Source organism: Saccoglossus kowalevskii, chromosome 9 (assembly GCF_978046115.1).
Source record: "Saccoglossus kowalevskii chromosome 9, keSacKowa6.1, whole genome shotgun sequence".
Taxonomy (NCBI): domain Eukaryota; kingdom Metazoa; phylum Hemichordata; class Enteropneusta; family Harrimaniidae; genus Saccoglossus; species Saccoglossus kowalevskii.
Genome location: NC_140649.1, coordinates 34,525,274 through 34,597,362, shown reverse-complemented (window position 1 = coordinate 34,597,362; position 72,089 = coordinate 34,525,274). Strand labels below are relative to the sequence as shown.

The 72,089-nt window shown below is 36.4% G+C and overlaps 2 protein-coding genes across 2 annotated transcripts; one reads left to right on the top strand and one right to left on the bottom strand.

Annotated features, from left to right (window-relative positions):
* The first annotated feature begins 34,800 nt into the window (after positions 1-34,800).
* LOC102807806 (solute carrier family 35 member G2-like) lies at positions 34,801-36,089 on the top strand. Its single transcript, XM_006820569.2, has one exon. It carries the CDS (start codon positions 34,801-34,803, stop codon positions 35,965-35,967), a length of 1,167 nt encoding a protein of 388 aa, XP_006820632.2. The 3' UTR covers positions 35,968-36,089.
* A 12,707-nt stretch (positions 36,090-48,796) lies between these two features.
* Positions 48,797-53,949, bottom strand: LOC102807577 (E3 ubiquitin-protein ligase TRIM56-like). The gene is made up of 3 exons (XM_085503443.1): positions 52,479-53,949; positions 49,820-49,893; positions 48,797-49,263 (listed from the first exon to the last, which is right to left on the bottom strand). The coding sequence occupies exons 1-3, from the start codon at positions 53,896-53,898 to the stop codon at positions 49,048-49,050; spliced, it is 1,710 nt and encodes a 569-aa protein (XP_085359569.1). The 5' UTR covers positions 53,899-53,949; the 3' UTR covers positions 48,797-49,047.
* Between the last annotated feature and the right edge of the window lie 18,140 nt (positions 53,950-72,089).

The following is a 72,089-nucleotide window of genomic DNA, read 5'->3' as shown; positions in this document are numbered from 1 at the left end:
TTCGGGATGCCTTCGTTTTGTCGTGGATATTCTGGATGTCTTTATTGTCTGGAATGTTCTGGATGCCTTTGTTTTGTCGTGGATATTCTGGATGTCTTTATTGTCTGGAATGTTCGGGATGCCTTTGTTTTGTCGTGGATATTCTGGATGCCTTTAATGTCTGGAATGTTCTGGATGCCTTGGTTTTGTCATTGATATTCCGAATGTCTTTATTGTCTGGAATGTTCGGGATGCCTTTGTTTTGTCATTGATATTCTGGATGTCTTTATTGTCTGGAATGTTCGGGATGCCTTCGTTTTGTCGTGGATATTCTGGATGCCTTTAATGTCTGGAATGTTCTGGATGCCTTTGTTTTGTCATTGATATTCTGGATGTCTTTATTGTCTGGAATATTCTGGATGCCTTCGTTTTGTTATGGATATTCTGGATGTCTTTATTGTGTGGAATGTTCGGGATGCCTTCGTTTTGTCGTGGATATTCTGGATGCCTTTAATGTCTGGAATGTTCTGGATGCCTTGGTTTTGTCATTGATATTCCGAATGTCTTTATTGTCTGGAATGTTCGGGATGCCTGCGTTTTGTCATTGATATTCTGGATGTCTTTATTGTCTGGAATGTTCTGGATGCCTTCGTTTTGTTATGAATATTCTGGATGTCTTTATTGTGTGGAATGTTCGGGATGCCTTCGTTTTGTCATGGATATTCTGGATGCCTTTAATGTCTGGAATTTTCGGGATGCCTTTGTTTTGTCATGAATATCTGTATGTCTTTATTATTTGGAATGTTCTGGATGTCTTTGTTGTCTTGAATGATCTGGATGTCTTTATTGTCTGGAATGTTCTGGATGCTTTTGTTTTGTCATGAATATCTGGGTGTCTTTATTGTCTTCGTTTTGTCGTGGATATTCTGGATGTCTTTATTGTCTGGAATGTTCTGAATGCGTTCGTTTTGTCATGGCTATTATGGATGTCTTTATTGTTTGGAATGTTCTGGACGCCTTTTTTGTCAGGAATGTTCTGGATGCCTTTATTGTCATGGATATTCTGGATGTCTTCATTGTCATGGATATTCTTTATGCCTTTGTTATCATGAATGTTCAGGATGCCTTTGTTTTGTTGTGGATATCCTGGATGTATTTATTGTCGTGGATATTCTGGATGCCTTTGTTATCATGAATGTTCTGGATGCCTTTGTTTTGTCGTGGATATTCTGGATGTCTTTCTTGTCGTTGATATTCTGGATGCCTTTGTTATGTCATGGGTATTCTGGATGTCTTTATTGTCGTGGATATTCTGGATGCCTTTGTTATCATGAATTTTCCTGATGCCTTCGTTTTTTCATGGATATTCTGGATGTATTTATTGTCTGGAATGTTCTGGATGCCTTTGTTATCATGAATGTTCTGGATGCCTTCGTTTTGCCATGGATATTCTGGATGTCTTTATTGTCTCGAATGTTCTGGATGCCTTTGTTATGTCATGGGTATTCTGGATGTCTTTATTGTCTGAAATGTTCTGGATGCCTTCGTTTTGTCGTGGATATTCTGGATGCCTTCGTTTTGTCATGGTTATTATGGATGTCTTTATTGTTTGGAATGTTCTGGATGCCTTTGTTTTGTCATGAATGTTCTGGATGTCTTTATTGTCATGGATATTCTGGATGTCTTTATTGTCGTGGATATTCTGGATGCCTTTGTTATCATGAATGTTCCTGATGTCTTCGTTTTTTCATGGATATTCTGGATGTCTTTATTGTCGTGGATATTCTGGATGCCTTCGTTTTGTCATGGCTATTATGGATGTCTTTATTGTTTGGAATGTTCTGGATGCCTTTGTTTTGTCATGAATGTTCTGGATGCCTTTATTGTCATGGATATTCTGGATGTCTTCATTGTCGTGGATATTCTGGATGCCTTTGTTATCATGAATGTTCTGGATGCCTTCGTTTTGTCATGGATATTCTGGATGTCTTTATTGTCGTGGATATTCTGGATGCCTTTGTTATCATGAATGTTCTGGATGCCTTCGTTTGTCGTGGATATTCTGAGTGTCCTTATTGTCTGGAATATTCTGGATGCCTTTGTTTTGTCATTGGTATTCTGGGTGTCTTTATTGTCATGAATGTTCTGGGTGCCTTCGGTTTGTCGTGGATATTCTGGATGTCTTTATTGTCTGGAATATTCTGGATGCTTCTGTTTTGTCATGGATATTCTAGATGTCTTTATTGTCTGGAATGTTCTGGATGCCTTTGTTATTGTTACCAATATTTACGAGAGTTTAGATTCCAAATAAATTTATCTCAGGGTAGGGAACGAGGGGATACCGTTGACTTCCGATTTCATACAAGTGTGCACATAGCAACGACATACAATAGAACACCAAGCAAGACACAGGTCAAAATAGGTTTACATCTATATATATTCGTGGTAACAAGTAAACATTAACAACAACAAAGTTGTACATAAATAAACAAAATAACGTTACTATATCCAAATAGTCAACAATAATAATGCCTTAATCTACACAGCAATACTGTCTGTTATGACCCTTAACCTAACGTATCTATGCCAATACTGTCGCTACGTCGGTAGTGCTAAACGATGGGTAGTCTGTCACGTCGCGTTTAGTCAGTGGTACTATCACGCTCAACTACAACGCCTATGTTATATTGCAAGAGCCCTGCTCGGCAACTGTAACCCCTAGACTAATCTATTCTCAAAGTATCTCCAAATACTCAAATAAAAACCCAACAACCAATACACTAACACTATGCTTCAGGTATTACTATTAACACCACATAGAACCAATCACTAGCCTAAGTATTAACAACCCGTAATTCTCATTGGTCAATCCCTGACTGAACCAAACACATTACAACAATAGGTATCACAATACAGTTTGCGTCAATATTGTCAACACTCTGACAATCATCTGAATAATAATGATAAAATACAGTGCAATCAAACAACTACTTAACTATGCATGTACTTAACACAACAATAATATAACTTGCAACGCAGTTGCACAAGAGTCACACATTAAACCAAACCAGTTCATATGTCTCAGACTGTCACAGTCAAGAACACAGTTCTCTGTTGGATACTGGACGGAATGTCTCTATCACTACACAGCGGTATCATACAACAAACTCTGTATACCCGTGGACGGTTTGCAGTTCAATGTTCTCTTCATATACAGCACACACTCTCAGGCGATAAAGGTTCTTCGACACAGCGTTGAAAATCTCAAAGTGTTTCTGCCAAATGGAAAATCGGCCATAGCTTCCGCTGTACCTTATGGTTTTGCAGTTTCACAAATCAATGCACAATATTCACAGACCTGTAACACGTCTGTGCAATAAATCAAGTTCATCACAATAATTCGAATGTCACGATAATCAGATGACATGGAATAACACAGCAACCATGTTTATATTCGAATCGATGAAAGGAATGAGTCGCCAGTTGACTCACATACATAAATACGGCAGTACAATGATGTATAGTCGATCGTCACACTCTACATGTGCGCAGCCATCTTTGTTATAATGTTGTTATCTCACAAATCGCGTGATCGAGGTTTGTATTCACGCGCGTATGCGTACGCGTAGTGTTAACTCACGATTTCTGAAAAGGAGCTGCAGAAACGTCAATTCTGGTCGGATTAACTCGACATTTGCATCGGCAGAGTCTCTGGTCTCTTTTCTCATCAGAATGTAGCTCTGAGATCAAATCCGGACACAATACGTCCAACACCAGCCAGATCTTTCAGCAGCCCATCTCCGGCATGTCCCAGTACGCCGCCATCATGAAGTAAAAGGGACGACTCCCTAAGATAACGCAGAATATTTTCCCGCGCTCACAATACCCATCAAATTACATTAGCATCTAGCAAAACAGAACAAATCAAGACCGCGCTAGGCAGTCATAGAAAGGGAAAATCCCCAGATATATGCCAATGCATGTATCAATTGGGTATCGCCCTCTAGGCACAATTCCTAACACATGGTATTATGATTTCATAAGGTCTATAAATATCCCACACAAACTGTAATCTCTGGTACATGTTCTGACACGTCCGCTTTCGCTTTCAATCAAGGGCTGAACCAACAGCGTTCTAACGGAGGGTTCTCCAACTAGCTAAATCACACAAAATAAGATCACCAAATCCTACAGTAAATTCGACATGGTTACATTATCATGAATGTTCTGGATGCCTTCGTTTTGTCATGGATATTCTGGATGTCTTTATTGTCTGGAATGTTCTGGATGCATTTGTTATGTCATGGGTATTCTGGATGTCTTTATTGTCTGAAATGATCTGGATGCCTTCGTTTTGTCGTGGATATTCTGGATGCCTTCGTTTTGTCATGGCTATTATGGATGTCTTTTTTGTTTGGAATGTTCTGGATGCCTTTGTTTTGTCATGAATGTTCTGGATGCCTTTATTGTCATGGATATTCTGGATGTCTTTATTGTCGTGGATATTCTGGATGCCTTTGTTATCATGAATGTTCCTGATGCCTTCGTTTTTTCATGGATATTCTGGATGTCTTTATTGTCGTGGATATTCTGGATGCCTTCGTTTTGTTATGGATATTCTGGATGTCTTTATTGTGTGGAATGTTCGGGATGCCTTCGTTTTGTCATGGATATTCTGGATGCCTTTAATGTCTGGAATTTTCTTGATGCCTTTGTTTTGTCATGAATATCTGTATGTCTTTATTATTTGGAATGTTCTGGATGTCTTTGTTGTCTTGAATGATCTGGATGCCTTTATTGTCTGGAATGTTCTTGATGTCTTTGTTGTCTTGAATGATCTGGATGTCTTTATTGTCTGGAATGTTCTGGATGCTTTTGTTTTGTCATGAATATCTGGGTGTCTTTATTGTCTTCGTTTTGTCGTGGATATTCTGGATGTCTTTATTGTCTGGAATGTTCTGGATGCCTTCGTTTTGTCATGGCTATTATGGATGTCTTTATTGTTTGGAATGTTCTGGACGCCTTTTTTTGTCAGGAATGTTCTGGATGCCTTTATTGTCATGGATATTCTGGATGTCTTCATTGTCGTGGATATTCTTTATGCCTTTGTTATCATGAATGTTCTGGATGCCTTTGTTTTGTTGTGGATATTCTGGATGTATTTATTGTCGTGGATATTCTGGATGCCTTTGTTATCATGAATGTTCTGGATGCCTTTGTTTTGTCGTGGATATTCTGGATGTCTTTCTTGTCGTGGATATTCTGGATGCCTTTGTTATCATGAATGTTTTGGATGCCTTCGTTTTGTCATTGATATTCTGGATGCCTTTATTGTCTGGAATGTTCTGGATGCCTTTGTTATGTCATGGGTATTCTGGATGTCTTTATTGTCGTGGATATTCTGGATGCCTTTGTTATCATGAATTTTCCTGATGCCTTCGTTTTTTCATGGATATTCTGGATGTCTTTATTGTCTGGAATGTTCTGGATGCCTTTTTTATCATGAATGTTCTGGATGCCTTCGTTTTGCCATGGATATTCTGGATGTCTTTATTGTCTGGAATGTTCTGGATGCCTTTGTTATGTCATGGGTATTCTGGATGTCTTTATTGTCTAAAATGTTCTGGATGCCTTCGTTTTGTCGTGGATATTCTGGATGCCTTCGTTTTGTCATGGTTATTATGGATGTCTTTATTGTTTGGAATGTTCTGGATGCCTTTGTTTTGTCATGAATGTTCTGGATGTCTTTATTGTCATGGATATTCTGGATGTCTTTATTGTCGTGGATATTCTGGATGCCTTTGTTATCATGAATGTTCCTGATGTCTTCGTTTTTTCATGGATATTCTGGATGTCTTTATTGTCGTGGATATTCTGGATGCCTTCGTTTTGTCATGGCTATTATGGATGTCTTTATTGTCGTGGATATTCAGGATGCCTTTGTTATCATGAATGTTCTGGATGCTTTCGTTTTGTCATGGATATTCTGGATGTCTTTATTGGCGTGGATATTCTGGATGCCTTTGTTATCATGAATGTTCTGGATGCCTTCGTTTGTCGTGGATATTCTGAGTGTCTTTATTGTCTGGAATATTCGGGATGCCTTTGTTTTGTCATTGGTATTCTGGGTGTCTTTATTGTCATGAATGTTCTGGATGCCTTCGTTTTGTCGTGGATATTCTGGATGTCTTTATTGTCTGGAATATTCTGGATGCTTCTGTTTTGTCATGGATATTCTAGATGTCTTTATTGTCTGGAATGTTCTGGATGCCTTTGTTATCATGAATGTTCTGGATGCCTTCGTTTTGTCATGGATATTCTGGATGTCTTTATTGTCTGGAATGTTCTGGATGCATTTGTTATGTCATGGGTATTCTGGATGTCTTTATTGTTTGAAATGATCTGGATGCCTTCGTTTTGTCGTGGATATTCTGGATGCCTTCGTTTTGTCATGGCTATTATGGATGTCTTTTTTTGTTTGGAATGTTCTGGATGCCTTTGTTTTGTCATGAATATTCTGGATGCCTTTATTGTCATGGATATTCTGGATGTCTTTATTGTCGTGGGTATTCTGGATGCCTTTGTTATCATGAATGTTCCTGATGCCTTCGTTTTTTCATGGATATTCTGGATGTCTTTATTGTCGTGGATATTCTGGATGCCTTCGTTTTGTCATGGCTATTATGGATGTCTTTATTGTTTGGAATGTTCTGGATGCCTTTGCTTTGTCATGAATGTTCTGGATGCCTTTATTGTCATGGATATTCTGGATGTCTTTATTGTCGTGGATATTCTGGATGCCTTTGTTATCATGAATGTTCTGGATGCCTTCGTTTTGTCATGGATATTCTGGATGCCTTTAATGTCTGGAATTTTCGGGATGCCTTTGTTTTGTCATGAATGTTCTGGATGCCTTCGTTTGTCGTGGATATTCTGAGTGTCCTTATTGTCTGGAATATTCTGGATGCCTTTGTTTTTTCATGGGTATTCTGGATGTCTTTATTGTCATGAATGTTCTGGATGCCTTCTTTTTGTCGTGGATATACTGGATGTCTTTAATGTCTGGAATGTTCTGGATGCCTTCTTTTTGTCGTAAATATTCTGGATGTCTTTATTGTCTGGAATGTTCTGGATGCCTTTGTTTTGTCGTGGATATTCTGGATGTCTTTATAGTCTGGAATGTTCTGGATGCCTTTGTTTTGTCATGAATATCTGGATGTTTTTATTGTCTGGAATGTTCTGGATGTCTTTGTTTTATGTGCAATATATGGATGGTCAACTAATATACTTGTATTATTTATAATTGATAAAAAGTTCAGTTCGTATTCATGAAGGCATATTCCCTGAGTTGATAAAAGTGAGCGAAACAATTCTTTTGATTGCCATCCCAACTCTCAGATTTATTGATTTTAATATTATCCAATATTACACACATCAGTGCATTATAAGATATATGTTACTGTAAGTCCAACGGATTAACAAGAAAAAAGTCATTACCTCAAAAACAACACATGCTGACATGTGTGGTCTACACGAACATTTGCCATAGTTTGATGAGGTGTTTGTGACTTGAAACCAAACATTGTGCACACTGTGTTGCACAACGTTATTAACGGTTAGTACGTTTTAGGGTTATAGAAGTCAAGATTATGCTAAAGTGAATTATAAGAATGTCAACTAATCGCCTTATACGATTTACAGATGATTAAAGGTTGTAATAAAATATGTATGGACACATAATTAGTCGGGGAATCAATACTTTGATTACCAATCCATGTGAGCTTATCAACTTTAAAAACTATACATCATTACATAAATTGTTAGATATATGTTATATATCACAAACGGTTATAACAGTTGATTGAATATTCGAGGGATTAACAAGAAAAGAATCAGTGTCTACAGCGTTGTGATAGATAGACACATGTTGTTAAAATTATATATACTAATTTGCATAACAAAATATACGTATATACAAATTCAAGGTAACCGACACACAAGATACAACCTTGAATATTAAAAGGGTATGTCATGATAGTACTGGGTGTCTTTGTTGTCATGGATGTTCTGAATAGTATTGTTATGAATGTTCTGAATATTATTGTTACGAATGTTCTGAATATTATTGTTATGAATGTTCTGAATATTATTGTTATGAATGTTCTGGGTGTATACGAATACAAAAATGTCATGAACGTTCTGGATGTTAATGTTATCATGAATGTTCCAGGTGTCTTGTATATGTTGTCAACAATATTCAAGATACAATGGCTATTACTTGGTATTTGATGATTTATATTTTGAAATCATAATTGCATAAATGTGCGAAAAACGAGACTCCGGAGTTGCACTTATTCAATTAGTAACTGGGAGTAGAATGAGCGGGAAATCCATAAATTATTGCTATTATATTATTATCAGTTCATTTTATCTTATTATGCTATGTGTTAATACCCGCTAATGAGACCCTGAGCAACATTTGTGATATATTTGGCAAGGTACTAATACTAGCACGAAATACCGTGTACTTTATGGTTTCTTAATTAACTCGCAGGCCGTACTGCCTAATGCTTGCCAATACGTACCATAGGATAGAAGAGTCTCCGCTACTGACGTTTTGTACCCACGCAAGCCTTGCAATGTTGTTCTGTGAAACTATGGTTTGTGGATAGATCATCCTAATCTGCATTCATGGATTACCAAAAAAGCCTTATCCTTTCTGATTTACAAATGTTGAGAGGTTTAGTGAAAGAGCAAAATCAATTCTTTAATCATCATCATTATTATCTCTCGTTGATTTTAAATTTATCTGTCATTACATGAAAACATTTATCACCCACGGTTAAAGAGTTATTCATCAAGGGATGATTGAGACAATTTGTTACAATAAACTAATTTACATAACGAAATACAGTTATACATTACAGTTACAATACAACCTTGTTCCCATTTTCATTCATCACACAAATTGTAGATAAAACAGTAAAGAACGAATTACCAGCATACATGTCTGAACAGAAAGCTGGAATATTGAGAAGTGTGAGTATTTGTTATTTGATTTAAAGGTCAAAGGTCATTATGCCGAATCCTGCTGTATATCCACACTACGCTTGAATTGTTTGAAAACACATCGATTATTTACACAACGCTTGTACATACGATGTATGATGACTACGATGCTTTAAATTCAGCTGTAGTTCAAACTTTGTCTCATAGACGCATTGGCGAGAAAGGTCAGTGCATGGGTCGCTGCTAATGTCCACGCAATGTACGACGACAAAGAACATTCGTGTTTGCGACTAAGGGACGACAATAGTACCTATACATAACCTGAGTAAAAGTACCATGAACTAATTACCAATGCAAACTCGTGTTTCGAATATGAACACGAACATTTGAATGAAAAAAATATCAGCATCAGAAAGATGCACGCAACACGTGAATCAAGTAGGGCTAAACAAGTCACGCTCTGTGAAAATTAATTATACTCACGAAAACAAATTATTTCCATTCACAGATTTGAGCAGTAGTTCGTATGTATTTTTCTTTTAATTATTTGAGCTCGAATATGTTGTGTACATACTGTTAGTAAGATCAATAATGACGTCAGCTGAATGCTGCTGTATCCAATTATTACTTCATTTTTATATTATGCTCTCATTCGTTGTATTGTACCATATGGTGAAAGTGAATACATATATATGCATGTCGTTCATTCGTCGTAATATTAACGCATGGTAATTCATATATATGATTGCGACAGTATGTTTTCTCTTTTCATAGTGAAATGTCCGATCGTCTTCAGTTCATTTATATCAAATCACTTCATTACATTAAAAAAATATGATGTACACAATGTCATTTAAAGGCTTTCCTGAGAGCCATTCCGTTGAAATGCACACTGTCGGTACATACTACATCGCACAATATATCTGTCGACCATGCGATTAATAACATGTATGGCTGAATGAAATCAGCCCGGCAGAGGCAGCTGTTTTGCAAAATGATTTACACATCGCTTAATTCAATATAAAATATGACACAATGATAAAATTGTGCAATTATCACACATTTATTAGTTAAATCAAATCGCAAATAAAAAGTACAACCAGCAGGAAGGCACCATAAGTGTTAACAGTATATTGCGTATTATAACTAGACGACGGCAATTTATCTCACGTAAATGACGTTAGAAACTGGTGATTAGATATACGTACCTGGGAAAATGTGCAATTATATCATATGATCTAAATAAAGCACACAAATGTCGCATAAAATAATTCAAAGTCGATTGTACATATGTATATGTTCTATACGGGTCCCACGCGACATATAAAATACGTATACAATATACATTGCTTCTTTATTTGTTTTCACGAACTTCGAACGCGCGCTGTGTCACCGCCGTGCGGGTAACTTTAACGAACAGCTAATGTATGGATGTTCTAGTAATAATGTTCAAATCAAATTTGGGTTACGCGCTGAAAACTGCTTTTTGGTAATTTGTTTTTGAATAACTAGGTTTCCTGAGCTAACCGATCTGTTCAAAAATCTGCCATTAAATTGTATCACCATCATGGGTGTTAAATATGTCGGCCGAGAAAAAAATAAATAAAATTGATCGGAAAGTGTGACACTTTAACGGAGAGTTATGCGCACTCTACTTGAATGCTCACGACCTTAAAAGTAAATATTCAAGATTAAAAGCAACAATACGCGATTATTCGCCGCATGAGTCATTTGTGGAGATGACGACCCGTATGTTAATACAAGTAGAAGTCGCGTATGCTCACGATTTGATCAAATATCCGAGCTTTATCTGATTACCTACACATATCAAAAAAATTGCAATATTTGTTATTTTGTTTCGATATATTAAGCAGCCTATATATTCAACAATACTGCATACTGCGCTCATTTTATTCCATTCACGTGTATAGTTTTGTTATCTTAATAATTATCCTACTTGTTTGCAGTTGGTTGCTTAGCGTTCATGATATAGAGCCCCATTGTCTCATCAATCAAATATAAGCAAGCTTAATACTAGAAGATGCGAATTAACGATTTGATACAAGACTAAGAAAGGTATAAACAGAGAACCGGTTCAGTGACCGGGTCTTTCTATCAAATTGATGAGTAACTCGATGGATAGCAGTGTTTGTGGCTTGTTATAGTCCGACCAAATTGACATATTGTGACTGACCTCCCACCCTATTACAATTTATTGTTGTACCTGATGTGAGTGTTTATTCTATCAGGAAATTTTGATATTACAAAGGTAGACAAGATGGCCGTCCACTGCAAATCATTTCAATGGATTAATACCATCAGGCATCAATGTTCGTCACCATAGAAACCCATCCTGAGCTCGCTTGGTGGTATTAATATCAAGTTAATATAACATTATATATACGTTTCTTAGATTCCTATATTGTGTCTGGTTTATCTAAAACCGTTCCCATGGTTAATTACAGTTTCAACTACAGGTGCACGCTCTGTTGCCGGTCGTACACGCAATATAACTAACATCAGCAACACCTGCACGAAACAATCACCCGCAAATCTCCATCCTAAATCCCCGTTCGTCCGTTCGTGTGGATGTCATTTGCCGTGTCACATACTGCCTCAAATGCAGTTATATAGTTCCCTGATGATAAATATATACATATATATCCCAATAAAGAAGTTGCCGTTGCTTGTTACCTTTCTTTTTTGTTGCACGAAACGTGTCTAATTTGTTGACGTGATCGAAAGAAACATTACGCGCAGCAGAGATCGGCAAATAGTAAATTAAAACGCCACAGTCCTAATTCAGCGGTAGTCCATTAAATAATGGTGGCAGTTATTTGTAATCAAGCTAAAAATGAAATAGAATAATCCAAAAAAATCAGAATGTTCATCCACTGAACACACACACACACACACACACACACACATATATATATATATAATATAAATCCTCGCACATACGCCTCACAGCGTGAATTTATTAATATACTCCACTGTACTTCTAGGTGTCATATTCCACTACTAATACTATGAATATAATCATCACCAGTCTGAGATTAAAGGTCAGTCTGCAAGGAAAGATGATTGATAGTTCCGTGTGATTATTTCCATGGAAACGGTTTTTTGAACTTTCACATTCTAAATCACAGAGCAGTGTGAATTGTAAAACCTAGAGTTCAGCTACTGTTTTGGGATATTTCATGGCCGCAGGGTATTTAGGTTGTCTTCCTGTCAACATAGACATATAGTATGATAGATAATAGAGAAACAGCATGGATTAAAGAGGGAAGATTTATGAAGTCGTATGGTGACTTTTGTAACTGGCAGATATGTGTACATTTTGTAGTGTGTGTTAAATTTAATATGAATGTCTTTTCAACACCTGAACTCGTCCAATCGAATAAAACCCAGCAGGTCAACGAATGACTTGTGATTGTAATTCTGAACTCAAGCAGGGACAGTTTCCAATCTTTCAATACTGCACTATACTCAAGATACATTGTCTTCCGATTTTCTACTCAATGTTTTATTTACATTCTCAAATGGGGATACGTAGTCATTCTCCAATTCTGTTTGGAATGTTTCCAAATCTCAAGACAAACGAATTGTCCAACGAATGGAAAGTTAATTCAACTATATTAAAAGTTAAATAAATCTGCGTCGTTACAACGATAGTAAGACGTACATGTGTTTCGTTCGACGGATGGACCCTGTCTTCTCGAAATATAGATAAATAAAATCCAGTGACGTGTAGAGTCTAATCCAAAGTACTGATCAAAATATTATTTTTTACAATTTCTGCCCTGGAAACTGTAAAAAAGACAATGGCCGTCAATAAGCCATATCAAGTCGGTCAAAATGTATGGCAGAAGGTTGTAGTGTTGTAATAGTATTGTAATCAAAAAACACTGCGGATGTGTCCGATGGTGAGCGTTAAACTGATTCGAACGAGACATCGCATAAAACTGTCAAAGACGCAATGAAATAACAAATAACCGACGTTTTTATTGGATTGAATACTATAAAGTAATAAATAACGTACTCCTCACACACAATGTGTGTGGTCACCAGTCAACGTTGAAGAAATATTGATGTTCAAAGGTATGTTGGACAAATCAGTGAAAATTGAATTTGGGTGGGAATTATCCTCAATTTGGTAATCATTTATGTAAATGTTCACTTTCTGATAATGATATTCGTCACGGGTATTGGTTTATGTAGAATATTTGATTGCATTGTCGATTTGAAGGACAATATTCTTTTAATATTTTGTACTTTTTTTAATTGATGTAATACTGTTTCCACGGTAAGAATTTCATCAGAAATTGGTTAAAAATTAAATGGTGGAACAAAAATAAATACTTGAATGATGATGGTGGTGCGCATCAATGTATCTAAATTTCAGAGTGCTTAATGATATATCAATGCAATTAGCGATTCCGATTTTCCTGGATTAGACACAGTGATCAGCATCAGCATGTGGTCACATTTCACCAATACATACATAAGCTAATATTGGAACTACGAAATAATGTTTTTACTGGAATGTTTAAATCTCACTTGTGTCATAATCTAGAACATGTTATACCTCAACATAATATATAATGGATATCGCACATGAATTATGGTATGCTCACTTGTTCTCAAACAATTGACATATTTTCTTGACTGTAGATTTTATAGGTCAATAAATCGCAATTCTGGTTTGTCCGGGTAATGTGTTCGTACGACGTTTGTTGTTTTTTAATAACCTAATTTGGGTGTCAAATAAACGATATCTAACTTCTAAAGTACTAGATCCTATTAGTTGATGAAAATATGATGAAACACAAAAGACGAATAAGTATAGATATCGATGGCGAGGAGACCACAACACGTAGAACTCTGTCTAGTCGTATTTCTATGAAACACATTGTTGACCATCTTAGACTACTTGTGACTATCATTATACTTCATAGTGTATTTACGATGAAATCATGTCACCCGGTGAAATTATCCCTCATATTATAACATGGCGACACTATTTTTTTTATAGCTAATCTAAAATACTTCACTTTAGCTTAATTAATTGTCGCTGGAAAGACATTTTGGGTGTTTTGCATTGAGTTTATTTTCACTGATTTCCGTTGAGTTAAATGTAAAATATGTAAAAATAAAATCCAGCAAACATATATATTTCCCATATATGTTCACTGAATTGTATTTTTTACTGAATCATCCCTTCAGGGTAAATAGTGAAAATAATTTTCCGGCGAAAATACAGTATTTTTTACTGTATATGTAAATTTAGATGTTTAGCCATTCTTCCAAATTTCTATTTTGGAACAAATATACTGATTGTGAGGTTATGGAATGAAGGAACTACTTTGTGCATGTTTACACCATAGTAGCTCCCAGTGGTCAAAGGTCACAAGAAATAAACAGCAGTGTACAAGGTTGGATTATTGGCAGTGGAACGAGCAATTAAATGTCAACTCACACCGTATGGTGCACACTTAATTCACTACACGTGTAGCCAGTGCGTGAATGATACATTAGTTTGATAACTTCACACATTCGTACATTAGATAAAGACAACTTCACACCTTTTTGTATAAACGCAATGCCGAGAATACCCAACGTTATATTTTTTTGAAAATGCAGTACACGTGCTTCATTTTGTCAATGTAGCATTATATGATTTATCACAGTGGGACTGCGTAAGGTTTTTGACTTGGAACTCTAGAAGACTCTAATTAAAGGCACAATTGTGAAGGACGACCGTACTAGAAATATACATATATCCATTCATGGCATTAGTGTCTAATTGAAATTCCCGGTGGTAATCTTAGTGTCTACATGCTGTGTGTGCCTGTGTAAAAACATACGAAAGAAGTGAAAAATCGTGTTTTGGGGCATCGCCGTCTTTAGCTTACTTCCCATGTTGTGAGAATTGCCCCGGGCATCGGGTTTCCCCCACACTCATATCCGCTACAATCACGCATTCAATATAATACATTGACAATGGAGCCGTGTCTGTGTACGTTGTCCAATGACACACTAATAGTAAAGTATACGTATACATGTACGCATGTCTCGATATTGTCAATCACTAAACGTTCCATGTCTTATGCTATATACTAACACGGGTCCGTGAATTCGTTGTATATACCATTGTTGTACAATGACACCGACATTTTACTTGTAGATATGGCATCGTATCTCATCTTCCACTTAATACATGGAACCACTTTATTACAGGTTTTGGGAAAAATAGGTAACATGATTAAAAATGTTTGAGTAAATTCAATCTGTGGTATTTTTAAAATCATAAAAGAACGCAGCTTGAAAAATTTAAACATATATCACGTGCGTTTTAGCTGACTTCTGAAACTACCACAAATAACCGAATTAAAATAATTTCTGATAATAATTCAAGAATAAAACGACATCAACATATTGAGATATTGGCGTATCTGGAGATAGTGATGTCAAACCTTCAATCTGCTTGCATGGTCCAATCTGATTGACGAATATTGAATAATTATTGTTCATTTAATTGACAAGTGGTGATTATGAAATACGTGCATGTACAGTGACAATCGTAGGTCACTCACAAAATGACACACAAAATGCAAACACCTGATATCAGTATTGCACGTGAGACGTGCCTGACACTAACAAATGATTAAAACAGACTTAGACTCATCAGGGAATTCTACTAGCCTGACAAGTAAAGCGGTAATTACAAGTCGCCATGAACAAAAATCTTTCAAAATGTGAAAGAAAAACAAGTATACAGCCCGCATACCAATGCGGTATGTCATAACTTAGTTGTGAATCCAACGTCGAACTCAGTGGACCATTCTTGATGACTTTCATACGCATTCTTGTATACGTACAGCGCCACAATGACAGCCATGTTATTAAATTATCTGGTAATCCGAATAGTTAGCTAAATAAGTTGCCCTAATCGAAACTAAACAAAGTGTCCTATAACATTTATACGGAATGTTTCAAGGCATGACTGTTACATACGTTATTGAAGTATATTGAATATGTTCTGTAAAAGTTGATATTAAAACCCCACATTAAAACGAAATTATTAAAAAATAAATTAACTGGACGAAGTTAACAGGAAATTACATGTTATTCTTTAGACCCCGTGAAGCTCAGATGACTAACCAGTCTTTGACAGCGTAGACGTCAGCGAAACACTAGAGAAGTCGAGTGACTTGTTATGATATATGCGAGAAATCGTGCTGTTGATTTTTTACGACAATGTGGAAAAAAATAGCTTTCGAGCATTTTGATCTACCATTTGGGTATAATAAACAGGGACATAAAACGACTCTATAATGAGTGTTTCATTTTATGGGAGGGCAATGTATACATTCTCACAATTCAGTCCATTCTACTGAATGAATTGAACAGCTCCCTGCATCGTAGAAGATAATTGGCGAGGATCTCATGTCCTATTTTTCTATCCATTCATGTGTGTCGCCAAGCACATAAATGACGCCGTTTTACCATGTCGTCTTTTATTGAATGATTCATGTAACAATCAGAAATGTAGACATGGACGGTGAATATAGATATATGTATAATAAGGTACACGAGATTTAAATGATCCGAATTATTAATATCAGTCAGTGTTCTACCTTTGTGAACATGGGCTATACAATATGGAGAGGCAAAGTCAACTTATCGGTACATAACATCTACTATACAGACTTTCTCTCCTTCACGACACCGGATTACACTTAATCAGCAATGACACGGGGTTTAGGGGATATTGCACGATTTATTCTTTATGATCATGGCTACCAAGGCTGAGAAGTGACTTCGTATTTAATCTCGTTATCTTTCTCAATCACCCGTGTTAATGTGAACTGATATTCGTTAATATTTCCAATTCATCCTGATTGCCAGATGTGTCTCCCAACTACCCATATACAACTACAATGCAGACAGTTGCAAAGCACTAACAATTCAAATTTAATTGACTACGGAAAGTGAATGCAAACCTCCCACGCTGAATAAACTGCAATAATAGGACACAGATTAGCGTAGATATAATATTGGATACTGTTTACATCCATGCAAATGCAATCACGAACTACAAGACAATTTATTTTTGACCGCAGAACAAAACAAAATAATTCTATATAATTTGTTGACAATTATTTAAAAAAATCACTCTACTAACCAATGTGTGGTAATTATAATACGTTACTATATCTACCATATATTTTAAAATTTAACCCTACACCACTGTGTAGTACAATACGAGGCGTTAAGTATGTCAATCTTGCAGGTAATATCAGAAAAAAACTGGGTTCAGACAGTGACGTTTCAAAGACATGTACTCGCTCAAGTAATAGAGATATTAAAGTAATTTCCCCGTAACCTACTAATGTTGTTCATTAAGATAATGCCCACAGGCAAACGTTGATTTTTATAATCGAAAAAAAATCTTTGTCGGATCCCTAACATGACATCGTATTCACTTCAGTCGATACTTGAAAGCAATTCACTGTCGTTTCTCACTTCCCCCCACTAAAATGCGGATACATTAAAGTCGGAAGTAGTAACATTTGAGAGATCACGGTGTATTGTGGGTAACATAATTTGAGTTGCCTTTGAGAAGCATTCATTTGGCCAGCAAATGACCAAATACTGAATAGACATTTGTTTGTTTGTTTGTTAGATGTGTGACTGTTAAAATTTGGCTCACTCTACACACAAACATAAGACTCAATTAATTATGTATCTGTTTTAAGGCAATAATGAATGGATATCAGTCTTTTCCGGATATAATGTCTAAAGTAGGGTCTCATTAATGTGTAATTTGTTTAGTTATAGTGACACAGTAACTGGCAATAAATCTTTTTCCGTACACTGAGGGATTATGTATTAAACTAGGTATTTCCATTCATAATTATATTCTATACGCATTATTCAAATTTTTGACGAGAAACAGTATCACAATAATATGTGCTGATATCGGCATCAAAATTATTAAAACAGCTCAAAATCAAATCAAATCAATTTTGCGGCATTACGCGAGATCTCGCAGTGAACGAGCGAGACCATGCATGTCAAATTTAGAATAATTATCAAATGCTTAATAGCGCGAGTGTTCTTGTGTCCTTGTATAATTGCTCTAAACTACCTGTGGGTGTTGGAGTAAGATGAAAACCATCCCTTCAGGTCACGTGATTATTGCGAAAAATACACAATATCAAATGAGCATTTGGAATATACAATATCAATAGCTTTTAGAATTATCACTATTAACTTTGTAAATTCGGGTTCAAAATAACTAATTTTAAGTTTGTAACATTTGAAGAGTTCACAGTCGACATACTGAATACTTGTACTATTAGACTATGCACATATACACAACGATCCTTCTCATGTTTAAGACGTTTTAACTGCATTAAAACCTGCCAGGTTTAAGGGTAATCTGAGCAACATTCAAGTTCACAGATATTTATTTTACCGTAACTTGATCGAGAATGTATATGTACGTTATGCAGTATGTTTCAATCGTATATTAGAAAGGGTAAAATAAAAACGCGTTTATAATTCTTTAAACGGGTTCTAATAAGTTGCAAATTGGCTGGATCAGACAACAATTCACAATAAGGGAAAGGCATTAGAAATTCTGAAGATTCAACACTTAACTGTATTATTGTATATATTCCCTGACGTATTTAATTGTAAAGCTATTATTAATAACAAGTTATTTGTTATACGCAGTGTTCCACTCAATCGTACGTATTACTACTATTTAGCTGTACTCTATCTCAAAATTCGAAACAATACTGGAAACATTTCCTTGATTCTTGAAATAACATAATATCAATTTGGTGACTTTATTGCTCATGCTCAAAGTTTTATATGTGTTTTAACTGGAAGCAGTCAGCAATACTAAAGAACATGATGAGAAAATGGGCAGTCGACTACCTTCTTACTTCCTTGTATTCGACCAATCGAACTTTTTACCATCATTCTTTTCAGAGAAAAACAATTTTCAATAAGTACTACAAAACACGGGACAGTACCTCTTATAGGTATGTTTCTAGCATCTTAAACACAGTGTCTTAAATGTTTTAGCAGTTATTGAAATAATTATCCAATTAGACATACCGTTCAAATATCCACTTTGAATTACTTTATAGTTAGCAATTTGGATTCTTTATGAAATAATCAAGCGATATTCAAGACTCCCGTCAAAAATATATATCCATTACCTGTTGTTTTGTATATTATATTATTGACCATTTTTACTGATCATGTATGACGACTCTAATAGCTGTATTTATTATTACGCGATAGCCGAAAACACATGTACACATCACGGCCAGTGTGCGTTCGAAATACAATGTCATATTACACGTGTTGTTTTTGTAGCAATATCGAACACGACGCGGAGTGGCGACTGTGGCTTTTGGCTGATTGCTTTAATGTAATGTAATGTAATGCTCTAAGACGCTTGTGTCTATGTCAATGACTGCACACCAATTGGAATCGTTTGCCACTGATGGGGCCACGTTTTACTGTAAAACTAATGGGACTGGATTTGCATGGTTTTATTCAATTTTAAAAACACTAAATTCAGGAGTCTTATCATGTGCGAGATAAATCCAACCCGTGCAAATGACGATTCGTTGTGTGTGTATATAATCTTGGTGTGCCTGTAATTAGTTTTCTGTCAATTAGAAAACAAATTTTCAACACTTAACCGAAATGAGTTTTTGTATAGTATTAGGTGTCTAGATGAAAACATTATGTGTAATCACATCTGAGATCACGTATTGTGGCACATGATGTATGATTTGTAATACTAGTGTCTAATTTTTATACTTTAGTGGAATTGCCTGATTATCGTTGGATTGTATTCCAGTGAACATTACCACCACCTTGTCGTCTGATGTACATCCCGAATCACGTGGGCTGGTCAGTACTTCTATGGTTAATATGAATTACGAATGATGCTGAATACATGTTTAATATGTAACATATTTACAGACCGTGAGCTTTATAACACAGAATATTAGATATATGCTTTAATCATATCCTTATTATATGTTGTTCGTACTGTCGTCACTATGTATCATTCGAGGGACGTACCAATCAACAGGTTTGTACACATGGATTGTTTAGAAGTTCTTAACAGGTGTTATTTATTTGTTTAGGTACACGGTTCGCCTATCATCGCACATTATACCATTGTTTACACGATATTGAAACAGTAAACATGGATTTTACAGACGTGTAGAACCCGCTTAATAGAGCAAATACATTACGAGATTAAGTTGACTCCTTGAGAGCACAATCGGCCTGCCAAAATGAGTCTCACAATTACTGTCTCAATGGACACAATTTTGTAATACGGCACCTTTATGTGTCAAGTGATGCGCTAGTTTTCATCGTCACTGCATAAAGTGGTAGCATGACAAATCATATTAATTAGATATATTGAAATACGGTACATGTCTGCGACAATGGAAATACAAGCTATAGTTGCGGTGACTCAAACCACTATCCTCTGAGACCATAAGTGTGACTTTGAGAGCCGTAACAGAGATGTGACCTTTTCATCAGCTTTATTCAGGGTTACTGTTCTAATTTGAAATTAAAGGCGAAAATAATTTGTGGTGAATATAAGACCTCGCTACGGAATATTTGTATATTTGACGGGGTAATTATCACCAAGCAAAAGGCCAGACCTTATGACACGTCTGTCCGTGGAGCGTACCGCCATCTCAATGAATGGATTGATTGCGAACACTGCCGTATTACAATTCTTAGAACCCGGGGTTTGTGGGGGAGTGACAGGGATGAACGTGGACAAAGGAGGGACAGACTCTCTCTTCAGAAGATTGTACATACACATTATTGTATGTTGGAGAGGTGGTGAATTCGGCATTGATGAATGTAACCCTCTGTCACTTTACACAATAATGTATTGTTCCGATATATCATCACATTTTCTACGGTACAAATTTACCTTTAGTATAGTGAGCGTTATAGACTGTGTATTCAAATACAAGGTTTGACACTTACGATGACTTACGATGCACCATTTATTCATATAAACAACAAACAATATGTTTGTAGATATTGTAGAAACAGACAAACTACATCAGATAATTAGCATACTGCATTAGTGCCCTCGATTCCGTTTACGGTTTCACGTGATTCCTTGATGGGAAGTGTCAAAATGTACCGATTCCTCTTCCCAGAAAGTCATATCTTTGAGGGATTGCTTCATCTCTCGCATTTTTTGTACAACCGTTACGCTAGCAAGCCTGTTCAAGCAACATTCATCTCGGAAACAGTTCGAAAAGCGGTGACTCGTTTTTATCCTCGTAACTTCACTTGACCACACACTGACCAATCACATCACATAATAACGATAATATGGGGAAAACATAACCAGTTTAACAGTGTTTTCATATTTAAGGTAGAGATGCAGGTTGGGAGAATATATTTCTAATTGGCTCTGATTACTGTAATTACACGAGTAAAATATACAATAATGTATTATGATACAATATTAAGTGATGTTGATTATGGGTTAAAATCATGCATTTTAGGTGAAAGTGCACTTAAAACTATTTAACTTTTGAATGCATACCCTGATTTTGATTTAAAAACACTTATTTAAAACTTCTGTTTACTCGGAACAAAATGGCTTATTTATTAGTGTTTCCCTTGAAAAGTTTTTACACAGTGCTCTTTGAAACATTCACATTCTATAAAACGAACCATTCGCTTCATATGTGTAACAGAAACTCATAGAAATACACAATACACCGTAATTTGCTGATGTCAAATGGTCTAGTAAAAAAATAAAAAATAAAATATTTACAATTCAAGGGAAACGGACGAAAAATCGTCTGCGAAGTCTCAATCTTGCGTGAAAACTGACGTGGCGTCGTGTTATCAATTCCACTGGGGGGAGGCCACAATGGATTACGTAAAGCCGATGAGTTATTCATACAGTTATATAAACATAGAGATCGCCATTGGGTGGGTTGAGTCTAAATTTACCTTCCTTCAAACCTTTAAAAAATTACTTTGTTTGACGCAGTTTCCGTGGACCGTGCGAAGTTAGACGACCAGGTTGAAAAAGGCCTTAATATTTTACTACACAACGGCTATTCGCAGTTTTTACTACTCAATCACCCATATGCCGGTAAAAAAATCGAAATGAAGTCACATTGGAAGGGGAACTATTGTAAATCGAGGCAGGTTTCATTCAACTACTAGACGAGACAGGTCGTTGCAAATTAAACGAACCCTGACCTCTGGAAATACCTCATTCATAGAGTGCCTTAGTACAAGATGTCGCCGATCACGGCCATACAACGTAGTTTGCGACATTGCTACCGGTGCATGCTAGCTGACAAGGGGGGTTTCCGATTAAGGTAACTAAGATGGCATCGCAGAGTGCATGATTTTCCACGGTGTTTAAAAACAGCATCTCATTGCCGATTTTTTTTTTATTTTTAGTTAATTAACCAAGCATTTTATGTTTGTGTATTTTGACACTGAAAAGTTAGCGATGACAGCAACAGCAGTGTTGTTTGTCAATTGCATCACAATTCTATCAGCACGATAATCGTTACAGCAAAACGAAAAATGTTTACTTCAGTATTAAAATGCCATTGTATGGAAACATTTTTTAGTTTCGCCCACAATGCGAAAAAGCTTAAAATCTATGCACCAAGAAAACAAAAGAAATTGTGGCCTTGTTTTGTGCGAAAATTAAATCGCCCTATCGACGCTACCTCCTACATGGAAATAATTGAAAAATCAATTCATTTACAGTAAAAAAGTTTACTTATCAGTTACAAGTGTATGTTTTGTTTCATTCCGCTTGCATGCTGGAAGCGTCTACGTCTTGTCTGTTTTTGTAGTTTGCTAGTTGATCGCGCTTGAGGTAAGTAAACAGAGAGCCAGGACAGGAAGTCGCACACCGGCTGCTCCGTAACTGAGGCCAGCAATCATTTGCATATAACATCAACAGTGACTTGTCAATCAAAGAGCAACGCAAACAAACTTTCAAGACTTTTCATCACATACGCGTGCCTGGGTTCCCTATATTTTAAAATTGATTTTTGAGTATGTTCCAACAATGACAATACTTTAACACTATCTCGCCAAGACTGTCTGGGTAAGAAAAAAAAAAAAAAACACTCTGAGTGCCCACGAACCTGCATCTCTATCTTAACAGAAGATTAGCTGCAGCGGGGGAATATATATCATCTCAATCCAATAAACAGCATTGTGGCTGCATGTTTACACTTTAGCTATAATGTCAATAATGACCAAGAGTGCTTTGCAGTCAAATGTTGAAGTGAACTGGCATCAATGCTATCACAGTACTGTCCTGACATGAATTCAGTTTTACCTATATTTTAAGTATTTTCATAGTTATACTGTATCGGCCCTTTAATTGAAAGAATATACACGTGTATCTAATCTAAGTTTTCGCAAATAGTTTTGACATATATGAAAGTTCGTATTTCCTGACGAGGGGAGATATAAATCGAATGCTATTATTCACATGCTGTCATTTCTGTTTGGTGGATCATTGCATGATTATAACAATTTGAACCATAAAAGAAGCAGATAAAATACGTAATCCCAAATAAAATCACAATTCACATATATATGTTTTATGAGAGTAAGATTAGACGACATAAATCTTGTTTTATTGTAGTACGTATGATATTTGACAAGAATTGTATTGGTGACCATTTATCAATATTAGAATTAATCAGGAGTGTGGGTGCATGTGACATCGGTGAAATTTATTCCGTGTATTTTGATGTGTTTCGTATTCGTATTAGATTGTGTAGTTGCTTGCATACAAACAATGCTATCTTGAATGAGTTATCGTGAAAATACGCACACACATTGCAGCAACTGTAATTACTGTGTTGATTTATAATCACAAAACTATGGGATGACTTCAGATGATATCAAATCCTTGGTGGATTTATATCTGTACAATTAGCCTATAGTTTATCTGTGTATGCGAGCATTGTTCACCGATGTTTCGAAAACTTCGAGTAATCTGTAATAATCATTATAGATGGATAAAACCCCAATTCGAGACCACTTATATTAAATGATATATTGTACAATGAAAATTGCATTTGACTGAACGCGTGTCAGTTCAAAATGAGAATTTTATTTTATTACCAGCGCCAGCGATATATATATAATGTATATTTGTTAAATAAATATGAATATTGAAGAAATATTTAAACCAACAATAGCTACTCAAAGGTCTGGAAAACAAATTCTATCTTTAGAATATATGAATACATTACCACTTAATAATTTCCGGATTTTCGCTGTTAAAAAATAAGCATGAGAATGTATCATGTTACGTATACTGTGTGATTAGATAAACGACACTTATGCAAGAAATATTAGTACTAGCCGTTTGACGAGACAATTGTGTTAGAGAGGTATAAATTGTTGCAGAGAGGTATAAATTGGCCATTTTCCGTTCACTGCGAGAATCACGCGTTATGCGTGAAATCGAACGTAAAAACAGGACAAACAAAGGTCATAGCGTCGTAGTCGCGTCAAACATCGCGTGGGATTCGACAAACGCGAAAGTATTTCGGGGACATTTCCATGCTTAATAATGTGCTGTCCACATTTGATGATAGGCAATTTCGATTAAGTGAGGGTATTCGGAAGCAATATTCCTCTGTCGAAGATCGGCCGGTCAATGTAAGCTGCGAAATAAAGAAATTCTAGTTCAAAATCAAATCGTTCGATTTTTGCGGCAGACGTTCGACGCGCGTCTTTCATGCATCTCGCGAGATCTCGCAATTGTTCGGAAAATCACCTATTGGCATAACAGTCGAAATGAAAATCTTTAGTGGGCATCTAATTAAACTGAAACATTTAAATCAATCGGAAACAAATTTATCGCAATGGTTCAACCAACATTCTAATCTGTACAAATGTAAACCCACAACCCAGCGTGAATATGTCAGTAACGTTAGTGACCCTGCGGAATATTGGAATATTTAAAATTTAACATGAATACTTTTTTTGAAATAGTTTTAGCTTCTGTAAAAATAATTTCATCGTAGATGTGACAAAAATATTAATTTTCACAGTTCTAAAATTCGAATGAGCCATGGCCCTGATATCATTTTTAATTGGTTGATTATCAGAAATATTGTATCTACCTAGATATAGTAGCGTCCATTTTGGAAACAAATACCATTTACCATGTGTTTAAGCTGCCCTTTGTGTCATAATGTATTGTATTAGAAAGTAGCTATATCTATGTCAAACTACGAACTTTGGTGATTCAAATCTTAATGAACGTGTCATATGAGAGAACATGGTCAAATGAATGCATGTGCGGTACAAAATTCATCTTGCAGTAATAATTAAGGTATAATTTATACCAAATTTATGATCATACTAAACTCTGACATGGTACATTGCATACTTTATAACGTTACCATCTAACTACAGATCCTGAAAAACACGTAATCGTCAATGAGGAAATCAGAACATATAACCAGTAAACGAGCAATTGATATTTATAAAACATAACTCTCCAGGGACGTGTCTGTTATGCTTTAGTGCTTTGTCGAAGAGTCGCATATAATGTTTACTTTGTTTATTCTGCACAAGAACTATTTTAATAAGGTCAAGATAGAAATGCTGATTCGAGTCACGCTGTAACCATATGCTACACTAGTAACGCATCCATTACTGGTTGGTCTCAGTAATAGTTTAGATAGGTATCGCATTCTACGGGGGAAAACGACACAGTACAAATTTTTGTATTTCTATTTTGATTGAGTGTTTCGGTGTCACGCATGAAAAGATAGTGAAAATGAACGTATATTTTAAATCAGAAAAAGGAATCCTATTTCCTTTCACATTTTGTTAACAGAGTGCCATTAAAATACATTACTGGTGCAGCTAATGCTAAAAGCTTGACAGAATAAGTCATGAAAAGAAGATAATATCTTAGCGACAGATGTAACATTTTGATAAAACACACACATAACGAGTATCTTGAATTATATAAATAACACATTGCATTCCACAGTTACCAGGGTTGTAAACATTGTATACGATACAGAACGTCCATTTTCTTTTACTTCAAAACAGCAACATGGTATGATGAATGAAGTTAAAGGGGTCGACATGATAAGTGTTGAACTTTTTATTATATTAAAATGTCAAAGCGCTATCGCTGCTGGCAATACACGAGCACATTGTAACTCATTAATGTTAATAATATAATGGTTCTATACAAATTTACTTTCTTGGATACTAACATTCGTCTATATTCAGAAGAATATTTTTCGTCGTCATTGAGCATAACATGAAAGTTGCTATGTTATTTATTTTATTTTAATAAAATATAACATGTTTGTGATTTTATATCTAGAACGGGTGGATTATGATAGTCCAATGCGTAAGTATTAATTTGGTTACATTTTTATTAATTCTACACGATATCACCATAAAACAAAAAGTCAACAATAATGGGTTAACCATGCATTCAGTCGGAAAACTTGTTCTCATCAAGGCGATTTATCGGGAACAAACTTGCTGTAAACGTCAGGAGCGCACAGCGATTTCTGGGTTTATAAATATATATAAATTTGAATATTTGATTTGTGTGTACTTTCCCTGCAGTATTTTCTTGCAATATCTATTTTAATGTTTACTTTTATTAATTCGCTTTACATTGTAAAGTCTTGGTCTGTATTGATGCGATAATATGCCGAAATGTTATGTTTCTCCTCAAAAACTGGTAATAAATAAAGATGCCATTTGTATATTACAGTCATTTTGAATTCATTAAATCTCTCAAAAACGCCAATGACGTACAACTACGAATCATGTCAATACAATATCGAAGAAGAGAATAGCTTTACTACACTGGCTACGTAATGTGAACGCATGTTCGCGATTGTAGAGAAAAAGTGCGTGTCTGATGGAATATTTCATGGTAATCCCAATACAACGTCTACGTACCCTGTTGTAACCGATAGAGGGCACACTAATCAACCTAACAGAAATCACCAACGTTCTTGTAGGTTTCATATCCCTAGTGAAAACAATTCAAACAGTTTTACTGAGAAGCGTGCATGTAGCAGAAATCGCATGGATATAATCTCGAAATTGAGTTTGTGTAACGGATTATACGGCGGTGTATCGTTTATGGAATGGTGAAATTGATTTGCGTTCCGGAATGACATTGGATTTGTATTTACAACCAAGCTTTCCGATACCATATGAATAGTGCAATAGTTACATGTAAATTGTTTTGAGATAGCGAGAAAGCATTATCATTAATAAGCATTGTTTATTAAATTTATGTCCATACATGATATATTTGGTTTATTTGCTGTGTTAAGGGGTCTGATACGCAAGTCCACAATTTTAGGCGTTAAGAACGTATGATAATCATACTTCGGTTGCAACACACAATATAGATAATTACCAACTGAATATCTTATATATTGATAGTTTATTCCGAATTACGTAGGCAGTCGTCTGTAGTATGAGCCAGGCATCAAGAAATATGAATATCTCCCAATGTCCCCAATTGCAGAAAGAATGGAAACATAGTGAATAATTGTTTGCACCCTGAAATCCGTCCCTGAAATGCTACATATGAACGATATGCAACGATAACTCTCCTCAGAACAAACACAGAAACCCCATGTACGTTATTTTGTTGTTGATGTGACTGCGCGTTTAGATTAAAATAGGCGTGTATGAAGATAATTATTAGACAAGTACATACTAGCTTGGTATGAAATGTAGTACATATATTAGTTGATAGATAATTGTTTCTCCTATTGCATGTTTATATGTTCGTATATTTACCTGTTTTTTCGATTACCTGCATTCGGTTGTTCTTCACTGCATACTTGACATATTTGTCTCGAATAGGGGTGTTACTAGGTCATTCTTGGTTTCATACGTACTCTGAAAGGTAATGTTCAATAAACATATTTCAATCAAATATGTTATAAGTAATTTTATGTTGCAGATGAATATAATATTACATAATGAAAACTATATGTTCACTAATAATGTTGTTTGTTTAACTATAACTCACGACAAGGATTTGCATATAATCGGTCACGTGTTTGCTTCGAACAGACGCTGTTCACCCTTTGCACCCTTATTAATTTAGTCACTTACTAATTTGCAAACTGGTACTCACATCACCCAAGATATTCACTTTACACATATGTGATGAATTTGTTTACGTGTATCTGTTGATCGACTTAATTAGTTGATTACGAGTGAATGGCTGTGTTATGTCTGGCATCGTTTAAGTCATTTGAGGTTCTGGACGGAACTCGACTCTGTGATTTGGAACTAATTACGAGATAACCGTCGCTATTCGGACTACTATTTCTGACAGTTAGTATTCGTAGTTATTAATGTAGTGTACGATTAATCAAAAGATATGACGTGTTCAGTACTTAGTTTGATTGGCTGTATGATTGAAGGTTACGCCCCAGAGTCTTTTTACTGCTTTGTAATTGGTTAAGGTTTTGAAAATGAATAAAGTTGTTTTTAGTTGGTCTTGGCGAGTACACCACGAGAGACGCTGTCCTGGAGAATCGTGGGGCGAGTCTTGACACAGTCTTGGACAGAGTCTTGGGTCAGCCTTGCGATAGTCTTGGGGATTTTTCTCCAGGGCGCTGTGTCTTATAGAGTGCTCGACTGATCGACTAAGACGAAAGTTGAAACGTATTTTGTTGTGTGTGTCTTAATTGACTGTAAAGCTTAAGTGACTTTCCCGGTCCCGTACCTCAACGGGACGCGATAGAGAAACGAGACGAGATTCCCCCCTGACACGTGTGGAGAACCTCCTGGGAGAAGAATCCCCCTTATACCCTTATACATACATAAATTACGAAGTTAGAAAAACACCATGAAATATATAAACGAAAATTTTTTCATCAATCGAAACCATCTTATTCACTAGTCTCTAAGATGCACTTTGTGGGCATATCTGCATCAGCAGGGGAATAACTGAGCCATTGGGGTCACTTGAGTTACATGAATTTTGTCATAATTAGTTTTCAGTTGTAGATTAATTAAAACTATATGTTGATTGTGACTTGTCTCCAAAGGGCACACCGCAACATCATCACCAGACATCACGTTTCCTTTGTTCGCGATGCTCACAATTAGACATAATAAAAAAACTCGCAGCAAGTACACGCTCATAAAAAAACAAGGCCACCTGAGAAATACATTTTGTCATTGGTATGCAGAGAGTTGTCTGTTGTCAGATGTGGTGACATATTGTCGATTTGAGGTAGCAGAATGACTGTGATGACATTTGTAAATAAAGAATTCGCCCTCGCCCTTCGTAACTTTTGTATTCAAACCATTTTTACCATATGTTTTAGACAGCCTAGAATGTGAGTGAACAGCTGTTTACATACATGTCACATGGCAGCCTAATTTTGAGATCTCAATTAAAAAACTGCGCCCGCAATATTCAATATGAAATGTCTTCGACTGTTTTTAAAAACTTTACATAAAAGTATTTTCCAGCCCACCCATTTATTTTACTTATAATCTTTTACATGAATCATTATTCTGTCACAAAGCATTGTGTTTCAAAACCCAGATTCATTCACCTTTCTCATCGTCCCGTGAATCATCTGTGTAAATTGGTCAGTAACATAGTAGATTTGACAGGTGTCCAACTTAAATAAATGTCTTCACGTACGATGCAGATGAACTTATTGTTATCGGTGATATGTTAGTGAGCATTTGTATATAAATATGCCAATGAGGGTTAATCCATTTATAAACATGGTCGTTTTTCAGTATGTTACTGTTTACAAATAAGCTATAGTTCAAGTGCTTCTGATAAGAACACAATAAACAATTATATATTCCTTTCATTAAAGGCTCATCAAATGCAAACATTAATATGCAAATTTCCCAAATACCCTTCTGAGCAGCAATCAGCTACAGTGAGTTTAAGTGATAGACATAATGGAAAATTAGCAAAACCACCGACATGATAATTAGACATTTTACATATAGAAGCCGATTAACTCACACATAACAGATATTCTTGGGCATTATATGACATTGACAACATATTATATGATACAAGCACACTTTATAATTGGTCTGGGCCCTAAATCCCAAGTGGAATATCCCATATAGCCAATAATTGTTGGGAAAGACATTATTCTTTGTTGTATCATTTTTCCCATTCTACCCTGGCTTCTTTGATTGGAAAGTGTATTAGGTGTAAAATTTACAGTAGTAAAACAGGATTCTAACATTGTGAATTGAGAGTACTCATGTAAGCGAGGAAACTGCTTACTTTCACCTGAAAAACTGAAATTATTCTTGGTTGAACTATCCACATAGCAAAACTTGAGTTTTTCATCAGATGTTCATCTGTCTATCAAACAATGACGAAGGCGTTCATGTATTAAGTATGTTATCAATATACGCAATGTCAATGAGTCAGTCAGTTCCCTGACATTTGCATCAATCTCTTCATGTAATTTGTACGCTCTGGTAAACCCATCGGCTAATCATGGTAGGGGATGCAGCTCTGTTCTGTTTAATATCCCTCGGATCTCAGAATCATACTAAACAGATGAAGCGAGGGTGGGCCGAAGACTGATTTACAAGATAAATTTGGAACTGTGTAATTTGGATTTCTGGCCCACATAGTGTAGCCCGGCAACAGGATTTAATTCATTTTTGAATCTGTCAATTCCTCAGTCTCTCTTATCTTTAAAACCATTCTGAGCGCATACTCACTCTTGATATAATTGCATTGCCGCATTGCAGAACATTTCAATGCAATAGTTATTTACACTATGTGACACCATTGTTCGTATGTAATACCGTTTAACCACAGTCAGCTGGCGTACATGTGATAATAAAATAAATGTGAGGTTTGAACATATTCTCGGGGTATTTGAAACCGAAATCGTCATCAAACTATAAGGCCGACACAGATTGATTTTGAAGTTATTAGTATTATATTAGAAATGCAATTCGGTGCCAAAGGTCAATAAAGCCCCCCCCCCCCCCACTACAAAAAAACAGTGTTCAAATGAGATTGCCAGAGTAATACATGTGAACATTGTAGATATAGAACATGATACAACATAGTTTACCTAAAAAAGCTTTAAATCAGTGTGATGCCGTTCTTTATTCTCTAATTATATAGAATAAGAACGACAAACACACACAAATGAATGAAATACAACGTACAAATGGCGATTCCCATATTCTGAACAAGTACCTAAAGAGAACAATCTGATGGAACACTTCTAAGGTGCCGTCAAATAATTCTGACGAGAATCAAAATTCAAATTTTGAGATCAGTTGTTATAATTGACTACGCCCTCGCTTAAGGTAGAGATGCAGGCTCGTAGGCACGTGGGAGTGATTTTTTTTTTTGCTTTTTATTATTCAAACAGTCTTGGCTATAGACTGTTAAAATTTTGTGGAATTGTGAATAGTAGAACATACTCAAAAGACGATTTTAAAATATAGATAACTGGTGCAAACATTCTCTCTTTTGAATGCTTAGCAAGATTTAGCAAGGCTGCACATAAATAATAAAAAAGAAACAGGATCTCCATATTATGCACTATATTTAACTTTTTACAAAACGATAATACATTTAAATTTGGAACTGTTACAGACATTTTAATTATGAGCATTAACAAACTTCTTAATGAGTGAATTGTTATGCAAATTAGCATTTATCTCAGCTTCTTTTTAGTGCACATCCAAGAACTTTTAAAAAAAATAGCTTTTCACAAATGATTGACAATGTGTTTATCTTCAAAACGCCGTCGGAGTATTGCTTTTGGTTGAACGGTGTTACAACAATCGTACAGACAACTAGCCTGGGTGTTAATTTATGCATGAACTTGAAGTAGTGAAATTTGAGCTGCTGCCCTGCAAAATTGACAACTGGTAGACAGTTTTCAAGACGGCACTTTCTTCATAGTAAACAGATGTACCCGTAAACAAATTTTGACAGGAAACAGAAGCATGGTTTAGAAGCTAGTTTTTTTTAATCACTTTTGACCAAAAAAGCACATTTTGTGCATATTTCAAACTACAGTGTCCAGAGAAAAAAAATACTAACAAAATTCATACAATAAGCTTTTCGAAAATATATAGTTTTGTGAACAAGGGAGGTCATCTTGGTTGCCTGATTAACTAATCAAAATACCTGTCAGGTAAACTGCATCTCTGATCCGTGGTACACCAAGGCCATTTCACAATGTAATCTCATCCTTACAATTGATTAAATAAACATTTAGTATATTAGTCATATTTTTGATTCGATGTTAACATAACTCTGTACTATGGTGTTGGTGATTATGAATTTGGTGCCATAGGATGGTACTTGACGGCCAACCAACCTAATCAAATATGTATTTTGCATTGTACGAGTGCAAAATAAGTTATTAGGAAATTCGAATATTAGGATATTAGTGCCAGCTGTTTTAGACGCATGCGCATTGGCCGATCCTGTCAAATCTCGTCATCTGTTTCTGAATGATTGGAGCAGCAATGGAAGCCGACCATTTAATTGATAAAAATCTTGTCCAGAATATGATTTTAAGTGGCCGAACTTATAGATAAAACAGTCTCGTATTGGAAAGCATGTTTCCGGGAAGGAAAGGTATCGAAGTGGCGTGGTGAGTAGATCCCCCCCCCCCCCAGGACGCCGAGTTGGGCGTCGGTATCGAAAATTAAGGAGACGGTGAATATGGTGTCGAGCGACCAACATAGTAAACCAACCTCAGAACTCGCGATACTGGTGCAGTCGACTATGGTCGAACAACCATGAAAAATAAGTGGCGGGACTTTGGTGTTGCACGTTTAGCGCAGAAATAAAAGACACGCCCACAGTTGGACAACCAATCATTTTATTATTGGTCACGATGTACCACAGATCATCTCCACGCCCTTTGTAAACACCACATGCACGATGTGCCGCCATCCAATGGCGGGATGAGTGGCTTCCTTTGTGCAACTTCATGAGAGAAACACGACGCACTTGCTAAGCCAGACCCTGGTGGCGCCCTACTATTTCATCAATAATCAAATATACTATTATCCTGTTCCCGAATTGGACATTTGTTTATTTGAAGTAATTTCCAATTCTACGCCAGGTCCTTAGTAATTTATGATTCCGCGTATTTATTTGGCCGTTATTTGACAGACTTAAAATGCCACAATGTTAATTCACGGAAATTTAAACACACTGATACTGATAATGAATTAAAAAATTGCCAAAAAATACTAAATTTTATATCCCATGGAAATAATTGAAATCAAAATATTTGGCAATATATTAGGTTTTGCGTCGCATGCATACGATTGAAATATCATATAAAATGGGCCTTATATACTAATGTTGTATTTATTTAATTGTAAGAACGAGTTTACATCCTGGAATGACCACGATGTACCACGAATCATCTCTACCTTGAATTCTCAAGTACTAAACTACGCCAGATTCAATCGGCGAGGGCGCAATAACTAACGCCGACCATGTATCAGCTATGATTGACATAATGCTAAGAAGTCATTATTATGTTGCGAGATCCCGATACTAGCCAGTGAACTGTCTGTGTTGCTGTTTTTAATAATTCGTCAATTTTTTTTTTGGAGTAAGTTGTTCCGAACATTGTTGCATTGTTAGTATTTAAAAAATCCAAGAAAAAAAGATGAAACACATTTGTTTGATTCTAAAAATAACACATTCTAGCCCGCCAAGTATGGTGACAAAATCAAGAATTAAAATGCAATGAATTTTCTCGGAATACTCAAACTAAACTGGATAAATAGGTTATAAGGCAGTGATGCTTATGCAAGTTACACAAAAGAAACCTCTCCGACCACATTTTAAATTTGCTTAGGACGGTAATACCCCGACTTGTAATCAAAACGGCAACAGCTACACGTGACTTATGATTGGCATGTGCCGTGTTCGAATCAGACTTCGGAATGAACAAGCGTTAACGCCCTGATTGCTATACAGTAGCCGCGATTCATTCGCTAGCACGAGACCGAGCCTGGTTGACGTCATGCGTGTTTTTCATGAACGTTGTTCAAAAATAGTGTGGACAGCGATTTAGCTATTGGTGCAATGTATGTAGGAAACGGCCAAGTTGTCGAATGGCGCCCTCAAGTGTCACAGAGCAAGGTGCCAGTATCTTGCAAAAGAGACACTGGTTGTACAATGTACTTTATGCACGTTAACATTGCATTGAAAAGACGACTGGCAGACGGTATTTTGGTACAAGCTGCATGACGTATGAGGTGAAGTCTCATTTTGTAAAAACGTAATGATGTGAATTTACGTTATACCTCAATTCCTGCCTCTAAAATATGAAACCATTTCTATGGCTAGTAACAATCACATGACTCAGATTCAACCAGCCAATGAGGAAATGGGCATTCATAAAAAGTATTTATTCTCGTGTTATTCTAAAATTGCATATACTGTTGATTTTCTAGACTGAGTTAATGCAATTGACAGTGTACCTCGGCCTGTCAACTCAACGCATCGTTGTTGTCCGATACACTCACTGAGCTGTACAGCTGGTCTATGTGTTGAATATAGAATCACTATGTACTATGTAGTTGAACCACGATGCCTAATAATAATTTGTCTACAGTACTAAACAGAGTCGGTGATACATACAAGTTGGGCATATCGGATACGAGGGCATATACAAGCATCTAGGTACGTTGAGTGCACGTGTAAACATGAAACAGTCATCGGAAAAGTTCCAATCGCTCACCGCTCCTGACAATGCAACACACGCCACAAATGAAGATATTTCTGACAGCAGCTCAACAAGTTGTTGCGACGGCGCATGCGGTCGGTGGTGTCACGGACATCTACACAGTCTGGAAGGGATGTTAATGGCCCTGTTATCGGGGATCTCCTTAGCAGTGTCGTCAATTTACACTCGTCTATCAAGCGATGGCGGAGTCCCAAGGTTTCACACGACGTTTATCAATAACATACCACTAGCACCCGTCGTCATTCCCTTCATGGTCTACTACAAAGTAAACCCAATCTGCCACGAGCGATGGAGGGATACACTGGTCATACTTCTCTTAGGGTGCGGTCGAGCTGTTGTTATCATGGCACAGACGATATCGTTTACGTACGTCAACTCGGGCAACGCCGTAGCGCTGTTGAATGGAATAACGGCAGTGGCGGCGTCACTCCTGGCAAGTCTTTTCCTACGCGAGAAATGCAGGCTAATAGGCATTGTAGCAATATGCGTAGATATAGTAGGTATAGTTTTATTAATTCGACCACCGTTTATGTTCGGCCATCTATCGGAAAGTTACGGTTACACCATGGACTTGACCATTGGATACTCTCTTATCACAGTTGCCGCGGTCATTCTCGCTATCGTGATCGTGGCGTCTCGTAAACTACTACAACGGGTTAGTATACTGATCGTCACATTTTACGCCGGTGTCATGGGATTTGTATTAAGTTTGATTTTTATGCTGGCGCTTGAGACGTCAGTTTTTCCAATAACCGACTTGTCGTTGATTTTCTATCTGTCCCTAATGGCGATAAGTTACACCATAGCGTTTTACACATTGTACAGGGCCGTACAAGTACAAGATGCGAGCACGTGTGCATTACTTAGAAACATATCTATCGTAGTGGCGTTTGTACTGCAACACTACGTGCTAGAAACCAGACCAACTCTGCTTGACATTATCGGGGCTTCTCTAATCCTCGTTGGAACATCAGTGGTTTCCTTGGAAACCTGGTGGATTAAAACTCACCGTAAAGACGAAGAAGAGGACTTGTTACTCTCAGAAGACAGCGGTAGCGAGATGATACCAATCACTGGGTTCGGTGCTACTATTGATAGGGATAACAAACACAGTAAATGTCAGTAGTTATTGTGGGGCTGAGTTATAATCCTTGCGAATATTCGTTTTTATCACCTGCAATGCGTGCAAATTCACACTAATACAAATTCACATAATAGTCCAAAGGCTTTCTAACTGTAATTTTAATTAGAAAAATTCAGACTTAGTTTTGCAAAAAGAAATTGTCAATATACCATTTTCCGTTCTCTGCGAGATCCTGCGTTATGCGTGAAATCGAACGTAAAAACAGAGCGTCAAAACTTCGCGTTGGATTTGACAAAAGTATATTCATGCCTAATTAATAATACACGTTTGATGATGATCAATTTTGCTGAAATAATACCTTTTACGCAGTATGCGAGATCTCGCAGTAAACGGAAAATCACCTATTGTGCTTGACGATGACATAAGTGAAAACGTGAACGTCTATATTAAAAATACAAAATACATTCCTTTACAAATGTTTGATGCATCGGATGGCAAAATGTCTTACTACCTAACACTGTACTGGGCAACCTTATATTTGTTATTTGTAGAAGGATCAAATACAATTTTGATGGAAATGGTTATTATGAATGCACATGCATGTATACAATACATACTGTATACGTAGAAAAACCCAGCTGCTACCATACTTAACAGTGAATTGTGTATATATATATATAATGCCGTGTGAGTGGGGTATTGAATGGATGCTTCATTTTGCTATACTGATAATTGTATACATTTCTTCACTTTGCTTAGGATAATGAATGTATACGAACCGCACGACGGAATAACGTTGCTATATGCATTGGCAAGATCAGAAAAGCTTATATAGTCCACATTTTACGCGGATTTAAATTGGTAGGAAAAAAATATAAACTATTACAATAATTGACATTATATTGTAAGGACACTGTGACAGATTCGCTGAATGTATGAACCCTGTCACAGCTGTTTCAAGTCCCCATTTAGCAGGTACTTTGTAGACCTCCAGCTGTGAATGATTGACATGAACATTTAAATTTGAATAATATACTCAGCTTAATTAAATTGTGAAATTAGCTTTGCCGGAAGTCAGTCGCAATTATAAAAAATGATTAACAAAATGAGTCAATTTCGATATATGAAGTGAATATTTAAGAGAAGTTCAGATATATAATATGATTTCAGTTGTTTAATTGTGTGTATGCCCAAGGATGACATACTCCGTTCATTCACAGTGACAAAACCGTTAAAGTCATATCCGTCGGTGCGTGGAACTATAAAACACAGACCTGAGGTAGAAGCCTACTCATAAGTTTAGATAAGTTGGTCATAAATCGCATGACAATGTTCACTGGTTTAGTATGTGAAATCATGAAACTATTGTCCAATGGCGCCATAAAATAAAATTCGTTCTAATATTTATCAAAAATCGTTATTTTTAGAACAATTCCATAGAAAATAATGTTGAAGCAAAATTGTATTTTTTTGACACTTTTTAACTCCAGATTTTTTAAATAACTCAGTACAACAAAATGTACCCATCATCCACAATATATCATTTTTACAGCATATTTCACCAGCCTAAAATTTGAGATGTGGCATAATATTTCAGCCACAATAGCCTATGGTAAAAGAGTTATAATATTGCCAAAAATGGCAACTATCCACTAAAATACAACCATCATTTTCTCAAAAATTAGGCTTGTGACCCCCGACCTTTCAATATCCTTATATTGCTCGGCAGTGCATTTTATTGCAATTTGAAAATGACTAAATTCTGAGTATTTGCTTCCATGAGTATGCTTCTACCTTAATTTTATTTTAAACAAAGTACTGGCTGTTATTCCGTCGGGTTCGAAATGGGTTCCATTGTCAACCAATCACGCGCCTCGTCTCTAACAATTTCTTAATTAAATATATTTTAATAATAATAATAAATGTCTGTGTGTGAGGTGGTCGTCGAACTAATGTATGAAACTGAAAGATGTAATAACCCCCGTCACGTTTTGAAATTACAATTTTACTGTCGATAAATATTCATGTCAATGAAATATTTGTTTCTGAATACTTTAATTGACATTGTGGTTTTATCTAGTTTAAGTTTAAACACTGCATAAGACTACCAAGGAAGAAGAAGGGGTGTCACATATATATAGAGGATATCTCATGAACTTGATATATTGTTTATCTCATGTATCCATTTCGCAGATTCCAAAAGCTGAAAACGTGACTAACGCATACATCGTAGTGAGCGCGTATTCAGGACATCTTAGAGTGTTCGGGCTAATTTACATAATGACCAAGAGCCGTGAATAAATGCCGATTACAGTTAGTTAACCGTATTGCGATTTAGAAATATAGTTATCACTATATTTACGGTTTTAGAGATGTATTGTTAACGTAGTTACATACCGAATCACCAATAGACACGGGCGAAACAAATGTATTGTGTGCGGATCAAGAAGTTGAGATTCAGAGAGTTTGAAGTGAGGTCTCACATATATGTGGACTTTATAACACACAAAGTCTGAAACTTCGCATTAATATAATCTTTACTATTAATTAAGAAATATATATATCTATTGTGTAATAACAATATATTAAGATAGTGTTTTTTTTTGCGAAACTCAGTCATAATGCCAAAAGGTCAATTTGCTTCCATGGACCAATCCGAATGCCGGAAGATATGGATATATAGAATATGATTACACTACTTCATTACATCAATCTCCCATGATATATGGAATAAAGACTCAATCAATCACGCCGATTTGTATTTGGAAGCGCATATTTCATTTTACATATACATTACATTTTAATATAAATAATTATACAGTATCGATATATTGTTTAATTAACGACCAATTCTAATACGCTGCCAGTCAATCTTAATATCGGAAAAATATATAAAAATGACTATTTCTTTTTCAATGATGAATTTGCTGTAACTTTCTTATTTCTTATGTTTAATATTTTTTATTAAAATAGGCGTGCAGAGTTTTTTCTGTCATTGATCCCTGCAAAATACTTTTATCCACGATTTTCTTCCTATGTATTTTTTTTCAAGTCGGCCACCCGGCAGATTTTCTAAAGGTCCACCCATGAGACACACATTCACATATTTTGATTATGCATTATGAAATCACTTTTATGTCATTATACCTTTGAATTTTTTGTCGTTCTATTTCCATCTTTTGTGCGTCACGATGGCAACTTATATCATCTATTAGTGGTAATAAATAGTGGGATGCCCCCTTCAGCTGACACAGGTTTTAATAACACATACTACAAAGCGTCGTAATAATAGCACGTACTTAATAATTATATCAATCATTTCCATCCGATTGAATAAGAATTTGCTGTAATTATTCAATTTTGGTTATATTTTATTGTTGATCATGATGCTCGGAAAATATTACCCGCAATTTATATGGATTCATTCATTTAAAGATCTTTGAATTAATTTACCGGGGGAGGTTAAGCAAATCTTGCGACCCAGCATAAATATCATTTAAACATTTGAACATATGGCTGGCTAGCCATGTTTGTTGTAGTTGGACACCACTGTAACGGAACTTTTATACAGGTACATATAATTTAAACCCTTGCTGAGAACAGTCGTATATTAGGAAAATGCCGTTCATCTAAACTACTTGTAACTAAGCTTCCACTTACGGCGTTGATTATTTGAATACAATTCTAGTCAGTTTTTTGCTTGGACTACGCGGCACTCACCTAGGCTAAAATATAGCACGGACTGACGCTCATATAATAGCCACTCCCCACAATTAAGTTAAAATAAACGCATTTCATTGTGACGGATATAGCGTTTATCAATGTGTATGATTGCAGTGTATATATTAACGTGGTTATTATACATCTTTTCCTGCATATCACCATATTTATTAAGTTACGGCGTGCTGAAATGTTGTGGTATTACACGGGATATCTGCATCCTACCATATTAGGAAATCCATTTCGAATATGGAACGACTTCCAAGATGCCGCACGCTTTTGAGAGAATTTTCAAAGCGAGGAAATTGTCACTATTCAGCTCGGAACTCTGGACTTCCTAAACTAAGTGGTTGGATCGATATTATGTATAATAAAAAGATTATTACGAGAATGCCGCAAAGTCTGCACTCAACCAGCACGCGGTCGCGTAGAACGCTACATGTGGGTCGATACTTCCACAGTGCCGTCTTCGTACATACTTTGCGGCATCCTTGCATCTTTAGATTAATTATTCCCAAGCAACAAAATGAGTGATATGCTATTAACATGCACGTCACGTACTAGAGTTGTATATAAGAGAGGTATGTTTCGGTTTAGCATACAAACTACAGTGGATGTGACGAATGTGGGATATCATTTATCAATTAATCTACTTGTACATTATCAGAAGCATACCGTCGATATTACAAATTTAATTATTAACGTAAACATCGTTATCTCAATTCTTAACGTCGATATTACTAAAAGGCATGTACGAACGGAACATTGGAGCAAATAATGACCTCAACTTATTTTGACATTTAGTCATATAGTTCATGTTTAAAAATGTAACGTTTAACCATATCGCAATTTAGACAATCTTACACACACACTGCAAAAAAGCCCCATAGCGATAGACTATTGTGTCGTACTCGGAGAAGACAAAGTATATGTAATTATACTGCCAGCGTGTGGCACTACCGGTGCATTTACTGTATCAATAAAAACGAACATTATGGACGATCGGTGAGAACTTATATGTGTATATAATGAATTGTATTGTTATCACCACAGTGACCCTACTGTTCTATAAGGGGTGTGAGTATTTTAATTAATGCCACCTGTGATGTAGTGTTAATTGAATCGCATACAATTGATGTTCCGTGTCAAATAGTCTTTTCTAAGAAGAAACAGGACATATTATATTACTACTCTATAGCCATACACATAAGAGTAATGAATGTCCAAACATACGTACAAATGCAGCTATAATACGACTGATAACAATTGCAACAATAACTTTATCTATACGACGAGTTATCGGTAATACGATGATAGAGTGTTAATAATCGCCGATTTAGACGCCTTAGTAATACAAATGTAAAACATTAATGAATCATTACAAATTATTATAATATGCATGCGTATATAGAAATAATGTGTTCCAATCCAGGACATTATCTAGATTATGCCCGCCACGAAGAACCTAGATACAAATTCATAACTTTTGTCAATTATCAGACCAGAATAATAATTAGCATTTTGTTCATGAAGCACTTTTTTCTCAAGCCAAATTTATTCGATTTTAAATGTGTGTGTGTTTTAACAGTACGCCAAACCCACACTCCCCCATTTATGACAACTAGTCGTAAATGGATTAAGTGTACGCGCTTCTAATAGAGCTAATGTAGTATGCGACTTTATTTGTGATAGAACTGATTTAGTTCTGTCTATATCATGCATAGAATTTACAGTTTCTCTGTTCCGGATGGAATTCAGCTGGATTGATATGCGTAAAATATGAGTTTCATTGTCACGGAAATAAAAAAAAAGATAATATTTAATTATTTGTTTTATGACATGCATGATGCAAAACTAGTGTGATAAAGCCAAATGGTACTTTCAATATCACATCCCTAGTATCACAGACTTTATCGGCAATCCTATTGGTCCTTGCACGCGATTTGAGACTATGACGTCACTGACTGATGATCTACTAGAAGTTCATAACATAGCTCGTATGCCGTCTACAAAATATATTTTGGTAACACAACTGTTCAAAATCTAATAAATTTGAATATTTACGCAATATACCGACAATTTCATACACCCGTCACACGTATTTTTGCGTTTTAATGTCGAACTTGTGGACGTCGCCGTTTCTAAATCTCCCAGTCCCATCTTCAGTTGACAACGCACGAAATACGTTTTTGTTTTCAACTGCGACGTTTGCGGTTTTCTCGAAAAAATGTGTGATAAAAATACAGCAAAAAACAAACAAAAGGTTGACATTCTGTTGCTATAACCAGAAATACATTGACGACTCCATAAATGAATTATTTTTTATTCACAGGCGATGAACTGGCGGTAAACTACTAGTATGTTCCCTGTATGCAAATCAGATCGGACGCGCTAATAAGATTAGGAAGTGCACACGCAAATAACTCGAAAGTGGTGTGACATAAACAATGTATATAATATTGAGGAAATATGCGAATCGGATACATGTGATAAATGGTGACTCGTGTCGTAAATTTTTATATGTTTCAATCTGATATCATGGGTCACTCATTTATTATTGTCCATATATTCAAATATACACGATACGCATGCGCGTATCAAACTAATGCAAATATACCACACCTTACCAAACTAAATTCATTCCCTGAAACAATATACACGTGGTACTAGTATTATACACGACAGGCTGGTTCAGTCGCATAGCAATATGTCTTATCAATAAAGAAATGATCTGACAAACACGGGTGATTAGATGACGGTGTTTTTGTTTTCCCAGAGTTAGCTTAGATCTCCATTTAGGCGACTCACATGTGCGGTGCAAATATGTGATTTAAGCGTAATGGAAATGCAATAAATGTTAGACCAGTATGCGACCAATAAGCGACACGAATGCAATAAATCCTCATTAGATACCCACTGAAAAATGAATAACGATTGTGACATTTTAATTTAAAACGTTGATTTGTGTTGGGACAATGGGATCTATATTTAATGTCAATAAATGCCACGGCGATTTCGAGAAAATTACTGAGCTTTTTATTTGATATAATTCTTTAGCAGTAAGATAACATGACAGGTGATAAAAGAACTGAAGCAACTGTACTTTCGATATCTCCATGTATGTGTTATAAATTTCGATGATCTGATTGGTTCGCACACTATTTTACAATACATCATCTAAATTATTAATATGAGTATATGTATGTATGTATGTATGGCCAATTTTCAGACAGCCTTCTCAAAATACTCACGTACAAATGTATGATGCTATTATCCCCAGGATGTCACCGCCCATGAAGAATCCACACCTCATGATGGGCCCTCCCTCATCCACAATGGTTCCTCTCTATGATGTCACCAACAACGATAGACACACACCATAATGACCCAATCCAAAATATACCCCACCCATTATTTCCACGCCCGCAATGATTCAACCCTAAGATGTCAATATTCAATACCCGTAGTATTCGCTTTGTGATTACTCATGAAATATGTAAAAGTATTTTGTATTCGTATGATAGAAACTTGAACACTGTCGTCTATCGTGTATGGATATGGCATGTAACTCTTAACTTAAGGTTAAAGTTTAATTAGTCTGGCCCTCTTGAGTAAAGAGCCGAGACAATTAGATATCCAACGCCGACGGAACGCGATGTCATTAATAATAACTATGCTAGTGTTCAATCAAATTATTACGGCTGTTGTTTGTGTACAATTCTCGTTTCACCATGATTATTTCAAAAATGAACCCACTGATTCAGATAAGATTCAAAACTAATATATCTTATGAATACATAATATGTCACGTGGTCACTCCCAATTATTTCCCAACTTACCTCTACCCGAGAGAATGAATTAAATTCTTGCAAGAATTCTCTATGCTAATGTGGCAGACCAAGAATTTGTGTTCATAGAGGGCGCTATTCGACACCGCAATCACCGTGACAATCGCGGACGCCGGCGGACTTGGGAAATGTACATCAGATACTTGCATATACATATTTTCCAGTATGTTGTTACTGCCTTGCGGCAGCTTTTATATCATTGAGAGGAATGTCCACCTGATTACGCACACAAAATATGTTGCTTGAACGCATACTACTATACATCGCCGATCGAGGAGTTGGTGAACTTGAAAACAGCTAAAATCTAGAAAACAGCACACACTTAACTTTGAGTCAACCTTGAACAACACAATTTATAAATGTTGCACATGTAGTCTTGTTACATTCATGAGACAGACCATGAATGTATGTTTTAAATGCATTAATACACATTATGAACGCGGCACGTGTGTATGCTGCGCATTCTACCCCGCAGGTCAAAACAAGTAAGTTTATGTTCGCTGTCCCCAACAGTTTTTTTTATAAGTGTGTAGCTGAGTCTAAATTCCGTATTATATTCGTCGTATTTGAATTTAGCGTCTACTATTAACGGAATTTGAAAGCCCAAAGTACTTAAAGTTTACATCTAACTCTACGTATGCACGTGATCGCATCTCTGTATGGTTCTAACCATAGACGTTCGTGTTGCAGGTCAAGACAGACTGAGACCACAAGTCCAACAATCCGATTTGGCCCTATTATCGGGGACCAGTGTACCTCTTCTTATATTTCTAATGTGTTTATAACCCTAATTCATACAGGACAGTAGTAAATCGCGTGAATAGTCTGAGGATAGTCTGCGGCGACCAGACACGTTGCGTAAGTTGTACACTTAGGAATAAGACGTACACTCAATAAACGCATGCTATTTTCACGTTCCGTATACACGGCTTCACCATAAATAGTAGCACCAGATAGCACTAACGTAAATATCCATTGTGTCGTCTTTTGTCATACGATGCCTTACTAACCGATTTTGGCTAAAACGGCGCTCCGCCGCCTCTACACACTGGTGTTTATACACGGAACTTGATCATAGTTCTTGCTTTTCAATCACGTATTTTTGCGAAGTATTGTTTAGTGAGTGAAATATATATGCCATACATTATTCAATCTCTGGAGAAGCAGAAACATATAACGATAATAACGATATAAAATTTGTGTTTGAAAGTTCGAAATTTCCCGCGTAATTTCAGTTCTTAACTAGTTTGAAATAGAACGTCCCTGGACGCAATAAGTAAACGCGTATCGAACTGTGCGGAGTTCGCTCATGTCGCGTTGCTTTGCGCTTTACGTACCGCGTATCGAACTGTGCGGAGTTTCGGGCGCATTGTTCCGAATACCAAGGTGACGCAGATGTACATGTGGTTCTACATGGAATATTGGGTGATTGGAACGCCTGGGCACAACGAGCGTCGCAAGGGAAATCATCACATAAACACATTGTAAAACGTGTGTGAAGTCTAACTGTGCTGCGGGTAAACACAGTGAATGGGAGACAGGTAAGTTTGAACGGTGAGGAGATGACGGCAAAATACCGGACATTAAACGTTACGCCACCACGCGATAATGCGAGTCGCCAGTGAGTCGCTTCTAAATCTAAAACTAAATAGACGAATCGTTGCCGTATTTTCATTCATCCATCATTCTGGAACATATTTTGACTAAGACGTGTTTGACCAATTCATAACGCACATCTATCAAGAAACGCTCAAATTGTTGTACAACAATTAGGTTAGACGACGTTTTATATAAGATTTGGACTCCACGCAAGTTTACTTTTGATTGCCATGATAAAAACACACCGCCTCATCTCTTCTCGAAGTGAAGTTTCAACGATTACTGTTACTTTGAACTCATTCAAAAATACATTGGAATATTGATTACCTTTTTGCATTAATTGTCATCAACTTGTTTTATCTCGATTTTGTTTGTTTCAGTCAAAACAGTAATTTAAAAATGCAGGATGATAATTACGGTAATATTTTTGACCTCCCGGAAGAAGTCCTTCTTCACATTATAAACTTTATTTCGCCGATCTCGGAAGACTTCATCAATTTGAAGTTGACTAGTCGTTTATTCCACCGGTTAACAGAAGACAACACACTGTATATTCTGAGGTGTCTGCGATTGAAGCCAACAAGTCACGTACCGGGAATCGTATTGCAGAGAGTGTTGACAAGCTCTTATATGCTAAACTATGTGGATTTCACCGATTGCGATTACGTCACGGACGCGTTTATAGGTCACCTCCTTTCCACGTGTCCAACTGTGATGGCGCTCTACTTAGCGGGCTGTGTTCGGTTATCAAATGAGTCAGTTCGGACTATTACTGATATGCCATTCAAAGTAAAGGAGTTGGACTTGTCTAGATGTCCACTTATAACATGTACTAGTATAATCCAATTTGCTAAACGACACGGCGACACATTGAGACTACTTGCACTTGGCGAGTGTTTCGGTCTTCGGAAAGATCCCTACAAGTTCGGACACATTGCTCACTACGTACCAAACCTTGAACGCATATACCTTGGATGGAAACCAGAGAATCATCGTCTGAATCCTTTACTTGATATGGATTTACAGAGGTTCTTGAACTCGTGTCCAAATTTAAAATACATTGACGTTAGTAACAGTCAGATATCGAGTTATAGTATGCAGGTACTAGCAAACAGGTGCCATGAAGTGCGCCATCTTAATGTAAGTCGATGCTACGTACAGGACAATGGAATTGAAAGTTTAGCCAAAGGGTTACCACGATTGACCTTTCTGGATATATCAGACTGTATCTACATAACGGACATCAGCTTGGAACATCTATCGAATGGCTGCCCTCAACTGCAGCATCTGAACGTGAGCCGCTGTTATGACGTCACTGACTCGGGGTTGCTATCTCTACAAGCCCGTTGTCACAAACTACGTAGTTTAAGTCTTCGCCATTGTTTTAACGTCACAGACCGTGGTGTGGAGCGTATCACTACATGCTGCGCCGATTTGGAATTTCTGGATATCGCCGACAGTGTCGCCATAACGAATGAAACGGTGGAAAGGATAGTAATGTGCGGGAATAGTACGTTTGGGATTTGTGTCGATAGATGTCCTCTGATCACAGTGCCAGTACGACAGCGATGCGATGCATCACCCAAGCAACCCAGATCTGAAAAATGTTTGACATTGTTCGATATTTTGAGTCCCGGTGAAACATTAGTTTAATTTTTTTTTAAGGCGTGATATTATATGTGAATGTTTTATTTTATGTGATGACGTCACACGACGTCTCAAATCGCTGCTGAAAACAAATATTTGTGGTTGATAAATCATGATTGGCGATCTACAAAGACAGTGGCATTAATTCTCACCAACGAACTCACGTACTTTGCGAGAGTTCGGTGATATGTATAAAGTCTTATAAATTCCAGTAGCAATAATTGTATTGTTGTCAAATAACATCCGAACTTGTTATAGCAATAATATAAATCATGTTGAAATACCGAATGAAACAACATCATATACAAATTTAAATTTATTGTAAATATTTGAATATGACTAAACATTTTATATTATTTATTTACGTTTTAATCATCACATCATAGTCGGCATCATAGTGTACAATTCTGGATTAAAATAATTATTCAAAATATGTCTACCATTGATGTATTCGAAAGGCGACCAATGATGCTCTGGTCGGATGCTATATTATTTGTGGTAATTAAATGCTTTGGAGTGCGATTGAAATACCATGTTCGAAGGATATCGATCAAAACCTGCCTCAGCCTGATTAACTGAAAAGTTGATTTTGACGTTTTCTCGATACAAAATTAGTCGCCTGTCAGTCAATGGTCAACGAAATGAACAAAAAAAAAACAAATCTAAAAATAAACATAGTTAAACTACACATGGCTTGCCCTGTATATGTAAGGTCAGGAAAGACCATAGCATACAGTGACGAAGGCCATCCATGCATACAGATTAATCATATACATTTACTGGAGATTAATCACCTACATTTAAAGAAACAATTCAAAGAAATTCAAAAGCAGATGTAAAACAGATGTAAAACAGTGTGCAATCATGTACAGTGACACAGAAACAAAAGTGCTGAAGTTACCTATGTTGTTAATGAAGGTTGAATGACCTGACCTTTATATTCACAAAATCAACACTGATGTTATTTTATTTATCATGAACTTCAACAAAATCAACCTGATTAGAATAGTTAAATTCATAGAAATCATGACTGTACTTCTTTATTTTGCTGAATGGTTTAGCCCTAATTAATACCACCGCGATTACATTATTACATGTCGCTTTATTGATCTAATTAGTTTACTGAGAGGGCGATATGGTGACAGTTTGACTGTTGCATTATCGCAATCCGGTTAATTATTCCCATGTCTATACAACTATACAACTGTAGAATATTAAGCACAACATTGTTTACATATAAACTTGAAATCTGAATTTATACTACTAGAACTGTTTTGATAACGATCATTCATATTTAACAATTAATACAAGTATTTTGTTTGTAATAGAACTCTCCCACAACATTATTCAAGTTACTGAAGACTCATTATGACAGCATATTTGTCTACACTCTCATACTCCTTACTAGACTGGCGCAGTCGGGTGATTAATTTGTTTTTGTAGTTCAAATAAAATACAAAAAATCGCGAAATGGAGGTGTTAGCGCGAAATCCCCTGTAACTGCGAAATCAACCCGACTGATTTATTCTGCATGGCCCTCTATCGACACTGCAGAAACCCGTCGATTTTTCAACAGGTAATTATGTTAATGATGTTCTAATTGACAATCATCTAAGCCAATCACAACGTCTCTTCAACTGATCTCTGACCGAGAAAACGTCGGCTGGTTGTAGCAGCCGATTTTTTTTTAATTCTACAACTAGTACGAGTTACTTTTTTACAAATTGTGATGAATTAGAATCGACGACTACGACGAACTCGAATTTCAACGTGCCGCCATGTTATGTCTGCACTGTGACCTTTACCATGTTCACCTCATTTTGCACGTGTTTCCGCGCCCACCTGTGGGCATTCATGAATATTTAATAGCAATGAATTTCCTGCACAATAAACCAGTCGGGGTGATTTCGCGCTAATACCTTCATTTCGCGATTTTTTTAATTTTATTTAAACTACAAAAAACAAATTAATCGCCCGACTGCGCCAGTCTAACTCCTTACATTAAATTATGATACCACGAATCAGACACGTTGACAAAGGAAGGCATAGTGATAATATTATGTACGATGACAAGAATTTTATTTAGACAGACGTGCCCATGTTTCGCATGTACAGTACTACTGACACCATATGAAATATAGACCCACATGCCCTCAAAAACTAACTGTTAGTAAAGCTCTCATCTGTCTGATATTTTATTAAAATAAGTATAATACGTACGATAACATATGCAAGTGAGAACAATTGTGATTGTTTTCAGTTAACACCAGTCAAACATACAGACACTATCGAAGGATCCAAACTAGGACTAGTAGAACTGTGCTGGTTGCAAGTCACAGGCCCCATGAGCATTCATGCGATAATGAAAACAAAATTGACTGTCAAAACGCTTACACCCCAGAGGTATTTGTATACTTTGTACATTTCCCAATCCAAGATCATCAGTCTTTCCATGATCCCACGTTACATACACACTACCACCGATTACACGTTTCACTGTACCAACACCAGGTGGATCACCGTCCTGTAATTAACGACAATATTAATCAAAACGACAAACTGAAAGTGAAAAATAGAACACAACACACCGAACACTGAAGTGGGATGATATTATGTACACCCAGCGTGCCATGATATGATTATTTAACAATGCATTGTGTGATATTCAAATTAATACATTGTCCCTGTCAGTGTATCGTGTAAGGAACATTTTAACTCGTATACTATAAAGTATATACAGTCCAAGCACTTATCCTTCATTTGCATATTGGTTTCACGTGTGCTTTAAATTGAAGACACTCCCCTTAACAATGGTTAATTAGGATATTTGTTTATCAAATATTGACTTCGGTCGCACAGAGGGCGTTCGAATTCCGTGAAAAGCAAAAAATAAATTTAACGGGAATTCATATCAGACGTCACGTGACAACTGAGTAGTAGGTTGGTTAAGTTGATAGGTAACCAATGTTAAACATACTGTATATAGGTATACCTAGTAACCCCAAATCAATATAAAATATACTGTATAAATATTATACTAGGTGTCCCCAAAATTAATGTCAAGCATACTGCATACATACCTGGTTTCCCCATTTCCAATCTCTTCCCCTCCTAACCCTTGAACTTTGCCAAACCTGCTTAACCATATCCTGTACTGAAAAACATAAATAATTTATAACATATGAATTAAATAAAAACAGTTGTTGGATATTATATATTCACCTGAACACAAGAATCTATGAAAGCCTCACAGGCTGACAGTTTGTGCTGTGTTGGAACCATGTGACCTTAAGATTTAAATTTTGGACCTGTCACTAGTACCAGTACTAGTTATTGAAACTATTATTTATGTTTATTCAAGCAGGGGAGTCGTCACATGCGTCAAATGGCCACAGCGTATCACTGTATACAAACAAGCGTCGTCCCATGAGCATTTGCGTTTTTAGCGTGTGTTGTTATCATCGCTTGGGACTCAATTCCCACGCATGCGCAGGTGGCGACCCCATCGCTTTAATCAAGACTATATCACCAGTAACTATACTACGTACATGATTCACAGCGATATCATATACGAAGAAATTGATCAAGTTTAAAATATCGTAATATTATGTCAGCAATAAATTGGTTACGGAAATTAGAACAAAATCATGAATTATAAATATCGTAACATTGTGAATGCAACTAACTATTATTTAAATACAGCAATCACGTTATGTAACAATGAACTATAGGCATGATTAGTAAAGCACAACTACTTCTATGTCACATGAACTATACTAAGCAACACAAAGTATGAGCTACTCAAGATAATTTAAATTTTGGACAGTGTTAGTGAAACTGCAATAATAAGCGTTAAACTGTGTCAATTATATACACAAGTATTTATGCTGTTAAATATATCACATTTTCACTGCGATATTAGAAATAAACTAGTTTGCATTGTATCAGAATAGGAAATATTTCAAAACTTTCAATGTTGAGATTTCAGTTCATGTTTTCAAACAGCTGAAAGTATGTAGATAGAATACATACAATATATGATATACTTAGCACCATCTGTCTGTATCTCGAAGCAAAGTGTAAACTATACACGGAATGATGTTCTACAACGCAATGTTTAAGGTAGCGAGACTATTATTTGTGTTGAAAATTACGATTTTCACATTTATTTATTAATTGATGAAATGCACTATAAACTTTCATGTGATAAAGTCAACATAACATAGAATGTCATGTAAGTTGGTTAAAATGTAGATTTTCTGAAGGGGAGCAAGGCAGCCTCAGTAGTGTTTTCCAAAATCAACAACACAGGTTTAATCTGCGTGCCTATAAGTTTCAAAGATAAACTCAAGACAAAGCAATTTTAGGATGTGTTATCAGTAGCTATCTGACACACAATTAGTGTTTCCAAACATTTGAGTGGTTTGTCTCCGCCCCTATTTGTTTCACAGATTAGTCATTTGCATATGAATGTGTCAGACACAAGGTCACACAGCCACTGAAAAAAAAATCATTGATTTTGGTGTTTTCATATGCCGAATTTATCCAATTATAGCTATCCCATTCCTTTATTTTTTTGGTTTCCAATAGCCTTACACATTTGGATGTCCCTACACATGTTAAAACAGACCTTGATGGGAAAACAAATTGATTGTGCCGATAAACAAGCTTGAAAATCTTTGCTGTTCCTTCATGGACGTTTTCTAGGAGTTTATGTTTTTCAAAATACAAGGTCTTTAACAAAAAATAACGTATACTTATTGTTGTCGGATTAACACCAAATTTTCACAGCTTTAAGGTGACAATGAGAGGAACTTGAATGTGTCCAGACAAACTATTTCATCGATTATTTACCAACGAGTTGCGGTTTGAGTTGGGGGCAATGCGACTAAAACAGTAATTGAAATTCAGCACACTATTTTTTAAAACGCGTTGCTTGAATAAAACTGACCAGACACATTCAATTTACCAGACTATTGAACAACTAGGAAAAGTGAAAAAAGTACTTCTTATCGCCAGCATAAATGCGTAATTATTTTTTTTACAGAAAAAGTAATTTTTCACCTTTGGTTGAGTAACGCGTCGTAGAATGCAGATACGGGCATGCAAAATACACTTGTGAAAAGCTTGAAGTCTGGCGATTCTAAAAATATATACTTTCCTGGGTCTATTTGTATTCATTTAGTCACAATTAGAGGATGAAAACAAGTATGAAAATAATAGTCCCGCTACCTTAATTTAATTAACCTTATGTCAATTTTTTAATTTTATTACCCGTACAAACAACGTCTTGCGCCATTTCAAGAATGCCTTTTGTAATTCTGGGACACAGTCGTGCAATTTGGTGTTTTTAGTTTGTTTTTTCCACCTGGACAATTGGTCTAAATGCTATTATAAAACTTCAGATTTTATGAATTCGATTACTTGTAAACTAGTAAATCATTTAACATGTCAGTCAAGCAAAACGCCTAGTGTAATTCATATTTAGTGTCAAACTACTTTCAGAAATCTATTGTTCACAATTAAGAAAAAATATTCTAATTTTATCTCAGTTGTTGAGGCTGAATATATTAAATAAATACAATTAAAACAAATCTGTTTCCCACTTGATTCATCTCGGATTGGATCATGTTTTACACATAGATTTAATAGAAAAATACAATCCAATAATAGACAGGCAGAATGACAGACAGACAGACGGACGAACAGACAGACAGACAGACATATAAATGTACATACTTGATGGCGCTTGAATGACGAAGGGGAATCCTGGTATCTTGTTATCTCCGACGGTCATACTAGTAGTTAATCTGTGATAGCCTTCTTCTTGAACTTTGAACTTAACTGTGTAATTCCCATCAAGGTGATCAGTGATTGGCAGTTGATTCGATGACGTCCCGTTAGATGTCTCCAATACAGCAAATACATCGATATACGAAGGTAATTGAGTGATTCTATTTTCGCTTCCAACTGTCGTCATTGTAAAATTGACAGTTTCATTAACGAAGACAGTTTTGGGTATTTTATGCAGTATAACTTTTACCGAATCGACAATACCAGTGACCTTACCCACCGTATTACAGTCCTGACTTAACAGATCGGCGTGTGGTGCGAATTGTACAAAGCATTCCGAAAGCCGGTGTTGCGTCTTGCTAGCAAGTAGCTCATTAAGTCTGTCCGATGTTTTCTTGTATTCCGTGACTATCTCGCCATCAGCACCGTACTGTATCAACGCATCAATAAAACTGCAAGTACTTCTGATATTCTTCTCAGACATCTCATATCTGTCAATTTCACATTCTAGAAATTTCTTTCGCTTATCGTGCTCTTTTTTTAAGATGGTAAGAATCTTTTCTTCGTCACTTCTCGCTTTCTTGATAAGATGTTCGACGTGTTGCTTCACTTTTGTTACTTGTTGTTCGTACAGTTCTTGTATGGTAATCATTTCCTGTGTGGCTTGTGTGCAGGATATATTGGACTCGTTTTCTTTCGGTCTCAATTTCTCGTTCCGATCTTCCAGTTTAGTGGCAAACTCTTTCGCCGCTTCAGTTACTTCTCTGTGTCTGTGTTCTGGAACTCTATGACCAACTACGGTACATGCAAGACAATTAGAAACTTCACACGTATCACAATAGAACTGTATTTCATTCATTTCGTGACCTTTGATATTACAGAACGATGATGGCCGATGATTGGAAACATGAGGTGTACTTTCCAGGTACTGTTGAATAGAAACTACGTGATGACCTCGAAGTGATCTTGCAACCGAGTGAACTCGAATGCAACCATAACAGAAGTTGACTTGACAGTCCATGCATCTACTGGTAGCTTGTGTGACGTCACACGCTTCACATTTCAATCCCTCGGTTGCGCGATCCGACTGGCGGTTACGAGCTTTTACGAACTCTACAAGACCGTTAATCATGTGATTGGTACCGAGTTGACCTGCTTTATCTTGATTATCACAGTCGAATCGTTTCCGGCATTGTGGACAGATCAATTCAGCTGTTTTCTCTACCAGTTTATCCAGACATGTTTCACAGTACGAATGTAGACATGGTAGTGTTTTGGCGTTCTTGTAGTAGTCAAGACAGAGACCACAAGTCAAGAAATCCTTTCCTATTTGTTGTACGTCGCTTGTACCGCCCTGTGCAGCCATATCTGTGCCCTCTTAAAGCATTGACACGCAGATCGCCGAATAGTGCTGAATAGCGAATAGCGCCACCTGTGTTACCACAATGCTCTTAAAGTTAATATAGACGACTTTCCCGGAAGTCGAAGATACGGAGTTTCGCATGCGTGATATTATGCTTCTCGGTGCATCAATTGTTGTCACAAAAATAGATTTACCTTCTATCGACTATCAGCAATCTGACATGTTTGTATTTTCCGCCGTGACAAAGCAGAAGTATTTTTGCACCCCAGTTTTGCTACTTCCGGGAAAGTCGTCTGTACGACATTGTAACAGCGCCCTCACATGAATGCATAATCTTTTCCACGAAATCAGTATGCGTACGACGTCAAATTTCTATGAAATATCAAGAACTAGTGGAATTACCGTCATGCCCTCACCCGACAACTCATTATAATTTGAAAACCTGAGACAACGTGGTTAATTGTTGCATGTTCTTTCGTGGTAGAACAAAAAAAGCATAGTTTTTCGTACAATAATAAACGTTGTTGCCAGAAACTCTGTGGCGTTCGTTCAATTAAAGGACGACAGTCGTGGCGCCGCACATGTGCGAATTTTTGTTTTGATTGAAATTGATTTTCCCACAATCCAATGCGCTCTTCTAGTGGAAATCTATGAAGTATGAGGTTTTACTTGTACTAATTACTGTCGGTGACTCCTTCAGTTTTATTTAAAGACAGCGGAGTGAATGTGGGTGGGTACAAACGAGGGTAGCTAGAAGAACTATTTAAGACAGCCAAAGCCAAAGATAATTTGCATACTCGTTATTCTTGCTTGGGCAGAATAGTGAGCAAATTTCAGAGGCTGGTACGAAAGATGACGGCAGTTTTATTTCAGTGGATTTTGTACGTTTGAAGTTGGAAACTGTGATTTTCGGCGCACTGCGACTCTACGCGTTTGGTACGTTCAAAATCTGTCCTACTTACGGTTTGTTGAAGCCAGGTCGCGCGATATGCTCAAGCACACAAACGATGAATGCGCAAACGCTATCAATTCGGGAATTCAAATACCTTCGAAAAAATGATCGAAGTGACCATGGCAAAACAAAGCTTATAGACTCCGCCTATAGGAATTTCTATAGAGCTATTGACCAACCTATATGAATTAATATATAATCTACGATTGGGAGAACTTAATGTATGTTTACCACCTGGAAACTGGGTTTTATAAACCCTGAAGGGCTCTCGGAAGATCCGCCCGCAGTAAAATCAGCGATTGCGGCGTTACTCGGTTCCAAATAAAGATTACTAAATGAGCAACATTTAACCGGTAACCATGACTCATTAAATCCACGACCAGCAAGCAGTATCACAAACGAAGTTGTAGCGTGCAGCTCATCGACGGCCGCTGTCGACGAAAGTCGATCACCTCGTCAGTGGAGTATATCATAGTCGTCAAGTTCTGGTTCTGTCGTGACCCCAACTAAAAGTCATTTATTCGGATAGTGACTCAGATTAGACGTCTGATTCTTTTCATACAGACAGTGATCCGCGTTTTGCACCAGCGTTGCTGGAACATATTAATGGGCAATGGGGTTCCTCAACCTAAATTCCACGGGGGGGGGGGGGTTCTGTCATATTATTCATGTAATGTACATTGGTATTCCGATAGAGTGCTCTATGACCCTGACCTACATTTGTAGACTCAGATACGAGGCTACATAGACTGGCGCAGTCGGGGCGATTAATTTGTTTTTGTAGTTTAAATAAAATAAAAAAAATCGCGAAATGGAGGTGTTAGTGCGAAATCCACTGTGACTGCGAAATCACCCCGACTAGTTTATTCTGCATGGCCCTCTGTCGACACTACAGGAATTCTTCGATTTTTCAACGGGTAATTATGTTAACGGGAAAATGGTGATTCCGTCAAGAAAAGATGTTTGGGGTGAAGTCGCCTATGTCCTCTATCAAGATTGTTGGTGCATTTTTCTCATATAGTGCAACTACAGCTTATGAAAAAAACCTGACTGCACCACTCAAAGGACTTGCATGTGTGCTGCGTTGCTGGACAAGTCGTAATCTTTCCATTATTGGTAAAATCCAGATTATAAAAACTCTAGTAATTCCAAAGATATTATATATTTTAAACTTGATCAATGTTCATAACAAAGATATTCGAATTCTAAATTTTAAAATATACTCCTTTATTTGGAATGGACATGACAGAATAGCACGCAACACTATGAAAGATAGTATAGGCCAAGGGAGTTGGGTATCTTGGATATTTGTGCAATGTGAAAAGCCTTTAAAATAATGTGGATCAAGCATTATCTCTCTGATACTTTTCACCCTTGGAAGCTTGTTTTTGACCATTATCTAAAAACAGTTGGGGGACACCTTATCTTCAAATGGAATTTTTCTGTGGAGTCGCTCAATATTAGTATGCCCCATTTTTATGTAGATTTATTAGATGTATGGTGTGGTTAGGGTCAAGGTACTATATTTCCCCTTCAAATGAAATCATATGGAATAACAGGCATGTTCTCATTAATGGAAAAAGTATTTTTCACCCTTGTTTTTATGACCTAGGCTTTGTCCATATTGCAGATATTTTCAATAATAAAGGAGAAATTAAGGCTTGGGGTGATCTGCAGATATTGGGGATAAACCAATCACAGTTTCTTCTTTAGAGAGGTCGTATCTCAGCAATTCCTGCCGAATGGAAAAAGAGCAGTACTATACATATAACACCAACAAATACTTTTTGTAATACCATTTTCTGTCAGGGGAAGTTATTAGTAGTAGAAAAGTGTACACAAAAAAGTGTTCGTAAATTAATAACAAATCTTTTTTGTCACTCCCTAAAATCAGACCTTCTTTAATAATCTGTTTAATGGAGCTTACCTTGACTGGACATTTATTTATTCTCTGCCCTTTAAAATTACAATCTGCAACAAACTCCGAGAATTTCGAATGGAAATTAAGTCACAATATTCTTTATACAAATGAAATGTTATTTCATATGAATTCAGCATTAGTAAGTTCAGATGTATGCACTTTCTGTCACAATGCTCCCGAAACATTAATTCATCTATTTGTTGAGTGAGAAGCAGTACAGATTTTATGGAGATCTGCCTTAAGAATTCAAAATAAGTTAACAAGCAACAAATTATCTTGGGAGATAAGAGCTTGTCCATTGAGACTACTCAACCACATTATACTTATCATAAAAAGTTATACCACATTTTAACATAGCTATAGCAGAGGTGAGATACAACAAAAAGTATGAATTACTACTCTCAACCAGAAAGGGCACAACAAGAATTGTTTGGAAGAAATGGAATAATTTTCTAGTGTAACAGTACATGCACTGACATTTGCAATTGATCAACTTATTGAATTGAATTTTTATTATTTCCATTACTTGTGTATTAATCTGTATACTCTTTGTGGAAGATGGAAAATAAAAAAAAATAAAAAAAAATATGTTAATGAGTGTTCTAATTGACAATCATCTAAGCCAATCACAACGTCTCTTCAACTGACCTCTGACCGAGAAGACGTCGGCTGACTACAACTACAACTACTCGAATTGCAACGTGCCGTCATGTTGGGTCTGCAGTGTGACCTTTACCATGTTGACCTCATTATGCACGTATTTCCGTATTTCATTATAATATGTGCATTCATGAATATTTAATAGCAATTAATTTCCTGCAGTCGGGATGATTTCGCGAAATTATATTTAAACTACAAAAACAAATTAATCGCCCCAACTGCGCCAGTCTAGAGGCCACAGTGCTCATTATTGTATTACTGTGAACGGACTTTGAGAGTTTATGTAGATGGTGAGTTTCAATATAGTGCACTCCTATTATATCATTAATAAAAGACAAGGGTGTGTGTTTGTATAAACACACTGTTACGCACTTTATTATGCAAGCTGCAGTAGATTATATGTTGTTGCCGGAGTTGTCTTCATTTTTTTTGGATTATAAAACCAGAATTTTTTTCACTGAATTTTCCGAGTAAAACATATGACATGAAGCGAATCTGTTAAATATTTGTTCGAACAAACTAAGTAAAGACAATTATATCAATCTTTTATGTGATATGGTTTGGAATCATATGAACAAGTTTGTTACTGTTCATTCGTATCATACTGGTTGTATTAGTCCCAAACATGAATATGGCTTCTGTGGCAAAAATGCACTATGTATCAGCACTAGCAATTTGCGGTACAAAACAGTCAGGAGAGACAACAGTAACATTCAATGTCCGGAACTGTCGCCTGGCACAAAAAATAAAATAACAAGTTGGTTACTGATGTTTTTTTGTACTTTTTACTGACTTCGTTTATTTCTTATTTAAAAACAAATTATCATATATATTAAAACAATTGAAATGATAAACACAAATTAGTTTGATACATTCACCATCGTTGCTACTTAAAAACGTATTTAGATTAATCGATTCCCAGTCTATAGTATAAGTATTTCACTGTATTATTGGAATGTCACTATTTTTTTTTCTTTTTAGGGGTCATGTATGTGAAAGTGTCATCACTATCCGAAACCCCCATTTTACAAGGTTCTATATATCAGGTTGATCGATTACTATCGAGTTTAAAATTTATCCGCACCTAAAATCCAAACCATGATAGCATATAATAAAGTTATATATATAAGCTACATTCACATATTAATTTTAAGGAATAGCGGCAACAATATTATCTATCAGTGTATTTACAATAAGGCGTAGTTCTCTGAATTGATGTGTCTCAAACCATAATGAGTAATAGTATTATAACAATATCGCCAATAGGATGAAGTGACATGATAGGTGTATCGCGGGGAAATACTTCTGGTCTGGGGGTCTGTCTTTATATATTGTCTGCTTGAGGTACCGGACTGGGAAAGTCACTTAAGCCTTACAGTCAAATAGACGCACACAACGAAATACGTATCAACTTTCGTCTTTAGTCGGTCAGTCGAGTACCCTATAAGACACAGTGCCCTGGGGAAAAGTCCCCAAGACTATCGCAAGGCTGACCAAAGACTGCGTCTTTCGTGGTGTTCTCACCAAGACCAACTAAAACTTCTTTATTCACTTTCAAAACCTTAACCAATTACAAAGAAGTTAAAAGACTCTAAGGCGTGGCCTTCACACATTCAGCTTGCACATAGCCAATCAAACTAAGTACTGGACACGTCATATCTTTTGATTAATCGTTCACCATATTACTAACTGCGAATACCAACTGTCAGAAATAGCGGTCCGGACAGCGACGGTTATATCGTAATTAGTTCCAAATCACTGAGTCAAGTTCCGTCCAACACCTCGCATGAGCCTAAATGATGACAGATCTAACACAGCCATTCACTAGTAATCAGCTAAAGAAGTCGATCAACAGATACGCGAAAACTAATTCATGACAGAAATACCAAGTTTGAAATTATTGAATCTAACCCAGTTCCCAATATCCCAAATCTGCAGAAGCAGAAGTGTAAGAGAATGAGCTAGTGTCTGTGTTTGGGAGAAATCAATACATAGTTACATGAAGATAGTAATGCCCCGTAAAATTTATTTCCAATGATGACTAATCTAAAAGTGATTGATTCTGTGAAGTGAAACATCCTGATTCAAATCAGTGATCTTTCTGATTGTAATTAGAAAAATACATCAATAAAATTAAACTTGAATCAAACATGCACATAATCAAATGTATGTACTACCTACCTGCAGAGAATGAAGTGTTCTATATTCGGCTTTACTTATCAGAGGTAGATATGGGCAATCAGTCGCGTTACCGCATTACTGAACAATGCACTAATCGTGTTTGTTATATGAATGATACATTATCATAGTTTAGGAAAATGTGTTTTGAGGAAAATAAAAATGTCTTAATGATAACCTCATTTAAGAGTGTGATGATGACGTGTGAAAGATTTCCAGTGTGCAGAAAAAATGATCAGGTAAAGCGGAAAACTAGTGGGCTTGATAGTTCGTCTGCACAGTTCTAACGAAAATATTTGATAGACCATCATTTCCAATTGCCTTACATGTTACCTTTCTGACATTTTTTATGTCGATATTATCTGAAAAGGTGAATAATAAATGATGTACAGGAGATAATACAATAATTGTGTTATCCTTAAAGCGCGGTGGTCGTCGCATAGCGCGTGTTCGAATTTCATGTATGTATTTTACACGCGTTGTATACGTTGCTATGGGTCCCATGTCGAACAGGACATGGCACGACGACTGCCGCCCTTTAAATATTGAGTTAAAACAATGTGTTTTTCAAATGCTTGCAGACATTGTTATCATACCATCAGTGGCGGCGGCATCGGCGACCCTTTGAGACTATGGAACGCAAGGGATGGTGAGCAAATCTCGCCCCCATGCGAAATTTCGTGCCGCCGTATCTGACCATGCTGTAACATTGTGATAATTTTTCTGGTTGTTTACTTGGATGTATATATATAAGGCTGCCACACCATATACATATATATATATACAAACAAGCAGTAAACTGTTACAGTATTAGAATGCGGATGTAATCACCTCCCGTGTATGTGCAGCACACAGGGAAGATTATGTGTGTTAAATACTCGTAATTAGTTGTGGATCCATGTTTTTGCATAGTGAGTAGACAATTTGCATTATACTATTTCAGACTAAGGAAAATCACATCGAATCTAAGTGAATTTTGATCACATTTAGTACATGTATACTTTGGGTGAATGTGCAGAAATGATTAGTGTTGGGATCATGTTGATGCATCTAATTTCACCGTATGAACAATATTCACACTAGTTTCAGCCTACTTGGTATATTTTAGGGCCATGTTCGTGTCGCCTTCTCCGACTGTCATGAAGTTTGATTTTTCAGGTATTTTGTTAATAAACACCAATGATTTCATATATACTGTATTTACGCGGGTGCTGTGTACACTTGATGCGTGAAAATTATCTGTTGTGTTCGTGTTACATTCATCTGCTTCATGCTTACAATACAAATACATCGTACGTGTGATCTTTCTAAGTTTACTTCGTTTATGTGTAATAATAAAAATATAGACTTTATGGCACTGTGATGTATGGGCAAAAAGCATGTATGTAGGTATGTTATGTTATTGCCAGTTTACACTCAGCATTGTGTTGAGAGTAATAGTGATCAGAGAAAAAAACACGTGGGTTTATAAACACAATACACATTTAATTATGTTTTTGGTAAGTCTTAAGTTATGGCAAGATATTTAACTATTGAGCAATATCATATAACCATATACAATATCAGCCAATAATGTCGCAATTATTACCTGTAGTATGTCATCCCTATGAAGAATTGGTCAGATGTTTCAAGAAAGATGGTCCAGGAGGTGAGAGCCAAAAGATGTTTTTTCAAATATGCAAATACTATGGCATAGTCTGCTGACGCATTTTTCGTCCCTTTTGGCCATCCTCAGTGGCTTTTAGCAGAGGGTATTAGCAGTTTAACATATCTGAGTCTCCACTTTGTTTATGTGTGTTTATTAATGACATCTACAATAATGTCAGTTTTTTGAAAAGTCAACAAATTACTGATATATATATGATTAGTCATCACTTTTTGTGCTCAAACGTTATTGTTTTGTATCTAGATCCCGAATGCGGATATGATTTTATTATCATTATTATAAGAAACATCTTTAGTAATAAGTTATGGGAGAACTTCTTACAACATGAGTACATCAAAGAACAGTATTTACAATTTCAAATGCGCTACTACTATAGATGGCCAATAGCCATATTCTGAAAACCGAGTTCTCCTAGTCATTGTTCGATTGTGCTCTAAATGTGAGTGTCATCTTACACACGACTTTCACTTGCGGGATTTGTGTGGGTTTCCTAAGGAAAATTAAAAAATCACATGTTAGCCATGATTGAAAAAAAAAGCGAGACAAGCATTTTTTAAAAGCATCATCAGGTTGGGGATCACCACGCTCTTGTTTTATTTAAGTTTTCTTGGCTTTTCAAAATACATTAATATAATCATCTCCTCATAACGAATGTAACAGTTACACAGAAACGCAATATCATTAAAGTTGTTCAATTTAAATGCCTTAATCGATTAATGACTTTTTTTTAGGTGTACCATATTCAAATTTTCCTGGGTTTAACAAGTGGATGGATGATCTGACTTGCTCCAGATTTTTACAACTACTAAAGTTTCTCATTGAAACAGAAAAAGTGAAAAGTTGATTGGGTGAGTAGGCCTTATCCTGTTTACTCCCAGCTAAGAATGAATTATTATTTTTTAGTTTATTTATTGAACGTTTGACTGCTATATTTGTCCAAGGCTGTCACTGATTAATATTTATGACATTTGATTTGATTCGTTGTTATTTCCTTTAATATATATTATATTATAATATATAACGCCAGGACTATACCAACAATTCATCCACTTTTTTGGCTATGGTACCTGTTGTAATTCACTCTTTCATCAATAGGCTCCACTTACAAGTGATGTTGGGAGTGGTTCCATAATGTCACAGGTCAATAACTGGAATTCTTATTGTGCTAAATAAGATTAAAACAAATATTCTGAAAAACAACATTACATGCAAAATCGCTCATGAAACTGGTAATGATCCCAATTAGTACGATTCCTGCAAATACCAACATGTCTGGTTTCATATAGAATGTGTGCCAAATATGAAGTACATACCACTCGTCATCTCAATCTTTTAACAACAGATCCCGTTGCAAGTACATTACAGATTTGTACTCAACTGAAGAGTTTCCCAGATTGTTCAAACGTCATAGAAAGTGTTTGTCTTCTAAACTTTCAAATACATCTCTTATCTTTACTTATAATGTGTGTGTGCATTTTATTCAGAATCTGGAGCTAAAGTAATCGATATTGGATGTGGAAGAGGCACAATATTAAACAGACTGGGACTTCAATTCCCATTGAGCGAGTTCCATGGGGTGGAATTCTCCTCACATGCCGTTAAAAGCGCGCGTGAAGGTGCGAAAAATATGGATGCAAAGAATGTAGTATTTTATGAATACGATGCTGCTCAACTACCTACTGATTGGTCCAATTCGTTCGATTACGCAATCGCAATGAATGCCATTCATGACCAGGCGCATCCATACGTCGTGTTGAATGAGATATATCGCATTCTAAAACCGGAAGGTTACTTTTCCATGGTGGATGTGTTGGCGTCATCTAAACTTGCTGACGAAATCTCGAATCCTGTATCACCCATGTTCTATGGATGTAGCCTAATGCATTGCATGACTGTTTCGTTGCATTTCAAGAATGGTGCTGGTTTGGGGGCAATGTGGGGCAAGCAAACGGCTATGAAGATGTTGAAATCAACTGGTTTTGCATGCATGTTCATAGATAAAGATCCACTAGACCCTTTTTCCTGTCACTATTTCAGTGAAAAATAAATAAAACCATAAATGTCAAGGAACTGTGGTTTACTACGCTTAGTATTAGGCGCAATATTTCTTCTCAGTTGATCTGTAATTCATTATGCTATGTTATTGACCGTTATAGATGTTGTTATTCCAATCAAATAAAACAATGCGCAATACTACCTCTACCTCTACGTATTGTGTTTTAATTGTTTATGTATACACTCACTTCCTATCCACCACCTTATCTTATTCTTTTAACCAGTCGAGCATATTATCTGAATGCAATTACATCATCTAGGCATGTGATTCATAATAAGTGTTTTATTGCACATACAATTAAACATTAAAGCTCTGGCATGAAAATCGCTTTTCCATATGTGAATAATATTTTATGAGATGGGATTCATTTCTGTATGGACCTATCTGGCTGCAGTTGATACTATCATGATTTATATTTCAGTCAGTTTGACAGTGGTTGCCATGACATATACTGATAAAGGTTAATGACAAGACCAGATGGCGAGCTGGTCGAAATCAACCAAAAACATCTTATGACTCTGCAGTTTTTAAGATACAAGACAGTAGCTGTAATTCTAAACCAATGTTGTTTGCGAGTTTAAATAAGGTAGTATCTTTGTGGAATGTTAGTGCGAGATTATTACCCCATCAATATTAGTTAGCGTTGACAATGTATAGAAATGTTTTCTCTAGACAGCTTGACGAGTAATTAATTGATTATGATGTGTAACACTTTCATGTGATTGGTTGTTTGTTGGAAGGCAAGGCCTTGGAGTCTCTTATACTGATTGTAATTGGTTAAGGGGTGACAAGAAATAAAGATGGATTCAATGCTGTCTCGGGTGAAAACCAGGGACTTGGCAGAGAATCGTTTTGGGAACATGAACGAAGCTCGTGTCTTTTGTTAGCCTAGCGTGGAAACGACCGAATCCCGGTTACCTAAGTGAAAGGTTTTAACCATCAAAAATACCTATCACACGTGGTGGATAACCCTTGGGCATTGTGTTCAACACAAAAATCATCCTGTGAAGAAAAGTGAAATGACGAAGAGGTGTCTTTCTTGTGAACTGAACTAACAGCTCCATGGCAGAAACGACTCAGAAACCGCGCTTGACGACTAACACCGTTAACAGTATGGCACCGATGAACGACGCAGAAGAGATGAAGATTTCAGAACCCCTTCGGAAGGACCAGTACCGGATAGGACTGTATAATTAAGAATTGTGCGACATTAAAGACAAGAAGAAGATGAAAGAACGACCCCGGACTAACGCGACGAAAGAAGAAGACGCTATATAGACTTTGAATTAGAACTTTAGCTATCTGTGTATTGCTTAGAGAACTGCTCGCTGGACACTGTAACTGACACTGTGTAACTCAAGGACGTTGAACTCTTTTCCAGAACCCTAACCCTATTGCTCAGTAATGTAATGTATTGCTTGCTTTTCTATCTTTTTTCTTACCGTTTTTTTTGTGGTATTGAATTGTATGTATGCCCAGAGACACAGAGATGAATAGTAAGAATAGCGGATATTTTGGTATCGAAAAGATTATTAAGGGTAGGCTAAGGAACGGTAGAAAAGAGTATCTTATTAAATGGGTGGTGTACCCAAAAGATCAAAATTCTTGGGAATGTTATGAGAATTTAAACGAACAGGCGAGAGTATTTTTAGAAGACCATCCGATACCCCTTATGGGATCGACAAAAGCGAATAAAAGAAGGCGGGAAAAGTTGATTAATGGTTTAGAAGTATATTAAAAAGAGATTAGTGTGTGACAAGACGAGTGTTATTTAGGCCCTGGGACGCACATCATTCATTACTAACGATAATACTTAACGAATTCATTCATACGAGATCATTTCTCAAGGAGCGTGGAAAGAATCCATGATAAAGCCTAAGTTTAAATTACATGGAGGTGTTATGTCCGCACTATAGCTACGTACGGGTTTGGTGTTGGGGGTCACACTTTCATGAAGACGCCGGGCGGTGACGCCATGGACAATTTGATGAGAACATAGGAAACGCTTTAGGTGGGTACTTAATTCTACCATTCGACCACGCAAATTGAGAATTGGCCACGAATTTTTCATTTATCATGTGTCATACCCCTTTCTTTTCATTTCATTACTAATTTATAGTGCGTCTCCCGAGAAATTGATGTCAAGATGAGAATAGCGTTGATATTTATTAGTGTATTACTGGTCGTACGATGGAAACCGTCTGTGCAGATGAGAGATTATGTTCTGCGCCCCAATTATGGAGTATTGTTTGAACGGGTAGCAAACATCGATAACAGCCTAACGTACTGGCATCATACGTTCGCAATACCTTATTTAGATATTCCTATGATGAGTGTGAATGAGTCATTATGTTCGAACGAAACAGTTCACCTCATTCCGAAGTTTTGTGAGGAATACGGGGAAACTTTGAAGTTAGTCGAACAACAGAATAAGTTCTATATGTATCATATTTCGAGAGATGAACGAGCGATTCGTGTGTTATTTCCAAAGATAGAGAAAAAGAATTTGGGAAATGAACGGCAGAAAAGGGGATTATTAGACTTTGTAGGGAAGGTATCGAAATCTTTATTCGGAACGGCCACGTCGAACGACGTAAATATTTTGAGACGGCATGTAGCGGCATTGGAAAGTTCCACGGAGGTTATGACAGATCAAATTGTTGCGTACGAAGATGATTTAAATTCATATGTTTTCACAACGAATAAAAGAATAGAGAATGCTCTGAATGGGATTAAGGAAAATCATGAGGCCATTTATTCGATCGTATCTGATTTATCGCAATGGAGAAAGCGCTTGAACAGAATGGAACTAAATCAAGAGGCGTTAGAAAAAGAATTAAATTATGAACGGCGATCCACACATTTAATGTTTCGATATGCTATTCAACGCCTACAAGCGTTACAGTTACTTGAAAGGGAGACACAACGTAGGGTGAGTTTGATTGACGTGTTATTACAAGAAAGGTTACCTTTGCAGTTGGTAGGACCGAGAGTGTTAGGGGATGCTTTAAGGGCAGTGCGAAAAAAACTACGAAAGAAATATCCTAATTTTGATATAGCATACACGAATTTGAATTATTATTACCATAATGCGAGAGTGACATTTCGGCGTACAGACAATAATGTGTACATAAAGATTGGAATCCCCATTACTATAAAAAACGACATATTCGAAGTGTATAAAGTGATAGTCATGCCTATGCCCCTCCCTTATGATTTAGGTGATAAACCTCAGCATTTCGACAATAATACAGCAAAGAACGGGCGCACGAAGGTAACGTCAGTTGCAGAGTATTTTGGGGTTAATGAAGATGAAACTTACTACATTGAAATGAGTGCAGACCAAATTTCGTCTTGTACTGGTCTGACAGTAAAAGATTGTCCCTCTGTGATTACCATGATAAATATGCGTAAGTCGTCGTGTACGAAGGCCTTGTTCTATGATAATAAAGAGGAAATTCATAACACATGTAAAATAGATTTAATACTCAACCCAGTATACGACCCTAAGATTCTCGAAATCGGACAGGGGAATATTTTGGTAAATAGCAATGATACAAAATGGTTAATAGCATGCAGGGATAAAAGCCCTGAGCCTATTGAAGGTTGTACAATGTGTATAATTAAATTGCCCTGTGGATGCGCTATAAATTCCGACAATCTCTATATATCGCCATTGTTAACCAGTTGCACAGAAGACGAGGCCCCCACGTTTCTGCATCCGGTAAATTTGCCATTTTTAATACCCTTTTATGACCCAGATGATTTGACAGAAATTACGGGGGAATCGATGTATGAAAACCCGTGGCGAGTACAACTCCCTAACATCACCATTAACAGAGGGAATTTCGAGGAAATTGTACGTTCTGATGCACGTTTGGTGGTAGATTTAAACAGAACGGCAGATTTATTAAGGAAAAATAAACCAATTTATTATTCTAAAGTAGACAAATTATTTAGCGACATTACGGATGAAACCCCTGCCTTACCGTTTTTGGAAGTCAAAACTATTACTATAATTGAAACCATTCTGGCTATTATAAGCACAGGGTCACTGATTTTGTCAGTATATACAGTTTGTAAGGTGAGAACTTTGAGCATATTGATTGCATCCCTTCCCAGGATCCGGGCTAAAACGTTATATTTGCCAGTAGACGAGTTAATTACGGACCACCCCTTGCGAGATTTGAAGAGTTCCATGATCCAACTTCGAAATGAAACGTTAATTCTGATTTTAATGTGTTCAGGATTCTTATTAATATTGGCGGTTATTCGATTGTGCAAGTGTTATCGTAATCGCTCTATAATGTATCGTGCACCTAAATTGCCCCGTACTAAGTTAATTTTAGAGATATCCAATGACAAGCTGTATGTCTTGGTAAATGTTATGACCCTGTACGTGTCTCCGAGCCATTTGGCCTTTGCAAAGCGACCCGTGATCGAGAATTTAACAGTTGAACGTGGTATAATTTCGTCCGTGTTGAATATCGAATGGGGTGATTTAAAATACAAATTTCATGGTGTAGAACGTGTAATTCCTTTGCCCAAAGCCGTTAAGATACCAAAGTGGAAAGATAGTAAGTGCATGGCTGTGGAAGAGGTAGGGAATCATTATAGATTATTGGTAGGTCTATCTGAAGTATATACCGAGATTCCCAGGGATATTACTAGTATGCAGTAGATAGGAAACCCAATACTGAATAATTGGGATAGCAAGTGAAGTGCTGGCACCTCTCCTTGATAGAATAGGATATTCGAAAATATAACCAATGTATTTAACCTCATAATCTTTTTATTTAAATATATATAACTATTGTATTTTAGAATCATAACAGTAGTGTTTAAATTTATAGCTTTTTATTTGAAATTATAATTACCATATGTAATCATTGTATTTACTCATTTGAAACTATGTATTTTGTTATATTAGAGTGTATTTTACTTGCTTAACAATTGTTGATGTATTTGACGTGTGAAATATAAATGTGATGACATCCTTGGTATTGGAACGGTATGTTCGGAGAACATGCAGAATGTAAAACAGGGGGTTGTATCATGATTTATATTTCAGTCAGTTTGACAGTGGTTGCCATGACATATACTGATAAAGGTTAATGACAAGACCAGATGGCGAGCTGGTCGAAATCAACCAAAAACATCTTATGACTCTGCAGTTTTTAAGATACAAGACAGTAGCTGTAATTCTAAACCAATGTTGTTTGCGAGTTTAAATAAGGTAGTATCTTTGTGGAATGTTAGTGCGAGATTATTACCCCATCAATATTAGTTAGCGTTGACAATGTATAGAAATGTTTTCTCTAGACAGCTTGACGAGTAATTAATTGATTATGATGTGTAACACTTTCATGTGATTGGTTGTTTGTTGGAAGGCAAGGCCTTGGAGTCTCTTATACTGATTGTAATTGGTTAAGGGGTGACAAGAAATAAAGATGGATTCAATGCTGTCTCGGGTGAAAACCAGGGACTTGGCAGAGAATCGTTTTGGGAACATGAACGAAGCTCGTGTGTGTCTTTTGTTAGCCTAGCGTGGAAACGACCGAATCCCGGTTACCTAAGTGAAAGGTTTTAACCATCAAAAATACCTATCACAATACACTTACGGTGCTTCATCAATATGTTATTCATATGCTCAGTAGTTATTTAGATTATAGTCAATCAGGAAGCATTGCTGAGTTGCAGGTACTTTGCAGATGTGTATGAAATGTCCTCTGGCGCATGCGCATGAACATTGGGAATACGTTCAAGATTAATTTCGAGGTTAAAATTGTTCTGGTGATGTGGATAAAAATACAATGTAACAATGATTGACCAAATTCTTTTAGAATTAACTAATTGTAACCTCTGTTACAAATGTCTTGTACGATTTGAGATATCCGCGTGTGTAGTCTTCTAACAACTGTGTGATGAACGCAGCCAATAAACTAAAATATCGTTTAATTTGAAATGCGAAATATTGATTGATTCAGCACGGTCAATTTATTGATAATAACAATTTGGCACTTACTGATAAAAAACGGATCTAAACGGTCCATAAAAGCCAACCTAATACACCTAATAAATTTGGGATTACAGGCTCCGGAATATTGACTCTGTTACTCTGAACTTAGTTTGGCGAGTAACACTGTCATTTTCAAGAATATTCATCTGTACGATTTCCCATGTTACTATATATATCTATAACACGTGACTGTTAATGTGATCCTCAAAAAAGGATGCATATTTACTCTTGAATAACTGTGTCACAGTGTAAGGCCTGCTTATTGCTTATTGAGAGGGGCACCCACAGAACTCGCACTGGACAGGGGGTTCTTTCACTGCTAGTATGGAGTAGACAATACAATAGTACTGAAATACACATACAACCAAAAAGTTAAAGCTGCTGGTTTTAATACCTCTCAAATTAATTACAATAAAACAAAGCACAGAAAAATACAATGAATAAGTTCACTAAAATAGGGGATTGCGTAAGAAGAGGTACATTGGTCATAACTCACAGTTCCAGGATGTATTAATGGACGACAGTCAATATAGCTTCTGCAACACAACGACGAGGAAATACAGGAGTCTTGCTTGCAAAGGAACGCTGTTATTCTGGAGGTCATCGAGGAAAGCAGAAGATCGCAGAGCAGTTCATGCAAGTCTCGCAGAACGATGATTGAAGCCTTATCACTTGTCTCACAATATCACAGCAGCAACACACAGTTGAAACTGCAAACTTAGTTAAAAATATGGACCCAACTGTCCTCAGTCTAGCTTATTTATAGGCATAAATAGCCCAGATTCAGAGACACCACCTGGTCTCCACACGAACCAATCCGAATTAGTATTGCTAGAAGCTGTCTCACGTAGGCAACTCAGTAGATCGTAAACATCATTGTTATGTAAATTACAAGCACACCTGGTAGATTCCAATTGACTTCCAGAGTGGTAAACATTTTCAGGGTTTAAGGTTATATGACAAAAACATAGAATAAAGGATGCTGACATATACCTTATACGCTCGGAAAGAGATGTTTTTATCTCAGACACATTGGTGGTGTTTGATAGATAAACACAGTTTGAACGGAGAGGTGCTACTCGAAATCGCTATAACTAACAATAGTCCATTAGAATTTAATTTGTTCATATATCATCGTCAAGATCACTTAACCACAAAGAGATTGAAGTATGTTTCCGCCTTATAAACTGTAGTTTTCATAAGTGATGAATTGGGCTGATATATATTTGAAAATTAAAAACACTTAATACTGGAATGGAAAAATGAACATTGATGACTGGTATTAAGGGGGGGAACATTTTAAGTTTATATTTGTTTATTAAGACTTGAAGAACAATCTAAAGGAACATGATTTTTGGAACGGCTTACATGATAACATCTTATCTGCATAACGATTATGATATAACGGGTGATAAACTTCATATCACAAACAATGCGTGTTTATCACTGTCATAATAATTTGCTTTTAAATCGTTTTTTTAAATTTTAGTCAATATTCTATTTTACGTAACCCCATTTTACTAACGCAATGTCGAGGAAAAGAAAGAAAATGAAGACGCCGTTGACAGACGAGACAAAGAAAAATCCGCAGTAAGTGACGTGGGGCAGCCGCCTGAGTGGTTCTATCCGCATTCACGCAAAAGACTTTCAACTACCTAACCGATGACGACACCGATAAATCTGACAACAACCAGTCTTGTCGAAGATACAACTACTCGACACATTTGAGCAGCAATTTGTACTTTTAATGTTCAAACTGCAGCCGTCAGTCTATAATGTTCTCGAGTACCCACACAGATGGCCACATTTTCAATGTAAATCGACAGCCTAACATTGCTGCCAGAGGGACAGGAAAAAAACGTTGTGCACTCAGAAAATTCAGCAGTTACATGGGTTTGCCGCCTCCGAATTCTGGAGCATCAAAAAACATGATGAAAGCATATTGGGAGTGAAAGGAAATAGTTCCAGAATGACGCTGAAGAAAACCGTCAACTGAAACTTGGTTGGGAGAAAGGAGAAAATTTAGTCAAGCCGTTTTTTTACATTGGTTTACTGCCTGTTCGTGTCGTATGAAAAAAGAATTATCTATAGTCAGTTTACCCAACAGTCGAACTTACATTTGAAGGATATTCAAAAGAGTTGGAAACTCTTGGCACTCAAAGTCTATCTGCAAGGTCCATAGAAAAGTATAATTTCAGGTAAGAATTACAATGTTCAATGCTTATTTTCATTTGTGTTTTAGTCAATGTACCACAATTGTGATAAAAAAAACTTATTTTGTTTACATTTACATGAGGACAGCGCCGCTTATCATTTTGTCAATCACACGTATGGTGATATTGAAATACAAAATTAATAGGAACAAGACTTCGTAGACGTATTATTGGAGTTGATGGTATCGCAGGAGTACTATTGTCTTTAAATTCAGATCTGATACTTCACTACGATAACAAAGAAGACGTATTGACTCACAATCGGTGATTGATTGTTTGTGGTTTGTTTGCTTTATAGAAGAGAAACTTTCAGATGGCATGTGCTTGACTGATCGTGGCCGTCAAGTCAAGTCATCAAATCTATCCAAACATTTTATGGAATGGCTTTATAACTTAACGAAAGTAAGGCATCGTGAACTTAATCACAGAGCTACATTCCGAGCTCCATTACTGGATGATAATATAATATAAAGAAAATAATGTTCAACATATTTATTAACGTATGTTTCCTTCGATATAATAATAATGA

Bases quoted from the DNA above. Each gene is read 5' to 3' on its own strand.
- LOC102807806 (XM_006820569.2), top strand. From the start codon at position 34,801: ATGAAACAGTCATCGGAAAAGTTCCAATCGCTCACCGCTCCTGACAAT.
- LOC102807577 (XM_085503443.1), bottom strand. From the start codon at position 53,898: ATGGCTGCACAGGGCGGTACAAGCGACGTACAACAAATAGGAAAGGAT. The intron at 49,894-52,478 runs GTATGTACATTT...TATGTTTTTCAG, and splicing joins CGTCATTCAAGCGCCATCAA to TACAGGATATGGTTAAGCAG. The intron at 49,264-49,819 runs GTATGTATGCAG...CGTTAATTACAG, and splicing joins ATTGGAAATGGGGAAACCAG to GACGGTGATCCACCTGGTGT.